Source organism: Arachis hypogaea, chromosome 13, assembly GCF_003086295.3.
Source record: "Arachis hypogaea cultivar Tifrunner chromosome 13, arahy.Tifrunner.gnm2.J5K5, whole genome shotgun sequence".
NCBI classification, from domain to species: Eukaryota; Viridiplantae; Streptophyta; class Magnoliopsida; order Fabales; family Fabaceae; genus Arachis; species Arachis hypogaea.
In genome coordinates, this window is record NC_092048.1 from 138832096 (window position 1) to 138896069 (window position 63974).

Consider the following 63974-nt stretch of genomic DNA (forward strand, 5'->3'; position numbering starts at 1 on the left):
ACTTCCAACTCCCCAGACAATTCACCCTTCCGACCACCTTAGTGCCATACGACGGATTGGGTGACCCAAAGCAACACGTCAAAAAATTCCGGTCCATCATGATTGTTAACGGTGCATCCGATCCAATTCTTTGTCGATGTTTTCCATCTTTTTTAGACGGTCCTGCGCTTGACTGGTTTTGTTCTTTGCCTGCAGATTCAATTTCCCGCTTTCAGGAGCTAGCCAGTCAGTTCGAGGATCATTTTGCAGCGTCTGCGATATACCTCCACGATTCAGACTATCTGACGACTATTAAGCAGGGACCACAAGAAAGCTTAAAAGATTATATAACTCGATTCACAAAAGTGGCCATGCAGATTCCTGACCTTCATCCTGAGGTTCATTTGCACGCAATTAAGAGCGGCCTACGCCCAGGAAAATTTCAGGAGACCATCGCCGTTGCCAAACCCAAAACATTGGCCGAGTTTCGAGAAAAAGCCAAGGGGCAGATTGATATTGAGGAGCTTCGCCAGGCACGAAAGGCAGACAAGTCGGCCACAAAAGATGATGAAAAGCCAAGAGACAACAAAAAGAGTTTTAAGCCTGTCCCGCGATATGAATCTTACACCCAGTTTAATACAAAACGGGACGATATAATCAAGGAGATACTGAACTCTAAATTGATCAAACCCCCTCGGAAAGCAGGCACCTATCCAGAAGCAAAGAACGTGGACAAAACCCGATACTGCAGTTTTCACCAGAAGCATGGCCACACAACAGACGAATGTGTCATCGCCAAAGATCTACTAGAGCGCTTAGCACGCCAGGGGCATCTTGATAAATTTATTACAGGACATATGCAAAAGAGAGCGGCATCGAGCTCCGAACAACTAACGCCAGGTCCGTTATCAAAGGACAAAGAGAAAGCTCCTACTCACCCTCGAGGGGTGATCAATTGCATTTCTGGCGGTTATGCTGGTGGTGGCCATACAAGCTCGGCTAGAAAAAGAACTTACAGGGCCATGTTAGCAGTCGAAGATACTCCTCATAACCCCACTCCGGTGCACAACATCCCCGAGCTGACCTTCGGACACGCCGACCTTAATGCTGCCCACACCAACTATGACGATCCCGTCGTCATTTCCATCCAACTGGCCGACCTTATAGTAAAAAAAGTACTACTTGATCCGGGAAGTAGCGCTGATATCCTTTTCTTTAGTACATTTCAAAAAATGAAACTGAGCACTAACATTTTACAGCAATACTCGGGAGAATTAGTTGGTTTCTCAGGAGAGCGAGTCCCGGTGATGGGATCGGTATGGTTACAAACCACCCTCGGAGAACATCCCTTGTCTAAAACACAAGACATCCAGTATCTGGTGGTCGATTGTTTCAGTCCCTATAATGCTATATTAGGAAGGCCATTTCTCAATAAATTCACTGCAATAGTTTCAACATTTCACCTTTGTGTTAAGTTTCCTGTGCAGGATAACATCATCGCAACCATCCACAGTGATTTACATGAAGCTCGCCGCTGCTACAATATAAGCCTAAAGCCGACAAGGAAAACTGCCGAGGTTCACGTCAATTCTATACAATCCGAGCAGCCAGCCTTAGCCGAGCTGGATCCAAGAACCGACTTTCAAGAACGACCTACGCCAAATGAAGATCTAATTAAGATCACCTTGACTGATGATCAAGCAAAGTTCACCTTTATCGGAGCGTCAATGCATAAAGACGCGAAGGAAAAGCTGACCAAATTCTTACGTCAGAATGCCGATCTATTCGCTTGGACCTCAGGGGATATGCCGGGAATTAACCCATCAGTAATAACACACAGATTAGCAGTCAATCCATCAGCCCGACCAATTTCTCAGAAAAAGCGAAATCTCGGAAACGAAAAGAGAGAAGCCTCCATGATAGAAGTCAAAAAGCTCATCGATGCTCAATTCATACGGGAACTCAGATTCACGACATGGTTAGCTAACATCGTTATGGTAAAAAAACACAATGGTAAATGGCGCATGTGCGTCGACTTCACTGATTTAAATAAAGCATGTCCTAAAGATGCTTATCCTTTACCCTGCATAGATAGCTTAGTAGATAACTCATGCGGTTACGGTACACTGAGTTTCATGGATGCATATTCTGGTTACAACCAGATTTTTATGCATCCATCAGACCAGGAAAAAACAGCTTTCATAACTGAATATGGTAATTACTGCTATAATGTCATGCCTTTTGGTTTAAAGAATGCAGGTGCAACATATCAAAGATTAATGAATAAGATCTTTGAACAACAGATAGGCAGGAACCTCGAAGTCTATGTGGACGACATGGTCGTCAAAACAAAGGTCGGCCACGAGCATACTGACGACCTTGATGAAATATTTGCCCAAGTCAGAAAATACAATATGAGGTTAAATCCTGAGAAATGTGCCTTTGGCGTCCGTGGCGGAAAATTCCTCGGGTTTATTCTGACAAGCCGAGGAATAGAGGCCAACCCAGAGAAATGCAAAGCTATCCTCGACATGCACAGTCCCACTACAGTAAAGGAGGTTCAACGTCTAACAGGCCGCCTGGCCGCATTATCCAGATTCTTGCCGTGTTTGGCAGCTAAATCCTTTAACTTTTTTCAATGCTTAAAGAAAACAACAAAACAATTTTCTTGGGATCAACAATGTGAAGAGGCATTCTCAAATTTAAAACAATTTCTATCTAAACCACCTGTTTTGCAAAAGCCAAAGCTCGGCGAACCCTTATATCTATACTTATTTGTGACTGATACGACTATTAGTTCTGTTCTTATTACAGAGAGCAACAAGGAACAACAGCCGGTTTACTTCGTGAGCAAGTCCCTGCAGAATGCCGAGCTACGTTACCCAATGCTCGAGAAGCTAGCCCTCGCACTAATCTTCTCCGCCAGGCGACTCCGACCCTACTTTCAGAGTCACACGATCATTGTTCGGACATCTCACCCGCTTCGTCAGATACTTTCTAAACCTGAGTTAGCAGGACGATTAGTTAAGTGGTCCATAGAGATATCCGAATTTGACATTCAGTATCAGCCCAGAGGGTCGGTCAAATCTCAATATTTAGCAGACTTTGTAGCCGAACTTACATCCTCAGAGCCCGACGATAAAGAACAAACTTGGACGTTATTCGTTGATGGAGCTTCGAATCCCCAGGGCGCAGGCGCAGGCATACTACTTGAAAGCTCGGAAGGCATAGTAGTCGAGCACTCTCTCAAATTCTCATTCAAAGCAAGTAACAACCAGGCCGAATATGAGGCCCTCATCGCCGGGCTCAGGTTAGCCAAAGATTTACATGTCAAATTTCTAAAAATTCACTGCGATTCATTACTAGTTGTGCAGCAAGTAAACAATGGTTTTCAAACAAAAGATCAGATATTATTGAAATACCTAGATATTGTCCAAAGGTTATTACACGATTTTTCAAAAGTTGAGATCAGCCATATACCTAGAGAACAGAACAACAGAGCCGATATTTTGTCAAAATTGGCCACAACACAAACACAAACTTCAACCCTATTCCAATCAACTCTAAGCAGACCAAGCATCGATATACTTAATATCCTAAGCACAAGTAATGAAGAGGGTTGGCAACAACCCTACATACATTATCTTCAAAACGGTACTATTCCAGAAGAAATTCAGGAAAAGAGTAAATTTAAACGACAAGCCTCCTTTTTTACACTGATGAATAACACTCTTTATAGGCGAGGATATTCTCGACCTTTGCTAAAATGCTTGAACAGGGAAGAAGCTGATATTGTCTTGGCAGAAGCCCATGAGGGCATCTGCGGAATACATTGCGGTGCTCGGACCTTAGCACGAAAGGTACTCCGGGCAGGCTTTTATTGGCCGACGATATGGGACGATAGTAAACAGAAAGTCAAATCTTGTGACAAATGTCAGAAACACTCACCGATGATTAATATGCCAGCAGAACATCTTCATCAGGCCGAGGTAAGCTGGCCGTTCAACAGATGGGGAATGGACATTCTTGGACCATTTCCCACGGCCCCAAGACAGGTGAAATATTTAGTGGTTGCAATAGACTATTTTTCAAAATGGATTGAAGCACAACCCTTGGCAAAAATCACATCATCCCAAATGATAAGTTTTGTTTGGAAAAACATAATTTGTAGATTCGGTGTACCACACCATATTGTTACTGACAATGGTCGGCAGTTCACTGACCACAATTTTAAGGAATTTTTGCAGAACTTAAAAATAAAGCAGCATTTTTCGTCGGTGGAGCACCCACAATCAAACGGCCTAGCAGAGGCCGCTAATAAGGTCGTCCTTCAGGCATTACGAAAGAAACTTGACGACGCAAAGGGAGTATGGGCCGAACTTGTACCAGAAGTGCTATGGGCGTACAACACCACAGTACATTCAACGACAAAAGAAACGCCATTCCGCTTAGTCTATGGATCCGAAGCAATGATCCCTATGGAAATATCACAAAGTTCCCTCAGAACACAGTCCGAGCATCAAAAGGAAGCTCGGCAGGCAGAGCTTGACCTGATTGAAGAAATTCGAGAAACATCAGCTATCCGACACCGAGCACTACAACAACAGTTAAGCCGACGATATTCACGAATAGTTCAGCCGAGAACATTCAACGTCGGCGACTTGATCTTAAGGAAAACTGAGCAAGCCCGCCGACCTCCTTCCCATGGAAAGCTCGCCGCAAACTGGGACGGCCCCTACCGAGTATACGAAGTCCTCGGACGAGGAGCCTATAAGTTGGAGCAATTAGACGGAACAAAAATTCCAAGCACATGGAATGTCAACTCTTTGAAACGATATTACAGTTAGAAAATAAACCAGCACTCTTTTTCCTACTTTGAGGATTTTTTCCGAAAGGTTTTTACTCAAAGAGGTTTTAATGAGGCTGGTGCAAAGTTGTACAGGTACTATCAATAAAGTCTAAATCTTTTCAAGTAATTTCAGTAAGCGTCAATTTCTATTTGAAGTTCCAAACAAACTACCAGTCATTAACAAAAAGTACCATTTAACACAAAAAGTCGCATCATTTAACTACGGATGCGCAAACAGACATATCAGTTATCACGCCAACAAAAGGCTACAGAACAAACGATTAGGAAACAGAAAATCCCTAATCATACAGACTACAGAAAGCACGTCTAAGTGTCTTTTAACAGAAAATAAATAAAAATCAGTCAGCCAGATTATCATCACCCTCCTCAGCAGTTTCTTCATCATCAACAAGTTTCCCATCCTGAACTACTTTCCCGGGATCCATAGCAGAAAAATCAACATCAGGAGCAAGGTGCTTTGCCTGGTTCACAGCCCTCTGAAACCCTTCAGCAAACGCATCCAAAATGTCACCCTGTTTGCTACTCTCAAGCTCTTTAATTTTCGCCGACAAATCAATAACTCGGTCAGTAAAGCCTAGTAGGTCACCTTCTTTCTTTTTCAGCAAACCAGAAAGGTTTTCACGACACTCTCGTTCAACCTTCAGATCAGTTTCAACATCAGAAAGCTTCTTTTTCAGGTCAGTCAAATTCGACTCTTTTACTGATAACTGATCTTTCAGTTCAGTAAATTTGCTATGTTCAGAAGCCAGCCTCCTATGTTTTTTCTCTTGACTACGCCCAATACTGGCGAGTCGGAAACCTAACACCTGAAAACCAAAAATAAATATCACAAAAAAAAAAAAACAAGACCTGAATATCACAAATATGTTCGGTAACAAACCTGTAGAAACTGATCTACTGCCACATCTCCAACCTCTCCCACCCGATTCATATCCGACACAGTTTGTACAACCTCATCAGCTACCACATTAAAAGGGAATTTCTTACTCCATACTGAACCAGACTCCCCTTCCTCTTCGAAAACATGAAGCTTTTCTTGATTCACAATAAAACTCGATAAATCCTCAAGAGGAATGTTGTTGTCTTTAGCCACCACCTCCTCGGCAGTACCAGACTCTGACTTCCTCTTTTTGAAAACAATCCCCTTCTTCTTTGGCTGAGGTTGGTTAACCTCGGTGCCACCATCCGCCTTATCAGCGTTCGATGAGGAACCATCAAAATTCTTCGCCTTAAAACGTGATCTCAAGCTCGAAGCAGTAACCCCAGGGAAATTTCCAGCTACAACATAGAGACAAAATTCTTCAGTACATATATTGAGCAGCTAAAATCTCGAAAAAACCCTCATAATCAAAATACCTTACCAAAATACTCTATAACAGCCGATTTATTTTCCTCCCACACAAGTAGGTCGGACACAGATATTAACCCTCCCCTATCAACCATCTCCATTAGAAATGAGATAATACACTCATTTCGGGAATTAATGAGTTCCGGACCCAGTATATGCTGCGGTTGACAGCACCAGTACATGGGAAATTTTTCGCCCAAATTTTCGTCTAGATAAAAAGGAAAATCTTCATCTTTCGATTTCACTTTCAAAAACATCTCTTTGAAATCCTTAAAAGAGGATTTGTAAAGTTTGAAAATTGAAAACCCTGGAGTACTGTTTAGATTAATCCACAAACCCTTCCAAACCCCCTTGGCTTGGAACAGACAAAAAAACAACTCTAACTCCGGTTCAATCTCAAGGAAATCCATCAGAGCCTGGAAGCACCTGATGAAAGCCCACCCATTCGGGTGTATTTGAGACGGAGCACATTTCATCTGTCTCATCACATCACATTCGAAAACAGAAAAAGGAAGCTTAACTCGCAGTTCCTCCATTACGCAACTATACATGTAAAAGTATTCAAAATCTGTTTTTCTGTGGAAAACCCGGTCAGACCGACTGCATGGCAGCATCTCCACCCGAAAACCACTTCTAACTATCCTTCCCAAGTTCACCCTATTTACACTCTCCATATCAGAAAATAAGGACGCACGAATGTGTACATCCTGATCAACCCAACCATAACTTTCGTCATTTTTAAAACCAACAAAAATTTTTTTCTTTTTGTCACTCATTTTCAAAGAACAAAACAGAAAGCAAAAGTATTAGAGAAGAAGAAGAAGCAGTTTTTACTGACCTCTAGTACTCATTTCTGCTATAACAGTTTCTGCCTCCCACTCAAAAACCTTAAGAATTCCACAAGCTTCCCTAGCCACTAATTTTAATTTAACTCTTCAGTTCAATTATAACATCCTGACCGTTAACTTAAAAGCCACACTAAACGGTTATCAAGTCTCATGGGAAGTTGAACCAAGCAGTAATAATTACACTACACAACACCCAATGGGCAATCCCATCTATACCTATGTCAACAGTAAGTGCGGAAACGAGACACGTTGACCTGGGGGCTCCATACACCGAGCTATAACTCGCCAATTAAAAGCTCAACCTGTCTCCTCTAAGTCAGGCCAAGCTTGGGGGCTGTGATATGAGCTGTATGGTCGGTTACGAGTTATAAGCTCGGCAACGTATTCGCCATCACAACCGATCTTCGGTTACAATCAGCATTTATTCTCACTCAATAACGTCGGATAAGCAATAAATCACCTCTCCAAACGTTACGACCCAAGTCTAACGTTCGGCAATAAACAGATTTAAAAGGAAAGGCAAAGAGAGGAGAAGGTAAGAAATCTTTCACAAAAAACAACCTTCGTACATATTCTCTTATTAACTTGATCGTCGGAGTGCCTTTGCAGGTACCCACCCCCCGTGTTCCTTCTGGTGGACGAGGTTTCGGATCGTATCTTGGGAGTCTGCCGACCTATCTAAGAAGCGACCTATACCTCGGCCGGAGCTGGTAAGAACACAAAGCAAGAGTAATGTGTTGCAAACTTGCAATATCAAATTCCAACCACTTTTATATAGAAGATACTAATGCGCTAACAGTCTAATACAAAGACATCTTAAAAATTCCTTGTGAACCTTATTGGAATAAGCACGTCCTTCGGTTTTGGTCAAAGAGGAAGCTCAATTACTATTGTTATTATTTTGGTCTGAGCTCAAAATTAAATATGATGTACACCAACCGCTTTCATTTTTATTCTCCTGGTGGATAATATTAATGTATTATACAACGACCTTAATGTACAACTACGGTTTTATTTTGGAAGACCAATTAAATTTGTCATGTTGTATCAAATTTAAATTAAATTAAAATCAAATATTATAGTGATAATTCTCACATTTAATTTTAAATCACTATAGTCACCAAAAAATCACTATATAGTCTCATAAATATTAATGTGACATTACATAAAATCTAAAATAGAACTAAAATAAAATATTACATAGTTTTGTTGAATTTTGGCCAGCATTTAACTAGCAGAGAAAGGTGAGCCATTGGATGAAATCCCATACCAATCTCACACCATCCAATTATCATTGATGGCTAGTTGATGGCTAACAATCACAAAAATTGCTGGCCCCCTAGCATTGCTCTTACTCTTACTCTTTATTTTAATAAATAAATTAATTATAATAATTATTGAAATAAATAATTTAAAAAATATTTATCAAAATAAATTTTTTTATCTTGTTTATACAGTAAATAGGATAATTTTGTATGTATCTCGTTTACAATGTATATGTTGTTTACGATCAGTAAACGAGATACATGTATTTTTTTAAAAAAATTGAAAATAATAAAAAATATTTATATTATCAATAATCCAAATTTTTAGCATGCAATTAGTACATAAAAAGATTAATAGAAAAGATTAAAATGGATATGTTTGATCAATTAGTACTCAAAAAAGGTTAATGGATAGTGGGAAGAGAATTGAAACGGTTATCTCCTTACGTTATTGAGAGATAACTGTTTCAATTCTCTTTCCACTATCCCATTAATCTCTCCTAACAATTGGTAAAATGTTATTTTTATTTTTCAAATTTAAATTAATCCAATTGGATCATAATTTAATTTAATTTTTTTTAAAATGGATATGTTTGATCAATTAATACTAAAAAAGAGTACATACAAAATTTTAGTTTAAATTATGATCCAATTGGATTAATTTAAATTTAAAAAATAAAAATAACTGTTTGTCAATTATTAAGAGAGATTGGTGGGGATAGTAAGAAGAGAATTGAAACGGTTATCTCTCAAGTGCATAGTGGGAGATAACGTGAGACGGTTTTAATTCTCTCTACACTATCCAATCAATCTCTCCTAACAATTGGCAAACGGTTATTTTTATTTTTCAAATTTAAATCAATCCAATTGGATTATAATTTAATTTAAAATTTTTTAAAATAGATATATTTGATTTAATATTAAAAAAGCGGAAAAAGTCTAAGGAGCCAGCAGATTTTGTGGTTTTTAACCATTAATTAACTATCAATGATGTTTTTAATAGTGTGAGATTGCATCTAATGAAATAGACAATTTTTTTTATAGTTAAATGCTAGCCAAAATTTAACAAAAGTGCAGGCCCCTAGTACTCCTCAAAGAAGAGTACATAACAAATTTTAGTTTAAATTATGATTCAATTGGATTAATTTAAATTTAAAAAATAAAAATAACCATTTATCACAAGAAAGATTGACGGAGAGAGTGTGAAGATAATTGAAACCGGTCTCTCGCGTGGATAATGGGAGATAACTTAAAAGATAACTATTTTAATTCTCTTCCCACTATCTCATCAATTTTTTTGAGTACTAATTGAACAAACTAACATATCCATTTTAATCTGTTCTACCAATCTTTTTATGTACTAATTACATGCTAAAAATTTAGATTATTGATAATATTAATATTTTTTATTATTTTCAAAATTTTTTAAAAAAAATACATATGAGATATTTATCTCGTTTACAGTATAATATATCTTGTTTACACTATAAATAATATATACATGTTTTAGGTTAGGTTTACCTGTTTTATCTCGTTTACGCAGTAAATAAAATACGCACAAAATTATTTTATTTACAGGATAAACAAGAGAAGAGAAAAGTATTTATTTTGATAAATATTTTTAAATTATTTATTTCAATAATTATTATAATTAATTTATTTATTAAAATAAAAAATCTATCGGCCTAAATTTGGCTAAGTGAATATTGTCCAGGAAAGGGGAGAAGGGCATTTGCCCCTTAAGATCATCTACGGTTGATTTTGTGTCTCTAAAATATTTGTAATTATTTTTTAAATTATTGATTTTGTTATTGTATTGCTATTATGTAGGATATTTTGTTAATTATTTAATTTTGATTTCATAAGACTATATTGAAACTAAATAAAACTTTGTTAGATTCAAATAAAACACTTTAAAGACCAAAATAAAATTACGCTCAAACAAAAAGAACCATTTTAATACTTTACCCTTTATTATAATATCATGTTTGCTTTCATATTATTTTTTTTTTAAAAATGACGCTCTTATTTTTTACAAGATATTTAATAATATTTTTTTAATTTATTATAAAATGCATATTCTTTCTTAAACGAGATTACAATAATTATATTTTTGTTTATTTGATCAAAATATTTTTTAATGATAATTTTATTTATATAAATATATTAACGGTAAGTATTTTATTCATTCAAATAATAATAATTTTAATGATTTAGTATATATTTATTATTAATTATTGTAATAATTTTATTTACTTTTGATATTTTTTACATAATATATAATATTTTAACTTGTTAGAAAAATATTTAATTTAAAATTTTTATATATTTTCATGATTAATAATAAAATATTAAAAATAAATATTTAATTATTTTTTAATCTTTATTATTTTACTAAATTTAATTAAATCGTTACATTTTAAAAATTTTTAATTAAATTTTTGTATCATTTTAAATTTTATAATTAATTTTTTAGTATAAAATATTAAAATTTATAAAATATTCTATCCTCAAATTAAAAATACCTACCATTAAAGTGAAATCTCTAACGATAAAATTAAATCCTCTCATATTCTCAAAAAGACAAAATAGTCTTCCGTCCTCACCCTTTTCATCTTTTACCCTTGACTAAAAATCTCTCTCTCCCTTGTCTGATTTGTACTCCTGCAGAGAGAAGGGAGAAGGTTTGTTTTGTTTTGATTCACCTCCAGTTGCTATCATCACTATCTAGAGCCTTCAATGCCTATGTGTAAATGCGTGTGTCTATAAGAAAGAGTATTTTAATTAATTTGGGTTATTCGAGTAATCAGTTTATTTATTCATTTAAGTAAGTATTGAAGATTTGAATTTCGTCTTGTACATGTAGTAATTTATTGGCTAACGATACTTTTAAAAAGAGCTCTAATTCACAATAAATTAGTCTTTAACCTATTTAATTAAGAGACGTCATAGATAAAAAAATTCGCATTTTGAAGATCCTCATCATCTTCTTGTTCCATTTTTAGACCAATCTTCAAAAAAGTTTAAAGAAGTCAAACCAAATTCTATTTCTCTCCCTAATATTTAGGACTAGTTTGAGTAAATAATTTAATTAAGTTCTTTTAAAAAAAGAGTTTAAAATATATAAAAATTTATATTAAAAATAACATATAAATAAATTATTTTGTATTTAAAAAATTATTATAAAAATACTTATTTTAAAGTTATATAAATAAAAGTGATAAAATAGTTTTGAGAATGGGAGAAGATAAATTTTTTAACTTTTTCAAAAACTCTTAAACAACTTTTTAAAAAATTAAAAATATATCTAAAAATTTATACCAAACACTATTAATATGACTTTTTATAAGTAACTTTTTTTACTTTTAACTTATGAAAAGATATAGTATTAATGTTTAGTGAATATTTTCAAAATCAAATTGTAACTTTTTAAAAAATTATTTAAGTGCTTATGGAGAAATTAAAATAATGACTTCTTTTGTAATAACATTTTTTTATTACCTTTTTTTAATAAACACTTTTATAACTAAAAAACAAAACACAAAATAATTATTTATAAGTTACTTTTAATATAAATATTTATTACTTAAATTTTTTTTTCAAAAAAAAAACTTAATTAAGTTGTTTACTTAAATTCAACCTAAATTTAAGATAAAGCTAGTCACTATTTTTGTAATTTATCTTTTTTTTTAAATTATATCTTAATAAGTCTAAGAATAAAAGTGTTTTTAATTCACATACTTTATCTAATAATATTGTTGATGAATAAAATAATGAGATAAAAAATTAAGAGAACTAAGAAAAAAACTTTGATGATGATTATATTATTTATTTTATTTTTAATGATTATTTGTCATATAAATAATAATAATGTTATGTCTTTTTTATGCTCTTTTTAGAAAGAAACTGTAAATAATAAAATTGAATCTGTTATGTCTAATATGCTTGAGAATTGGTTTATTTACCTTCTAATATAAAACTTATTAAATGCAAATAAATTTTCAAAAAAAATTAAATTAGAAAATAGTATTAATAAATATAAAGCTAGATTAATTAGTAGTAAAAGGTACAAATAACAAAAGAATGTAGATTATTTTGATACATGTGTTTTGGTTATTAGAATTATATCTATTAGAATTTTATTTGTCATTGCATCTATATTTAAATTTGTTGTGCATTAAATAAATGTAAAATTTATCACTACAAAAAAATGTTGAGTACTGTCGGACGTTAGTGGTGAGATTTTCATTAAATTTACCATCGGATTAGATAATAAATTTGTAACTCTAAAATATTGCCATCGAAACATGATTTTTGACATTAACGTCGATAGTAATATTTGGAGGAAAAAAAATTTTGGCGCACCTACTACCGTTAGATTTAGTGAAACATTGCGTTTTGGGCACGCAAAGACGTTGTTGTCATCGGATTAACCCGACGGTAAATTTGATGGTAAAATTGGGACTAAATTCAAATGCGAAGCCCTTCCTTTCACATGTCTGGCGCCGTTCTCTCTCTCTCTCTCTCTCTCTCTCTCTCTCTCCTCTCTTTCTCTCTCTCTCCTCGTTTTTCACTCCTCCGACGACAACAGTCACCGTGGCCGCCGCCAGAGCTCGCCACCGACCTCGCCACTGCGCCTGGAGCACTTGCTGTCACCACCGCTACACGTGCTCGTGGAATATGCTGCTGCTGTTACTGCTGTTCCCATAGCATCTTCTGTCGCGGTTGCTGTTTACGTCACCGTTACTGCTGCCTCTCTCACCATGATATTGAAGAAAGACTGCCACCACTATCATCAGGTTGGTTTGTTGGTATGGTTATTATGTTTTTTATATTATTTTGTGAGTTTAACATTTTGTTAGAGTTGTTGTTAAATCAGTGGTTAAATTTGCTTAATAAAGTATGTTAATTAGAGTTGTTGTGTTACTTTAATGTAAATAAAAGTTAAATTTGTGATGCCTCTTGTTAGTTTGGTTGAATTGAGAATTAGGTTTTAATTAACTAGAGTAATGAGTTTTACCCATTCTTTTAAATTATTTTTTCTTGTGCGTTTAACATTTTATTAGAGTTATTGTTAAATTAGTGATTAAATTTACTTAATGAAGTATGTTATTAGGAGTTTGAAGGTTGTGGTAGGCTTAGAGAAGGGGGGTTGGATCTATGCCTTCCTTGTGATTTGCTGTTATTGCCCTTTTAAAATAACTTTGCAGTTTTGAATCTGTTTGAACTCAGCAGCGAAAATTTATGAGACAATTTATTTTTGTCTCATGAATATCAGAAAACAGAACACAGTAGAGAAGAGAAAAGCTAACACCAGCAAGTATCCTGGTTCGGTTGCCTTGTGCTATGCAACTTACATCCAGTCTCCTCCACAACTATGGAAGAATTTCACTATAGTTAACAGTATTACATACACCAATAACACAGGATTGACCCAATCCTATCACACTCAAGTTCTAACCTAACTTGACATTGGCTATGCTAATACCTAACTATACCTCTTAGTGCTAACCCAACTAAGAAAGGAATACCTTTCAGGTACAAGATACAAGAAACTTAATCAACCTAAAGAAATCAGAAAATAACTCTAGACTTTTCTCTCAAGTGTTTCACTCAGCCTTTTTTAACTCTTGGCTTTTTCTCAAGCTTTCTCACAATGCCTTTTCTCTCAAGAAATTACAGAAAGATAAGCTTAGAAAAGTACATCACAATCAGTAAAACATGAAGGAGATTGACTTCATCAACAGCCTCTGTGCTATGCGAAAAACCAGATTAGCAAGCCTCTGATTTAGTTCTTCATACTGGCGGAATGCACCTTTGAATAGGTTACACTGTCCAGTTAGTTGAACTTCTTCAAAGAGCTCTCTCAGAACAAACACCTCAAGTTCACTGGTTATTTCTCCTTTTCTCAGAATGAACGACCAGCTTCTTTTTATCTCCTTGCATGTTCCTTGGTTCTTCTTCCAAGGTCAACATCTTGAGCCTTGAGCTTCACCATCCCACAAGCTCAATTTTTCTTCTCAATCATCAAAGTGGAACCTTTCCTTCTGACTTTTTCAACTTGACCGAAAGTCATGAAGGAGTAACCGAAATTGTTTTCCAATGGTCAACCAAATCTGAACCATAGAGATGCAACTTGGTCCCCAAGAATCTCTTGTGACCGTGGATTTGTAGCAGTGAAGAACAGAGATCCACTTTTTCTTTGAATGCCATTTTCGGATAGAACAGAGAGTAGGGAAGAAAGGATGAAGATCTAATACATGCAAGATGAGATGGATTACCTTTCTTAAGCTTGATTTGGATTGGATTTTCTGCTTTAGCTTCTGTGCTTCAAGCTTAGATTTTCTCTTTCTTGCTTCTTTGGTTACTGACTTATGGAGGAAGCTTTTCTTCTCTTTCTCTTTCTTACTTTACTGAAGTCTTGATGTGACTTGATTAGAGAGGAGAGGAACGTTGCTTTGGTTGGAGCAAGATGGTGGGAAATTGAAAACAATTTTAAGCTTGAATCAGGTTCTTCTCTTTTTGGCCCGTGGTGCCTTGCTATGCTTCTATGGAACTTGTTTGATATGAATGACTTGGGCTTGTCTTTAATAACACTTTTCATTCAGCCCATTAGCTTTGTTTTGTTATTCATTCAACTTGGGCTGCCAAAATTGAATTATGGCCTGCAACATAACATAAATAATTAGCAATGTATACTTATTAATTTAACAACTCTAATTATTTATTTTGCCAAAAATAATGTTTGTCATCATTAATTAATTTTGTTAATTTCTTAACTCAACAGAGTTGTTGTGTTACTTTAATGTAAGTAAAAATTAAATTTGTGATGTCTCCTGTTAGTTTGGTTGAATTAAGAATTAGTCTTGGCTTGTGAATTTAATAAGTAATCTTTTTATTAGGATGGTGCTATTTTATATGAGCTCAATTGGAGTTTCCTTCTTTTGTTGTATGTGCAGTAATATTTCAAGTTGGTTTTCTATCTCTGAATATAATGAATTGTTTAAATTTTATGTTGGTATTACTTTTCTTAAGATAGAGTTTTAGGACGGAAGTGGGAGAAGGTCGCGTAGTGGTGCCTTCTCAAAACCCTTGTTTGCTGAAAAATTATGGAGTTATAAGGGGTTGCGTTATAAATTGTTAGGATTTGATATTTTATTGCATGCTTGTATGTTAATTATTTATGCCTGCAGTTGTTTCCTATATGAAAACTGTTGTATTTATTTAATGGATATCGCTGAATTAAGCAAAAGTTCTGTTGAATTAAGAAATTAACTAACATAATTGATGATGAAAAACATTAATTTTATTGGACTAACTATCCAATTAGTTTTGATGATTTTGTTTAAAGTGATGCAGGCCAAAATTTAATGTTGCAGCAGCCCAAATAATGGTAACAAAGTCAGAAGCACTCATAGTGTGCAACATTTACAAACAAAGCCCAAATAAGAAATGACAAAGAAATCACACGAGCTGAATGAAAAGTGAATAAAATCCAAGCCCAAGGTCTTTCTCTCAAGCTGATCTCTCCAAGTGCTTGCCTCCAAAGCAACATTCACTTTTTCATTTCGGTCAAACTCAGAGAAGAGAGAGAGAGCTTTGTTCCTAAGTCATTCACTAAAGAAGAAAGAAATAGAAGGGTTAAACAAAAAAGGTTGAGGTCTAATCATTCACATCGAACCATATCAAGCTAAGTCAGAAGCTAAAGGTGATTCATTTCATTTTGCATGCATCTTACTTTCTTCTCTCCTTCTCCAACTCTCTACCATTCCAATTTGAGATAAATGGAGGAAGGGATTTCTGAAGAACACTGTTGTGAATCAAAGGCCAAGATTATTTCTTGAGGACAAAGTAGTAGCTCAAGGGTTCAGATCTGGGTTTACTATTGAAAATATTTTTTGTTGCTGTTCTGAGGCATTCGGTCAAGAAAAAGGGATCTGTTTCAAAATTCCTAATTTGGAGATTAATGGAAGAAAGTGAAAGGCTAAGTTGATAGCACACAGGTCGAGGAGTTGATTTGGAAGAGAGCATCTCAGCAACATAGAAGGAGATACAAAAGGAAATTTTCATCCTTCTGAAGGCAAGGGGAAAAGAACTAGAGTTAGGTTTTCATTGAGAGCTTCCCGAGAGGGTTCAACGTCTTAGACAGTGCTATCTAGAGAAAGAAGCATTCTGCCAAGATGAAGAACTTGATTAGTGTTTGCTCAACCCGGTTCAACACATAACATCAGAGGCTGTTGAAGCATCAATCTCCTTCATGTTTTACAGATTGTAATTTTATTTTCAATGTATATCTTTCTGTAATTTCTTGAGTGGTAAAAGGCTGAATGAGAGAACTTTTGAAAAAGCCAGAGAATGATAAAAGGCTGAGTGATACACTTGAGATAAAAGCCTAGAGTGATTTCAGAATTCTTTAGGTTGTTTACATTGTCATGTATTCTGTACCTGTGAGGTACCCCTTTCTTAGTTGGGTTAGCACTAAGAGTGAAAAGTTAGGTATTAGCATAGCCAAGTCAAGTTAGGTTAGAACTTGAGAGGGAAAGGATTGTGTCAATCCTGTGAAATTGGTGTATATAATACTTTAACTATAGTGAAAATTTCACCACTGTTGTGGTCGAGATTGGGTGTAGGTTGCATTGCACAAGGCAACTGAACCAGGATACATGATGGTGTCAGCTTCTCTCTCCCCTTCTCTATTCTGTTTTCTGATATTCATGAGACAAAAAAAATTATCTCATAATTTTTTCGCTGCTGAGTTCAAACAGATTCAGACTGAAAGATTGTTATTAAAGGGTTATTTCATTAAAGTAAAAGAAGGCCATAGATTCAACCCCCTTCTCTAAGCCTTCTACAACTTTCAAGTTCTGCTATGCTGAATTATCATTTAAAGTGTTTAAAATGTGTTTGGTTTGTTAGAAAATGACAATTGTATGTGGCGGGAGCTTCTAATTATAGGGGGGCACTCTGTCGAATTTTCTAAAAACTTAAATAATTGCTGTTGTTCGTGTATTTTTCGATATGATTCCAAGTCATATCAAAAGTGTTTTTCTTTAGGTGTCTGTGTCAAAAGTATCGGCTGACTAAGTGGTTAGGACCTGCAGACATAACGCTTCACCTCTACTGTAACGGGTTTAAGGATTGGTATTGGACGTGAACGAAACACGGAGAAGTGGACGAGCAGGAAATTAACTGGTTTGCCTTTAATTTGAATAGTTTCAGTTGTCAATCAACGAGGGTTCGGGTGGTGAGAGACCTAAACATGGATGAAATAACTTGGGAGGCTAACCAAGAGAGTTACAACGAGATGGTGTGTGATGCAATAGGTGTTAATAAATTGGAAGAGCCTGAAGAAAAGCCTAACTCAGAAGCGAAGAGGTTTTATCACCTGTTAGAAGCAATTACAAAACCTTTGTACGATGGAGCCGTTCATTCAGAGTTATTTGCGTTTGTTAGAATGATGAGTATTAAGTCGAAGTCAAATCATACCCAAGAGTCTTTTGATAAATGGGCCACCCTTTGCAGCAAACTGGTACCTGTAGGATCATCTGGCATCTCCGAAAATCACTACAAAGCAAAGAAGCTAGTTTTTAAATTGGGTATAAAGGCAGTGAAAATTGATTGTTGTTTGAATGGTTGTATGTTGTACTACAAGACAGATGCAGGCCTTAATGAATGCAGATTTTGTAGATCACCGAGGTTAGAAAATAGATTGGTAAACGTTGATTAAAGAGAATTTTTGTGGAATGGATGCACTACTTGTCCTTAATCCCGAGGTTGAAGCGATTGTATGCCTCGATGAGTGTTGTCCCTCACATGACCTGATATAATAGCAACAAGAGAGATGATGGGATCATAACGCATCCGTTACACGGATTAGCTTGGAAGCACTTTGACTGGATTTATCTTACATTTGCAAGCAAGCCCATGAATGTTAGAATAGCTTTGTGCTCTCACGGGTTTGCACCCAATTCCATCGGTAATGCGTATTTTTGTTGCTTCGTAGTCGTGACACCTTATAACCTGAGTCCTGAAATGTACATGACAGACCTGTAAATATTCCTAACTTGTATCATACCTAGTCTCAGCAATCCAAAAGGCAAAATAGATGTCTTCTTGCAGCTGTTGGTGGACGAGTTACAGGAGTTGTGGTTTGTGGATCCATGATGTATAAACGTATGATATTTCAATGAAGACAAATTTTCAACTGCGGGTTGTGTTAATTTGGACCATCAACGACTTTTCTGCATACGGCATATTGTCAGGTTAGTCCACGTAGGGCATAATGGCATGTCCTGTTTGTATGGAGGATACAAAGGCATTTTGGTTGACGAATGGAGGTAAGAATTCGTGGTTTGATTGCCATCAAACATTCCTCGACATGGATCCTCCTTTTTAGTGCAATAAGGACTCATTCAAAAAGAATAAGGTTGAGCATGGTCGATGAGGTACCGGGGAGGTTGGGTGGTAGGCAAGTTTGGCAGCGTGTCAGAAGAATCCTAAAGATCGTCGATAACGGGGCAGGTATGAGACATCCAGGATATGGCAGGGAGCATAATTGGACTAAACAAAGTATATTTTAGGAGTTGCCTTATTGGAAAGATAACTTGGTTCGACATTGTCTTGATTTGATGCACATTGAAAAAAACGTGTTTGATAATATCATGCGTACAGTAATGGACGATGAGCGAATAAAGAACAACGATAAGGTTAAGTTAGACTTTATGGACATTTGCAGGGGGCTAAATCTGAACTTAAAGAGACTTGATAACGGGCAATGGGTTAAGCCAAAGACGGTATTCTCTCTAACGAAGGAGTAGAGGCAAAATAATTGTAAGTGGATTAGAGGATTAAGGTTTCTTGATGGTTACGCCTCTAACTTGGGCAGGTGTGCAAACATGTCACAAGGTAGGATTGCTAGATTGAAGAGTCATGATTGTCATGTATTCATGGAGCCTTTGCTTCCGATCTCATTCAGAAAACTTTCAACCAACATCTGAAAACCCCTAACAGAAATAAGTGAGTTATCTAGAGAGTTTATGTGCTACGAAACTGAGCATGAATGACCTGATGGACATGAACATTCTGATTATACTTTGTAAGCTAGAGAAGATATTTCCTCCATCCTTTTTTGATGTCATAAAACATTTAGTAATTCACCTACCGTACGAAACAATGCTACGCGGGCTGATCCAATTTCGATGGATGTACCCATTTGAGAGGATGATTAGTTCATTTAAGCGCATCGTGAAGAATAGATCTTAGATTGAGGGCAACACCTGTGAAGCATTTTTGGCTAAGAAAACTTTCACATTTTGCTCCTTCTATTTTGAGTCTCATGGTGTGTCACGTAGAACAAGGGTTGCAAGAAATAATGAGAGGAGAGAATCATCGAGAGAATCATCGTCAAGTGAAACAACATACCCAATCTTTTTGTCGAAAAGAGCTGCAATGGGTGTGAACAGCGACTACTGGTTAGAGCAGAAGGAGATTCGACACTACACATCTGCATATGTTGCTTAACTGTGACCAAGTCTTACCTTACCTCATGTGATTTTTTTAAGTCTTCGTAAATATTGCAATCAGGAATATACTAGATTTGTAATCTAATTAAAACTTCATTATCTTATTCTATCATACAGGTGTTTCTGAGAGGAAAATTCAGAAACATAATTGAATATTTTTTCGAGTTGGTTCCGAGAATACGTCAGCGTGCAGCTAACTGACATAACAAATTCATAACTAGTTACACTTAGTTAGGGCCCATTGAATAAGGCAACTAGCTACTCGATTTACAATGTTAACAGATCATTTTCATACTTTATAATGGTCGATTGGAAAGAAAACAGATAACAGTTTGGGTTCGTGGGTATTCAGGAAAGGTCTATTCTGATTGGTTTGGTGTATTTCACAACATAATTGAACTACAGTATTTCTGTCGCACTACATACAAGGTGTGCATGTTTAAATGTGAACACGAAAGCACAAGGACTATGATATCACTGAAGTAAATATAACCAGAAAATACAAGCACTACGATCCTTTTATTCTACCTCAAAATATACGACAGGTATACTATTTGTCTTATCTAGGTTCATGAAAGTCTGATTGGGTGGTTGTGGTTAAGACTAAGTCAAGAGGCCACATTGAGTCTGATGATACGATAGAGGGTTAGGAACCTTACCAGATTGATGTCCCAACTCTTTCGAAAACAGTGCTTGATACTGGTGAGCCGATCTCCTTTCGATCTGTTGTTATGGATGATGACATTATTGACCTTGGACTAGATGCTGACGCACTTCCACTAGACGACGATAATCTTCAAGAAGAAGACGGGGTCGATGGCGATGAAGAAGAGGAAGACGAGTTCGATGATAATCAGAAAATTACATCAGAAGATGAGGATGGTGAATCAGAGGAAGAAGATGATGAATCTGATTAGGGTTAACGTAAACATGATTTTGTGATGTGTATTTTTTTAAGAAAGTTTGCGTATTTATAATATATGTTTCAGTGAATATAAATATAGTTATGTGAATGTAATATAGTTAACATTGTTTCAGATATTTCAGTTACCATTATTCGGTATTTGTAATTTAAATTTTTCGTACTTCACATTAGGTTTAAGCACTATTTCAGTTGTTACTTATCTGGGTACACTAGAAATAGACGGAAAAAGATAATTTAAATTAAAAAAAACACTATTCCAATGGTAACATTATTTTTTTAAAAAAATTTTAAATAACATTTTCGTTGGTATTAGTGTCAGATAAATTCGCCGGTAATATGGTGGAAAAAATGAAAGAAGTGGCACCAAATGTTACCGTCAGAATATCAGGATCTTTTCGTTTTTTGCTATATTCCGTAAAAAAATTTGACGTTAAACATTTACTGGCAAGGTTTATACCAGCTGATATTTTTCGACGATAAATTGATTATCGTCGTATTTATTCAACGAATCTAACAGTAAATTCAACGGTACTCAACATTTTTCTTATAGTGTGCATTTCTAAATAGAAATCTCAATAAAAAAATTTACATAAATCAAGTTAAAGATTGTATGATAAAAAATAAAGAGGATGTAAACTTGTTCAAATCTTTTTACGATTTAAAGCAAGTTCCAAAACAATGACATAATAAGTTTGATCAAGCTATTCCTTTTAATGGACATGTGACTAATGAATCTGATAAATACATACATAGCAAGTTTAATGATGGTGTTGGTATTATTGTTTGTATATATATTGATGACATGCTACTATTTTGAAATATGCTTAGATAAAATAAATGAAATTAAAAGGTTTCTATCTTCCCAATTATATATTAAGGATATGGGTGTTGCGTATTTTATTTTTGAAATTAAGTAATATGGAGAAATGATAGTTTTATATTATCTCAATTTCATTGCGTTAAAAATAAGCTTAAGAAATTTGGTTATCATAATGCAAATTTGTATCTACACCATATAATTTAAATTTACATTTGTTTAAGCTTAAAGGCAATAGTGTTTCTCGAATTGAATATGCTCGTATAATTAATAACTCGATGTATGTGATAATTGCACTAGACTTGATATTACATATGTTGTAAATAGAATGAGTAGATATACTCAAAATCCTAATAAAGATGATTGGATCACTTTAATTAAAATTATGAGATATTTGAAAAGAACTATAAATTATGATTTGGTGTATTTTGATTATCTCTCTTCTGTTTTGGAAAGATATAATGGTGCCAAATGAATTTCGATTCTAATTTTAATGAAATAAAATTTATAAGTGATTTTGTGTTTTTGTTAGGAGGAGAAGGTTTTTAAAATCTACCATGTAGATATGTATTGCTAAATTAACTATGGAATTAGAATTTATAACTTAGAGAAGTCATTGGCAATGACTGAAGTCGAGGTTAGGAGATTTATTAGTAGATATGCCGCTATAGAATAAAACAAAAACATCTATGATTATACATTGTGATAGAGAGGCTGCTATTGCTAGATTAAAGAATAAAATTTATAATGGTAAAAGTCGACGTATAAGAGTACGGCACAATTTGTGATATAACTAATTGAAAATTGTGTGATAACCATGAATTTATGAGATTAGAAAAGAACTTGGTTAATCCTTTTACGAAGTCATTTGCTAGGACATTAGTAAGTGAAATGTCAAGGAGATGGAATTAATTTTCATTGAGTAAAACTGTATAATTGATATTTAACCACTCTGTTTAAATATTCCATGAAGATGGTTCAATGTAGTTAACAAAGTCATACAAATTTTAAGGATATTGTCGCTTTTTTTGCTTTCCACATTTATATTTGATGATGAGTTTCTCCCCATGGTATATGACAGTAGTAGTGCAATTGTGGAATTTTATTATTTTTCACCATTCATATGAGATTATTGGTGATGTCTATAGTCCCAAAAGAAAAAATATTTAGTTTGGTCTCTAAAGTTATATTCGAGTATCAATTTAGTCCTTAAAATTTTAATTACTTTTATTTAATTTTTAAATTTTTTAAATTTTAATCAACTTAGTTCTTATGGTAGTTTCTGTCACAGAGTCAATTGAAAAGTTTAAAGATTAAATAAAAATAATTGAAACTTTAAAGATTAAATTGAAATTCGAGTATAACTTTAGAGACTAAACTGAATATTTTTCCGTCCCAAAATATGAAAGTGTAAATATTACTGCAACATATCCTTGATAGATAAGCACAATATTAAGAGTAGAAATAAGACCGTCTCTTATAAATTTAGATATTAATTTTAGGGATAAGTATTGTTTTGGTCCCTCACGTTGAGGGTCGGAATCGAGCCCGTCCCTGATCTAATTTTCGATTTAGAATCGTCCTTAACATTTTTTCTCGTATTAAAATCGTCCTTTTTAATAAAATTTTTAATTTTATTCCTAAACTACCCTTACTTTAATAAAAAATATAAAATTTTAAAAAAATAAAATAAAACACGCGTTGGGGGGAGGGGGAGGGGAAAGGACGCGGGGGAGGGGGAGGGGGAAAGGGGGGAGGGTGACCGCCGCCGCCTCGCGAGTCTCGCCCGCCTCGCGTGCCTCGCCGCCTCTACCTCCTCCTCCTCCTCTCATCTTCGTCGCTTCGTCAACTCGGGTCGTCACGAGCTTTCCCTTCGCGGAGGCGTTGCTTACTGCCACCGGGTTGTTCGTCGCGGTCTTTCTCGCAGCTGCTTTGCCTACGACCGCCGCGTCCGTGAACCAGCAATGCGGCTTTGGTGTCGATTCCAGATCCAATAGATATGCCGCTGCTGTTCCGAGTGGTTCTGCCACCGTGGACGTCGTCGTCTTTCTCAGCTGGTTCTGGTTCTGGTTCTGGGGGGAAGGGGAGGGGAAGGCGGGAAGGGGAGACCGGAGACGGGGAGGAGAGGGGGGAAGGGGAGACGGGGCGGGGGTGGGGGAGGGGAGGGGGAGGCGGGAAGGGGAGACCGGAGACGGGGAGGGGGAGGGGGGAGGGGAGACGGGGCAGGGGTGGGGGCGGGGGTGCGGGTGGGGAAGGGGAGGGGAGGCGGGAAGGGGAGACCGGGGGTGGGGGAGGGGGAGGGAAAAGGGGAAAGGGGAGGGTATTTTTGTCCATAAAAAATAAAAAGGACGATTTTAATACGAAAAAAAATGTTAAGGACGATTCTAAATCGAAAATTAGATAAGAGACGGATTCGATTTCGACCTTCAAACGTGAGGGACCAAAACAATACTTATCCCTTAATTTTAGAGCTCTCATATTAACAAGATATTGTGCATGGCCGTAAACGTATAAACTGCCAAGAATAGTAAAAAAGTATTTTGTAGATGTGCTCTAAATGTTATCCTAAAAGTATAAGAATCAAATAATTTATTCTATCACACTTTTATAAAATTATCATCCACTCGACTTAAGTTAAAGTTCAAATCTTTTTGAATATTTCAAAAATGCAAATTATTTTTCAACCTCTCTTTGTTCTTCTCGATTTCTCTAAACTTAAAACATGTGAAAAATTATTGTATTTCAAATTTAGTCGCACATTAATAGAAACTATGAATTCTTAAGCCTTTTTTTTGTCACTAATTCTTAAGCCTTCATAATATGGAATGTGATATTTTGGGAAAATAAAATTCAAATAGGCTAATGAGCTCTCACATGCACATATGAATTAGACTTGTTTTGGCACTGGGTTTCTATTTTGCTAATTGGACTAAAAAAAATTCAGAGTAACGTTATATATTAAAGTTTTTTTATAAAATAAGTCTAATTAAATTAAATAATAAAATTTAGAATAATATTAACTATAATTAATTTTTTTATGTTAAATTAATTTAATTGATCTTAATTAATAAAAGACTTAAATGTATAGTATTATTAAAAAAATAATAAAATTCAACTAATAATATGAAAGTTGAAAAACATTAATCATGGTTGGTGATAATAATGATAATTGAATGAACATTAAAGATGGTTGGTTAGGCTTTATTAAAGAAAGATAAACTTATTTAGATATTTGGGTAAACCACAAAAAATACACTCGAATAATTTTGTCGTTGACAAAAATATATTTGAATTTTGTTATTGACAAAAATGTTTTCAAATAATTTTAAAACGTTATAAAAAATGCCTAACATTAAATATGTATTCTCAAAAATTGATTTAGAAATTGAATTTTGATACGATTTTTTGCAAGTATGATTAGAAAAATGGGATATTTTTATCCTTAAAATTTAATAATTTTTGCTAAGTATATATTTTTTTGTGATTTTTTTGTCAACAATTAATAATACTTTTAAAAAATAAAAAATATAGAGAACAAATTTTTATCATTTTTTAAATAGTTATTTGAATATTCCTATAAAATTTTAGATCAAATTCATAAGCGGTTTGTCAAATATAAAAGTCATTTGCCACTTACAAAAATTTTTTTTAAGGATTTTTGTCATATTTTAAAATTATTCGAGGATATTTTTGTTAATAATAAAAATCGAATGCATTTTTATTAGTGACAAAATTGTTTGAATATATTTTTAGTAGTTTATCCATAGATATTTATATATATAAAGAATGCATCATATAAGAATAAAATTTTTACAAGAGAATATGAGAATTTATTGGATTGATTCGATAATTAAAATTAAATATACCTAATAAATAATATATAAATAATGTATTATAGTTATTAAATTCATATGACAATTCATTTAAAGTTATTGCATTTATAGCCATTATCTTCGATTTTTATTAAAATATACTTAATAAATAAATAAATTAAAAAAAACTACTAAGAAATGCTTTTTAATTTCCACTATAAAACTCTTTTTATCTCTCTTTTAATTTTCACCAACAAAATAATTAAACCACGACGCTTTTAATTTATTTGGTAGAAAAGCTAATAAGATGTATGAATAATAGTAGAGGACATGATCAAGTGTCTGATTCTGACAAACTAAAACCCTCTTTTAATTTTAGTGGCACAAATTAAAGGTTTTTTTCCTCAAATTTATTAATTACTATTACTACTAAATAACAAAGTTGAATAATTTGTCACTAGATAATCGTTTTCATAATATTTCAGAATTCATTGTCTAATTATTTTATTTTTCTAGTTATAAAGTGTGATTGATTCGTATATCAATTATCTCAAAAATAACGTTATAATCTATATTGAAATGCAACATTTTTAATTATATAATTTCATTTTTTTTAAATGTATTGTTTGTATATGATTTTTTTAATTATTTTATTTTTTTACAGTTATATAAAATTTAATTATTTTAATTTATTTATTAAATATATTTTAATAAAAATTAAAGACAATAGTTATAAATACAATGAATTTAAATACATTGTCATATGAATTTAATAACTATAAATATATTATCTATAGGATTTATCTATCTTATATTCTTAGGGTACATGTGAAGATTATAAAATTAAAATTTTTTTATTAAAAATATAAAAATTTAAGTTTTTAATGTATTCATTTGACATTTATTAAATGAAAATATTTTAAATTTTTCACTAATAGTAAATTTATCATGTGTTCTTAAAGCATTTATTAGCTAAATCTTTGTCTATAAATCGTTTATTAAGTATATTTAATTTTAATCATTAAAACCAATTTAATGATTATAAATATGAATTTAATTTTAATACAATGTAAAATAATTTTATATGTGTATCTAATTACATAACATCACATCATTAAAAATAACTATTTTTCACATTAATAGTATAAATAGTTATAAAAAAAACAGATGTAATTGCATAACTGTATAAAATATTTTATAGGTTTAATTATTTTATTGGTCCTTATAGTTTTGCAAAATTTTTAATTAGATTCAAAGTCCCTATACTTTTTTTCCTTTTAATTGAGTCTTTGCATCAATTTTTTTTCAATTAGGTCCCTCTTAACAGTAATTAGTTTAATTTTATTGGGATCCAACTAAAAAAAATTGGTGCAAAGACCAAAATAAAAGAAAAAAAGTATAGAGACCCAATTAAAAAAAAATTTGGTGCAAGAACTCAATTAAAAAAAGTATAGAGACCTAATTAAAAATTTTACAAAACTATAGAAACCAATAAAATAATTAAACCTATTTTATATTATCAATGCATCAAAATTAAACTCTTATAAATACATTCTCACATTTTTGTATAAAAATCTCATTATATATATACATAACACCTAACAAACACAAAACACACACATACATACACAAGCAAATTCTGTTCCATAATCTCTCTTGTGCTTTTTCTTTCTTTCTTTGAACTAAGGCACCAAGCCTTCAACGACTTGGCAAGCCTTGCTTGCAATTTTATTAAGAAGAAGAACAAAGTCGTGCGTAAGTATTTTAAGAATATTGTTGTGTATAGTAACTTTTATGATTCACATATAATTTTGGAAGATTTTTGTGGAAATTATTCTACTTATAAATAAAACGATAATAAATTATTGAAGATTGTGTCTACTATGATTCGTGATAAATTTATTTTAATATTTTTGCAATTTATTTATCTACAAATTTTATTTGTATTGAAAGTATCTAAAATATTATTTTAGAATTTTATTTTCCAGCATATTTATCATTGGTTTTCATTCCATAATCCTTAAATCAGTACCAACGAAGGTATTAACCAACCGCCTAACTAGCATATGAACTGCAAAAGTAACTAGAATATTATTTTAATAAACATATTTATCATCGGCTTTCACTCCGTAATTCGCCCCCCCAAACCGATTATGCTCTTTGTATTAAACATACATGCGCCTTTATGACTCCAACGAAATAACGGCACTCAAAATTCTTCTAAACCGAATTCCCTGACACATACACTGCATTTGCATTGCATTCCAAATTGGAATGAAATCGGAATACTTCATCATAACGTCTCCTTCTTTGTTTATAATTGCCAGCCATCTTCATCTGAAGGCATGAAAATCCCAAGAGAGGCAGTTGTTGAAGAGCTGAAGAGACAGCTATGGCTGGCAGTGCCTCTCTGCTCAGTGGCTTTCCTGCAATACAGTCTCCAGACCATCTCCATCATGTTTGTTGGTCATCTCGGTACTCTCCCTCTTTCCGGAGCTTCCATGGCGACCTCCTTTGCCGCCGTTACAGGATTCACCTTACTGGTAACTGGTAACAATAGCGTAGATAATTTTGTTTTTATTTTCAATAACTCGAGTCTCCATGTATTATAAGAGACGAAAATTTATTATTTTTTAGTATTTTTTAGTTATTAATTTAATTTTTTTAGTTTAATAATTTAATAATATATTTTATTATATATTTTTAAATATTAATATATAATTAACTAATAATAAAAAATAATAATTTTGATGATTTGTTTAACATTTCTTATTAAATAAATAAATAATGTGTGCGTGTGTTTGAGCAGACAGGATTAACCGGTGCACTGGACACATTTTGTGGACAATCGAATGGGGCAGGGCAGTACCAGATGCTTGGCATACACCTGCAGAGATCCATGCTTGTTGTTTCAATCGTCAGTGTTTTCGTCGCCATCATCTGGGCTAACACGGAGCCTATTCTAATTGCGATGCGCCAAGACAAAGCCATAGCCAACCAAGCTGGCAAGTATGCCCGCTGCTTGATCCCAAGCCTCTTCGCGCATGGCCTTCTTCAGTCCATTCTCAGGTTCTTGCAAACCCAGAGCATTGTCTTCCCAATGGTCATAACCTCTGCACTTGCGGCGCTGCTCCACATCCTTCTCTGCTGGCTTCTTGTATTCAAAACTCCCCTGGGGAGCAGGGGGGCACCCATATCTATTTCCATATGTTATTATCTGAATCTTCTCTTCATCTCCTTCTATATCAAATACTCTTCTTCTTGCAAACAATCTTGGACTGGCTTTTCCAAAAAGTCCCTAAATGGAGTCTTCTCCTTCCTTAAACTTGCTGTTCCTTCGGCTCTTATGCTCTGGTAAGCGATAGTTTTCTCAACTGTCCTAATGTTTTTCGCCGATATGATCATCCTCACCAAGCCTATGATACAGCTGGTTTTGTTTTGAGCAGCCTGAAAGTTTGGACATTCGAACTCGTAGTTATCTTGTCTGGTCTTCTTCCGAACCCAGCATTAGAAACTTCAGTTCTTTCAATATGGTTAGCATCTGGGACTGGACTGCACCTTATCGTATAAATTTCATTGATACTCCCTAAGAACGTTCTTGATATGCCTTTTCAGCCTTAATACATTTACTTTAGCTTGGATGATCCCTTTTGGATTCAGTGCTGCTGTAAGGTACTTACGATACTCAATAAAGAAAGTAAGAAACTCTGCTTGACTTGGAACTTGAATTTTAAAGCATAGCCATTAATGATTGATGCAGCACACGCGTGTCGAATGAACTAGGAGGTGGAAATCCAGAGGCAGCACGGGTAGCAGTTGGCGTGGTGTTATGCATGGTGTTCATTGAAGGGATCTTGTTAGCTTCAATCATGATTATGCTGAGGAACATGTGGAGCCGTATTTACAGTAATGACAAACAAGTAATCAGAGATGTGTCGGCGACGACGCCAATTCTGGCAATTTCGTGCTTTCTAGACGGAATACAAAGTGCACTTTCAGGTATTGCTTCAGGATGTGGGTGGCAGCGAATAGGTGCGTATGTGAATCTTGGCTCATTCTATCTTGTGGGCGTTCCTTGCTCTGTCCTGTTAGGATTTGTTGCGCATATGAAAGCCAAGGTAATATACTTGTACTAATATCTTTCAATCATGATGCGGTTATTTCTTTTGCTTAGCTTAGTTTGTGAGTTGTGAGTTGTGACTAACAGGGGCTGTGGTTGGGGATCATAGCTGCATTCGTTGTGCAAGTAACATTTTACGCTATCATCACCATTCGAACCAGTTGGGACCAACAGGTAGGACATCAATTAGCTTGGATTTCTTACATGAATATGCTCATCATTCTCGTTCTCCCTTTTGAACATTATCATGTGTCTAATATATAATGATACTAATAATAGGCAAGGATAGCTGAAAGCAGAGTTAAGGAGTCAACCATGTCGCCAAAGACAGAATGTGAAGTCTAATACAGTAATACATACATGCATTGCTGACTCATATCATGGGGGCAGAGCATGTTCCCCTCAAAGAATGTTTAAAAAAATTATCATTATTATCGTAATAAAGGATCCTTTTGAGTTTTATATTAAAAAAACTAACATATAATAATAAATATCTTGTTAAATTTGATTTTGTATCCAAAACGAAAAATACATAAATAGATATATCAATTCAATAAATATATCACTAAAATAACAAACTTTGTTATATGTTAAATGAGTTACTTTCATAAAGACATTTTGTTATAAAGGTAATATTATGAACTTTAGATCGTGTAGTAAATTTGATATTTTTCTTTTACAATTGAATATTTAATTAAATTGGTGTATTAAAATTGATTTTTTTTATTTTTTTCTATATAGACTATACGTACATGTAGCTATTGTTTTTTCTTCTTCTTTCTCTTTTTCTTCCTTCTCTTTTGTTATCTTCTTTTAGGTTTCTTCTTTTATTATCGTCTTCGTTGTTGTCCTTGTCACTGCCGCTTTCTTTTTCTTCTATTTCTACTCCTCTTTTTTCTTTTTCCTTATCATCTTTTATTGTTGTCTGTCTTTTTCTTTTTTTGTCTTTTTTTTATATATGTTCAAGAACAATATTGATTACAAAAAATTTGATACACAATATAAAAAATTTTAATATACAGTATAAAAAAATTAATGCTTAATACAACCGAATTTTTGTACTATATCCATAAATTTATATGTTATATAAAAAAATTTATGTTAAATGTAAAAATTTTGGTGTTCTATAACAATTTCTGTGCTATATAATAAATTTTTTTGCGTAAAAACATAGAATCATGTGATAGATGTTTGCCTTTTTTTGTATTGCACCTTGGTTGAATTTAGTTATAACAACATGGCACCTATTCAAATGAAAATGCTAAAAACATTTTTTTACAAAGATTTTTGTATTAAAAGTGTATTTTATTTATTTAGCTACACTTAAAAAAAATATTTATATAATACATCAAAATCAAACCATACAACTCATTAGCTATTGATTAAAAAAAAACATCTTCATACAAAAACAATTGAAAAATTTTCATGGTCATATCTACCTAAAAACATTTCCACATGTAGCATTTGAAGTGTTATGTCAGTTTAGAGCGTTAGTATTTGAAATGAAATTAATGAATACTAAATGGCAGAACGCGGAAGGCGGAATAGTTTAATCAAATATTTAATTATAAAAGAAAAATTGAATTATTTATGTTAGGAGGAAAACAGGACTTACTTTTAAGCGAAATAAAAGTAAGAAATTTAAACAACAACGAAAACTCATTACCAAGAAAGAAAACTGTACTAGTATTTAACTGCGTTTACATATAAATCAACAGTAACAAGCATTTACATATAGATCCTTAGTTAGAGTGGCACAATTGCACAAGTTGACAAGTATCCTATGCCTACATAAAAGAGATACCTGTTGGATAATTATTTAAAAGGATAAAGAGTTGATCAGAGTGTAGATGAAATCATAAAATAAAATATCTAAAGATGTAACAAGATGACAATGAAGAAAGTCGTTTTCTATAAAATATCGTGGGATTGGCATCTTTATTGTCTTGTAGTGTTCAGTCATGGTTATGCCTTACGCGAATGTGTTTGGATCTGCTCTCTATCGGGTAAACAATGGATAGAGAAGGTGGAAAGGGATCTCTGGAGCCTCTCTTGGAAAAGATCACAGTGGAAAGTAGGCTCAAGGTTGATGATATTGAACTAAAGAAGCACAAGGCAATAGAAAGAAGAGAAATCTTTGAAGAGGCAAGAAAGCAGTTATGGCTGGCAGGTCCTTTAGTAACCGTCTCTCTGCTCAATTATGGCCTGCAAGTCATATCTGTTATGTTCGTAGGTCATCTCGGTCAACTCCCTCTTTCCGGTGCTTCAATGGCTACTTCTTTTGCCTCTGTCACCGGCTTCAGCTTATTGGTAGGTTAGGTAACTTGCATTGTGTTTTCCTTAGTTATTATTATTCATTTAAAAAAAAAACTCACTTGTAGTTATTTTTATTTAAAGTTGATAATTAAGAATTATTAGATGATTTCATATGTTTGATTAAATTGTTATCTAACGATTTTCTCTTCATATACTAAGATAACTACACGTGAGTTTTCAACTTTTGTTTTTTTTTCTTCTTTGGTTTCACTGAGATTTATCACTTCACACTGAGATTTATCACTTCACAAATAGACCGGAATGGCAAGTGCTTTGGACACCTTATGTGGGCAGTCATATGGAGCAAAGCAGCATCGTATGGTAGGCATACATATGCAGAGAGCCATTCTCATTCTCATGATTCTTTGCATATCCCTCTCAATTATTTGGGCAAACACAGCATCCATTCTAACTGCTCTTGGCCAAGATCCTCAAATATCTTCAGAAGCTGGACAATATGCAAAGTTTATGATTCCGAGTCTTTTCGCCTATGGTCTCCTGCAGTGCCTCAACAGGTTCTTGCAAACCCAAAGTCTTGTGTTTCCAATGCTGTTCAGCTCTGGAGTTACCACTTTGCTGCATATTCTTATATGTTGGATTATGGTATTCAAATCCGGGCTGGGGAACAAAGGAGCTGCCATAGCAAATGCTATATCATACTGGTTGAATGCCTTCATCCTGATGCTCTATGTCAAGTTCTCACCTTCGTGTTTGAAAACATGGACTGGCTTTTCAAGAGAAGCATTCCATAACATTCCTTCTTTTATGAGGCTTGCCATTCCTTCAGCCGTTATGGTTTGGTAATTGTGTCATGTTCTCTTACTACTTTCTTACCAGCAATTTCTAACACCTCTTATTTTTGTTCTCAACAGCCTGGAATCATGGTCCTTTGAAATGATGGTTCTCCTTTCTGGCCTTCTCCCAAATCCCAAGTTAGAAACATCGGTGCTTTCTATCTGGTTAGTTAGTGTCACGTTGACATTTTCTTTCAACATATTTTCATGCATATGTATTTATGTTTTGCAACCGGTTTTTTTGTTTAATTAATCAGTTTGAACACTTCAACAACCGTTTGGACAATCCCATTTGGACTCAGCGGAGCAGTGAGGTGAGAGCAACTCTTTTTCAACTCTCAAACTTCGATGTAGTTAGAGTAATATGCTTCATGCTTGTTAATGTTTGCAGCACTCGTGTCTCGAATGAACTAGGAGCTGGTCATCCAAGGTCTGCACGTTTAGCTGTGTATTTCGTCTTTGCAATGGCCATGGTTGAGGGCATCTTTGTTGGGGCAATGATGATTTTGAAACGCGATATCTGGGGCTATGCATATAGTAATGAAGAAGAAGTGGTCACATATGTAGCAACCATGTTGCCTATTCTGGCAACATCCATTTTCCTGGATTCACTTCAATGTGTTCTTTCAGGTTTTTATTTTTTAGTTTTTACTTCCCATCCAGAAAGAATGCTTCTACAACAAGGTGTTTGTGTATGAACATTTTTTATATGATATTGTTTGGCGTAATAATCTTCGTTTAGGTACGGCTAGAGGATGTGGTTGGCAAAAAATGGGTGCTCTGATCAATCTAGGATCATACTATTTAATTGGGATACCAGCAGCTATCTTATTCGCTTTTGTATTTCACATGGGTGGCAAGGTAAAACAAACAACAATACTCTTCACTATTATTCACAGCTTAATAATGATTTAGATTTCAAGAAAAACAAAATGTGATTGTATGTAGGGGCTTTGGCTGGGGATCATATGTGCACTCATTGTTCAAGTGTCATGTCTTCTTATCATTACAATACCCACTGATTGGGAGGAAGAGGTGAACGTTTCCCTTGATATGTTTTCATTAAGAGAAAAAGTGTAAATAACCATTTTGGCACCCGAAAAATCCTGATTTTGACAAAATGAATCCCAAAAAGTGTTAACAACAAAATGATCCCTAGAAGGTATATTTCACTTGATAAAATGATCTAAACATTTGGTCAATAGTTAATTTACTCAGTCAACAGTTAATTATTCATAAAATTACTAAAATACCCCAATATTCTCTTTCTTCACTGTCAGCACCTTATCCAACTCCATTTCCATTTTCGTGTCACACTATTGTTATCACCCCTTTCTCATCCCCATTTCCATTCCATGCCTCAACTCATCCCATTGCCATCAACCCAACTGCCATCATCGTCATATCATCACAAAATTGAACCAAGTTCCACTAATATATTTAGCAGCTTCTTTTCCCAAGTTCATAATCTCTTTTACAATAGAAACACCCAACTGAACCATAACTAATCCCAGTCACAATATATTACTTGTAGGAAGAGTTGTATTTTTGTTGTAAAACACTAATTAAAAAGATGCATAACAAAAAATATGAAATTTATTTGCAATGATAAAAAATCTCAGACTTCTAGCTCAAACCTAAAATTTTTTACTCCTAGATGCACCATGGGTTTCGGTTTACGATGGTGGTTGCTTTGTGAGTTGTTGTTGTTATTGTTGATAAGGATGAGGTAAAGGTGACGGTGGAGGTGGGGTGACAATAGAGTAGATTGTTGATGGCCATGGTGATAAGTGGGTGGTGGACGAGTACTAGGGGTTTGTGGTGGTCAACGAGGGAGAGGGGGGAGATGCTAGTGGGTGGGAAAGAGTGACAACAAAAACATGGGGACTAGTCATACTGATGAAGGGTGGGAATGATGGGAGTGAGGGGCTGGAGAAATTACTTGAGAAGGGAGAAAGAAAATGTAAGGATATATTTGAAATTTCATAAGAAAATACAGAAGTCTATCAATAATTTTATTAATTTTATAAATAATTAACAGTTGATTGAGCAAATTAACTATTGACTAAATGTCTGGATCATTTTGTCGAGGGAAATATATGTTTTAGAGGTCATTTTGCTCGTTACTATTTTTTGGAGTTCATTTTGTTAAAATCTAAATCTTTCGGGGTGCCAAAAAGACTATGTACTCAAAGAAAAACATTTAAGATGTGGGTCTTTAGGATGATGATAATATAGTTAAACATTCTGGAGTGGTGTTTCATTTTAAGATGTGGGTCTTTAGGATGATGATAATATAGTTAAACATTCTGGAGTGGTGTTTCATTTTCAGGCAAAGAAGACTAAAGACGGTGTCCGTGTGTATGACAGCATATTGTCTTGAGACAAATTTGATCACGCAATTCAGGAATAAAGCCAGCTTTGCAAGAAATTCTTGTTCGAACTTGGAACACTTTTTGTTAGTAAATAGCTTGAAAAAGAAAATGCAGTAGGAGGGGTTGATGACATAGGTATATAATTAATGTATATGATAAAGTTTGTCTCTCAAATACTTGTCTTCATAGGACCTGATGAATATGGATTGAAAACCATAAATTGCAAACTTAAGCATCATACCTGACATGTCGGCATTGAATTAAAGGCGGTGAAGGGCTTTCATGGACTCTCGAGTATACTAATTCTCAGAAAGCATGAATAAGAGAATTGAAAGGAGAGGAGAAAACATGCGGTTGTTATTATAATTCTTTTTTTATCTCCTTTCTTCTTCCGTATAGGCTATAGCAGTTACTTTTGGGTCACTGAATTACAAATAATATTCAATTCTTCTTTCTTTAAAGTTCTACAAATAAGCCATGAAGTCTATTCCACTGCATTTCATCAAAAGCAATCTATTCTGCCCCTCTTGTCTTATTATACTTGGGCTAATGGCACGCCCAAAGAATACTGAATATTCATTCATTCTGGTTGTTGAAATTCTAGATCTAATTTTCTTTTTAAATGTAATCTGTCAGCACTGCAGCACAAAAACAACGAAATCAAATTAAATTAAAGCATTTATAACTAGAAAATAAATTCAATCAAACATCTGACTCATTCCTTAGAAGTTTCAATATTATTTAATAGGATACTACAAACATATCATGCTAACAAAAGCATATTACCATTTATCATATCAACACATTGGTCTCATCATTGCAGATAGCAATTCACTAGAACAATATTTCATCGTGGTATGTCATAATATGCTTTTGTAACCTGGATATTCTCTTCCACCGATATTGTATTTAGCGAAAGGTTTGGGGTACATGAGCAAGCCGAAACATCAAGCATGAATATCATCCATGAATATTGTGTAATGTTTGTCTCCACTTTGGATTGATTCGGTGATCAATATTGTTTTTACCTGTTCATTGTAGGTCTATCTGGAGATTTTAATGCAAAGATAGAAAAATCTACTGACATTGGAACTGGTTGGTTCTTGCCTGTATTATCACCAACTGTCTGTCTGAAATCACCGAAATTTCCATCATCATCCTTCACTCCTTGAAAAGAATTTCCTTCGAACCCATCACGCCCAGGCATCACTCTCCTAGACTTTCTTGGAGGTGATAACACAGTAGGACCCTGCTGCAAATCAAAATCAGAAGCCCTAGATTCCTTCTTGGGGGCTGGCCTAGGGAGCTTCTCTGGATCTGTGGGCAGAGGTGCAGAAGAAAAGTATCTAAATACAAAAAAAAGAAGGATAAATTAGGGAGAAAAGAACATTGCTGATGTCTTAAAGGGAAAGTGAAGGAAGGCACATACCTGTGCTCTAGTGCCTGTTGCACTGAAATTCTAGCTTTTGGATCATATGTAAACATCTTTGACAATAGATCTAAAGCATCGTCACTTGCTGTTGGAAACAAAGTACGCAAAGGGGGGGCAGGAACACATTGATATTCAACGTAATCTGGAAGATATACCATATCAGGCCACTGAGCAGGTGTCGGAGTGCCAAATGCTGCAAAAATCTTGCCTAACTGATCGATATCACTTGAACCCTGATAAATTATGAAAATAAACTAATGAGAAAAACCAGAAAACAGAATGTTAATTGTTACCACACTAATGAGAATAAGATGGAAGCCTAAATCAACATTAATTATGCTTACATATATCAATTATAGCCAATAAATTATCAACTCTAAAATATTAAGCCTCATGTACTTTAGGACAAACAACCATTAACCACAAAGAATAGACCATATTACCTAGTTACCATGATAGTTTTTTTTTTCACCTGCAAAAAGGGTCGGCGGAGAAGAAGTTCAGCAAAAATACAAGCTGCAGCCCAAACATCTACCCCTGAACCATATTGCTTCGCACCAAATAATAGCTCAGGTGCTCTGTACCACCGAGCAAACACCTACTCATGTATAATACACAAAAGTATTGAGTGTATGGAATGTTGATCCACTAACATAAAGTGCAAAGCACCGAATATATAGGATGCAAGTGAAACTAGTTTCTAGCATCAAAACCGATATTATTAGTGAAAATCAATTCCTGTCATATTGACATGCATGCACAATAATCCAGATACCAGTATGCATAGGTAAGCATACCTGATGTGTGAACCTTCTATCCGGACTTCCAAATATCCGTGCCAAACCAAAATCTGCAAGTTTCAGCTGTCCATGAGATCCTATCAACAAATTATTTGGCTTCATATCCCTGAAAATGTATAAGCAGAGTTTGAGCTCAGCATAACTACTTTGTACCAATCAAAACCTCAGAATACCATACCTATGCAAAACCCATTTCTTGTGGCAAAAAGCAAGACCCTTTAGCGTCATTTGGAGGTAGGATTTTGTATCAGCTGGAGAAAGAAAAATATTTCGGTCTCGTATGACGGCTTCAAGGTCCGTCTCCATGAATTCGAATACAAGATGTAAATTCCCTTTATGCGGGAATGCATCGATTAACTCAATAATGTTGGGATCTTTGAGCTCTTTAAGAAGTTTAATTTCTCTGAGTGCTGTAAAGTTGACCCCTTCTTTCTGCTTGCCAAGTCGAATTTTCTTAATGGCAACGGTTTGTCCGGTCTGTCAATGCAATGGATTCATTTTGATAAGAAACACAATGTGGTGACAATACTGCCAGTTTTATCATTGAATAAAGTTTACAAAACCCATGCTGAAACTACTTAGAAAGCTTATGGATCACTTTCTCAAACTCAATGATCCACACCGTACATGACCCTTTCTAAATAATCATTTGTATTGAAGGAAGGAACGATGATTTGGTAAAGCATCCTAATCAAATTGTTGAGAAATAACCTCCTAGAATCAAATTCAGGAACCCAAAGCAAATAAATGCATGATTACTTTCCAAATTAAATATACCTATACAAATATGTATTTTCCTCTGATTTCAGTGAATTTCTTTGCATAAACTATAAAAAAAAAAAAAATTTCACAACCCAGAAAACTGAACATACAATAAATCGTTCTTTTCACTGAAAAATCCCAGTAAGCTTGTCCAAAAGCTGAATCAGATAGCAGAAGACAGTAGAGGGAAATTACGTGAGTATCAATGGCTTTGTATACAACTCCGTAGGTACCTTCACCAAGAATTTCACGCTTCAGATACCTATCGGCGACCTTTTTGGAGGGATCCGGGTCTGTCATTTTTGTTGCTAATGCTAATTTCAGTTCAAAAATTGAGAATTTGCAAGTGGGTCATCTAGACAGCAAATTAGGGCTTTATCAGAAATGAAAATCGTTGAATCGCTGAAGCACTGAAAACGGCAAATGGGCAGTGCCTGAAATCTAAAACGGCAGCATGCGAATGTTCCAAGGTTCACCCACAAATAATGCCATCAATAATAATCGTCGAATCTATACTTCTTTGTACTTAATTTTTTGCTTTTTAATTTTGATATTACATTTATAATAGTGTTTTTTAACCATGTGTGAATTTTGGTGATTTTTTTTTATATGGAGAGTTGGAGACGGTTCGATTTGTAAATTTTAACTTTTAAAAAATTTTTAAAATGCAAAATTGACCTTAGATCTGTGAACAAAATAAATCTGACATTTTAATATGTAAACTTTAATTTTTTAAAATTTTTAAAATACAAAACTAATTTTTCGATTTGTGAACTTTCATAAATCTAATTTTCTGATTTGTAAATTCTCGAAATTTGAATTTAATTCTCCTCAAATTAGACTATTAATTTTTCTTTTCTCAATTTTATGTCTTTGATTTGTGTTTTAAAATTAAGAAAAAAATTGATTTTCATTATTTTTAAATTTTTTATTTTCATAAATTAAAAAAATAAAAATAAAAAACACAAATCAAATGAATTTTTATTTATTTAAATTCTAAAACTCTAGACATATTTTTTGTGTTTCATAAATCCATTTCACTTTATAGTGTTTTTTAATGGAATAATAAGCATCCGAACTTTAATATTCAGGATATAGTTGCATAGTTTGAGGATTTGTTTGGGTGGATTTTTTAAAAATAAGTTTAGTAATTTTTTTATTTATTAATTATATTTAGATATAATGATATAAAAATTTTTTTTGTTTATTTATTATGTAAATATATTTTTAATAAAATAATTTTTTTAAAAAGGTATAAATTATAATTTTTTACAAAATATATTTTTTAATTTTTTAAATATTTTTATTCTTATTATTAAAATTTGTCAAACGTAATAATAAAAAAAAAGACTTCAAGACTCCAAACAAAAGTCCCGAATCGTGAGAAAGTAAAATATAATTTCCTTTTCCACTAGCTTACAGTTGCAGTGATTATTCCTTCACAACGTAAAATAAAATGAATGTTTAGTTGGCAGAAACATAAAATGAAGATTGTCCACAGCCTTACTGGCTAGCTTTGATGAAAAGCACACAAACACCATCAATGATTATGGCTTTAACAGAACAGACATCCTGACTTGCGACCAATTATTGGTAAAAACAAAAATGGAAATTTCAGTGGCTATCAAACAAGAAAGGTTAGGCTAACATTAAATTCTGTGGGACCAGTTTGTCTAATCCAATATCCGTTTTCAGAGTTGTCTTACCCAGCAATGCCACCATTCATCTTCTATCCTCCACACATCCATTTTCTTGGTTCACAGAGCACCACCAACATCCCACATTCATCCTCTTATCTTCCTCTTTCTCCAAACCAGCAGCATTCATTCCTTGCATTCGATGGCTGCTGATTCCTCTTCTGCCAATGCTTTCCTTGAAGAACTAGAGGCCCTCAGTGACTCCCTCTACAAATCACACACAACTCGAAGAACAGCTTCCCTTGTCCTGCCACGAACTTCATCTCCTTCTGTTCCATCTGCCCAAGAAGATGTCAAAGTCAATGCAAAACCTCGATCACGCCGCCTGTCCTTGTCCCCATGGCGATCAAGGCCGAAGCTTGAGGATGCCAAGGCACCACCAACTACTCAGTCACCGGGAGAAACCAGAAAGCTGGATGAGTCGTCCCGTGACGGTGACAAGAAAGGGATTTGGAGCTGGAAGCCTATCCGGGCTTTGTCTCATATTGGAATGCAGAAACTAAGCTGTTTATTCTCCGTTGAAGTGGTTGCAGCACAAGGCCTTCCTTCTTCCATGAATGGCCTTAGGCTCTCTGTGTGTGTTAGAAAGAAAGAGACAAAGGATGGTGCTGTTAAGACCATGCCATCACGTGTTACACAAGGAGCTGCAGATTTCGAAGAGACTCTTTTCATCAGGTGCCATGTTTATGCCACCCAAGCTGGTGGAGCTGCAAAGCAGGTTAAGTTTGAGCCACGCCCCTTTTTGATATACCTTTTCGCAGTTGATGCTAAAGAGCTTGATTTCGGAAGAAGCTCGGTGGATTTGAGCGAGCTCATCAAAGAATCCATTGAGAAAAACCATGAAGGAACACGAGTTCGCCAATGGGACACAAGCTTCGGCTTGTCTGGGAAGGCAAAGGGAGGAGAACTTGTTCTCAAAATGGGATTCCAGATCATGCAGAAAGATGGTGGACTCGATATATATAATCAACTCGAGAATCCAAATCCAAATTCAAATTCAAATTCCAAGACCAGCTCCAGCTCCAGCAAGTTGAGAAATTTCTCATCTTTTGCTCGCAAACAATCCAAGACGTCCTTCAGCATGCCTAGTCCCAGAATGACAAGCAAAAATGATGCACGAAGGCCGGCAGATATTCAAGGAATGGATGATTTGAATCTTGATGATCCAAACCCGAAACCTGAAAAGGTAGAGGATTTCGATCTTCCTGATTTCGAGGTTGTTGACAAAGGTGTTGAAGTTCAAGAGAAGGAAGAAGATGGAGGGGAATCTGAGAAACCTTTACCAGTCAAATCAACTCCTCCAGGTGAAGTTGTCAAGGAAATAGTCCATGATCATCTGCATCTCAATAGATTGAGTGAGCTTGATTCAATTGCCCAGCAGATAAAAGCTCTTGAGTCGATGATGGGAGAAGATGATAAGTATATGAAATTAGAGGACGAGATACAATCGCAAAGGCTAGATGCAGACGAAGAAACTGTGACGAGGGAGTTTCTTCAGCTGCTTGAGGATCAAGACTTTAAAGGATACTCATTCAATCAACCTGAAATTCCACCATTACAACTTGAAGGACAGAAGGAATCTTCTTCTGCAGATGCTGAATCCAAGGTGTATCTGCCTGACCTTGGAAAGGGTTTGGGCTGTGTAGTTCAAACTAGAGATGGAGGCTACTTAGCTTCCATGAATCCATTAGATATGGCTGTGGAGAGGAAAGATACCCCAAAGCTAGCAATGCAGATGTCAAAGCCTTTTGTGTTGGAATCACATCAAAGCGTGACTGGCTTTGAGTTGTTTCAAAAACTGGCTGGTATTGGTCTTGATGAACTCAGCTCTGAAATTTTGTCATTGATGCCCATAGATGAACTTAGGGGCAAAACTGCAGAACAGGTGGCTTTTGAAGGCATTGCTTCTGCCATCATACATGGCAGGAGCAAGGAAGGAGCCAGTTCAAGTGCCGCTCGCATAGTTTCTTCCGTGAAAAGTATGGCAAATGCTTTGAGTTCAGGAAGAAAAGAACGGATTTCGAGTGGCATTTGGAATGTGGATGAAGATCTGGTCAGTGCAGAGAAGCTTCTGGCTTTTGCAATGCAGAAGATCGAATCAATGGCAGTGGAAGCATTGAAAATTCAAGCAGAAATGGCTGAGGAAGAAGCTCCGTTCGAAGTTTCTGCACTCATCTCAAAGAAAGGGGACATTGAGAGTGGGAAAGAGATTTTGGCTTCTGCTTCTTCACTTGAGGATTGGATCAAAGATAATGCAAGTTCTGAGAGTGAAGCAGAAAAGGCCACTCTGATGTTGGTTGTCCAATTGAGGGATCCGCTGAGACGCTATGAAGCAGTTGGAGGGCCTATGTTAGTAGTTGTTCATGCAACACCCGCCGAGAAGAAGGAAGAGGAGGAGGAGAAGAAGTTCAAATTAAGTAGCATGCATGTGGGAGGCTTCAAGGTGAGGAGTGGCACAAAAAAGAATTCATGGGACAGTGAGAGACAGAGGCTAACTGCAATGCAATGGTTGGTCTCATGTGGCTTTGGAAAGGCAGCAAAGAAAGGGAAGCAAGCACTGCAAAAGGGGCAAGACCTGTTATGGACTATTTCCTCCCGAATTGTGGCTGACATGTGGCTTAAAACCATGAGAAATCCAGATATCAAGCTTCTAAAGTGATGATGATTCGTTTGTGCAGATTTAAGTATGAGCATAAGCACTGTGTATATGTCAATGCCATGTCAGATATTTCATTGATAGAGGGATATATTACATTTTCTTTTCTTTTCTGCTTCTTTCTCAGTTCATGTTTGTTATTACTTTGGTTGGATCAGACATAAGTGCAAAAGCATACCTTTTTTACAAAAACCTTTTGTATACATACGTGATTGTCGCAATACAGAATGTTGAGAAGTTACTTACATGAGATTATTTTATCTATGCTTTTATTTTTGATATAACAATCACGCTAAGTTACCAACACCATTTCTACCAACATCTGTCAACTCTTATTTATAATTCTGTTTAATGAAAGTGTCTTTGTAGATGTGTCTAATAAAAATGTATTTTTTATAGCTGTATTTTAATAGAAGTGTCTTTATAGATATATTTTTGGATGTGTCTCTTTATATATATATTTAAAATATAATAACTAATCATTGTTGGCAATAAGTTGGCAGATAATATGTTGGTACCATATACTTTTCCTTGATATAATATTTTAATGTTTGCACGAATTATGTAGTTACAATAATTGCATTAACACAATGAGAAATGTGTTGTTAAGGGCAGGGTATATAAACATGTTGCCTGAAAAAAATTGAAAAGAAAAAAAAGCAAGCGAATTAAACAAGTATATATACAGCATAAGTATAAATAAGTTTCACTGAACCATGCATTGGAGTTCACCATGCTCTTGATCCGTTTCATCTTCTTCCGTTAGTTGCAGGGATCCAGCTTGTGTTGTGGAAACGGGGCGGATTTCCCAAACCGGGTTCCTTTTATTGGCTTTAGGCCCAGGACCAAAAAAAAAACACACTACTACTCGCTATCCACTCTCGAGCGGGACATAGAGCACATATGCTGGTTCAATCTAGAAGCATCTTTTATATCAGATAAAACCCAACCAACCTCTCTCTCTCCTAATCCTAATCGTCTTAGGGTTTTTATCATTTTTTCATTCACTGCCTTCGCACTCTCTCGCACTCACTCTTCCTTCTTCCACGAAGGTAATTGTGAATTGGATAATAATAATAATAATAATAATAATAATAATAATAATAATAATAATAATAATAACCTCATCAATTTCTTATCAAATCTGTTTTGCTCTGCAGTGCAATGGCGACAGCTCAGCTAACAGCATCCTCAATTTCCTCGAGGAACGTGTCGTCTTTCGAAGGGCTTCGACCTTCGGCAGTTCAGTTCCCTTCCGTCGTCAGAATTGGAACCCTCACCCAAAGGTCCTTCCGGGGTTTGGTTGTGAAAGCCGCCACTGTTGTTGCTCCAAAGGTTCATTTTTTACTTCAAAGTTTCTGTTTATAGTTATTATTAGGATAGAGAAATTTGTTGTAATTCGGTTAAAACAGTACTGTAATTGTGCAATAGTTTTTGTTTAATTACTGTGTATGTTGGGAATATTGTAGAAGTTTGATATTGTCACTAGCATTTTAGAAGATTAGAAGATGGAATTAAACACTTGTTTATCAGGGTTTGACTTAGTATATGCAGTGCGAGCACAACTTATTTGCTTAAAATACACAAGTATAGTACAAAGCTGTTGAAGAATGCAAACAGTCCTGACTCAAAACAGCTTCAGGGACCAGCATTTTTTTATTTTAGGTATTCTGGTCAGGATTAAAGTTTGTAGTTTTTTTCCACTTAATTTCTTTTTTCTTTTCCGCTGTTGTCAATTGAAGTTGGATTATTCTACCAAATTACTACATGATTGTCGGATAATTATTGATATGTAAGCCTGGAGATTTTTATTACAAAATTTTGGAGTACTCAATGTATGGGTTTTGTAATCCATTCCTGTAATGTCCCTGAGTGAGTGTTTCTCTTGCAGTACACTGCTATTAGGCCTCTTGGCGACAGAGTACTGGTTAAAATTAAGGAAGCAGAAGAGAAGACGGACGGAGGAATTCTACTTCCTTCAACTGCTCAAACAAAGCCACAGGGTGGTGAAGTTGTTGCTGTTGGAGAGGGGAAATCATTTGGGAAGAGCAAAATAGAAATTAGTGTGCAGGTATAGCTGATCTCTTAGAATCAATTAGCTTTTTAGTTATTTATCTTTTTCTTTTCTATTCTTTTTCATGGCAGTGTGATATTCTTGCCAATCTTAACTTATTTGATGCTTTTCTTTGTACAGACTGGTGCACAAGTTGTGTATTCGAAGTATGCTGGGACGGAGGTGGAGTTCAATGGGGCAAAGCATCTTATACTGAAGGACGATGACATTGTTGGTATCCTCGAGACCGAAGAGATCAAGGATCTTAAACCGTTGAATGATAGAGTCTTAATACAGGTTTGATCTTATCTTAGTTAGAGAGCAGGATTTGATCATTTGACAATCATATATTTGTATTTCTTCAATTCTTATGGTTTATACTTTGGATTGACATTTATTATCCAAAAGTGTAGCCTTGTAAGGCACCTGATAGTTATAACAATATCTAAACCTTTCTATTGGTTCATTTCTGACTGCAGGTTGCACAAGCAGAGGACAAAACTGCAGGTGGTTTGTTGCTTACCGAAGCAACCAAGGAGAAACCTTCGATCGGAACAGTAAGTTTTTTTTATTACTCTCTTCTTTGTAAAGGTAGTACACTTTACCCAATAACTCTAATGAATAAGATTGCTTTGAGGCCTGTTTGGTACCCTGAAAATAAGTATAATTTATTAAGAAAATCTTGAATATAGATGACACTAAAAAAAACAAAAAGCAAACAGATACTTTTTTCATTGGCCCCTTATTTAGTGCAGTAAACAATAATTTTGACTGAACAAAATCTGTTGTAATGTGTTGAATGTTGTTAGGTGATTGCGGTGGGCCCAGGGCCTCTTGATGAGGAAGGTAACAGGAAACCGTTGTCTGTTAATCCTGGGAACACAGTCTTGTACTCCAAATATGCTGGGAACGACTTCAAGGGAAAAGATGGTTCGGACTACATTGCATTGAGGGTCTCAGATATCATGGCTGTCCTTTCCTAGTAACAAATTGTTCTGTTTTGTAACTTGAAAAATTTTGTGTTCTTGAGGAAAATGGATTATTATTTTATCTACGATGACAATTGAAACATAGCTCATTGCAATTATCTTAGAAAATCTACAAACTTCTGGTACTGTCAATTGCTTTCCAGTTGTCTGTAATTTCCACCTCACCTCAATGTTCTAAAAGCATGTAGGGAATCTTTTAGGGTATTTTAAAACCATTGTAATCAATGGTAGATTAAATAGAGAACAGTATAATTTCTAGATTCGAGAAATTACAAGGTGTTCATTTAATTTTGGGCCTGAAAATTTTAGCCTACAACAACGTTATGCACACTATAGGTATGGTTCATCATGCACTATGCTAATTTAATAGTTTAATTTGAATTACACCAATTTCAACATTCCTTATGGCAATATATTTTCTTTGCCCTCTACCCCCACCTTCCCCTCCTCTCCTGTGCTCTCGTTTGGATCCAGTACTGCACCTTACTAAGGTGATCTGCTGTCTATCGAAGGCAAAGTGATTTTCAATCTTAACTCTGCATGATGATGGCTGTCACCATTGCAGCTGGCCACTTATTCGGCCCCAATTTCCAGGTCTAGCTGGGCAAGAGGATAAAACTATTGCTTTTGGACAAGGCTTCAAGTACCTTTCACCACGTAATAAGAACCATTAATGTGGTACTTATTAGCATGAAAAGATGTTAGGCTTCTGCTTCTTCACTTGAGGATTGGATCAAAGATAATGCAAGTTCTAAGAGTGAAGCAGAAAAGGCCACACTGATGCTGGTTGTCCAATTGAGGGATCCGCTGAGATGCTATGAAGCAGTTGGAGGGCCTATGTTAGTAGTTGTTCATGCAACACATGCGGAGGAGAAGGAAGAGGAGGAGGAGAAGTTCAAATTAAGTAGCATGTATGTGGGAAGCTTCAAGGTGAGGAGTGGAACAAAAAGGAATTCCTGGGACAATGAGAGACAGAGGCTAACTGCAATGCAATGGTTGGTCTCATAAGGCTTTGGAAAGGCAGCAAAGAAAGGGAAGCAAGCATTGCAAAAGGGGAAAGACCTGTTATGGACTATTTCCTCCCGAATTGTGGCTGACATGTGGCTTAAAACCATGAGAAATCCAGATATCAAGCTTCTAAAGTGATAATGATTCGTTTGTGCAGATTTAAATATGAACAGCACTGTGTATATGTCTATGCCGTGTCAGATATTTCATGGATAGAGGGATATATTACATTTTCTTTTCTTTTCTTTTCTGCTTCTTTCTCAGTTCATGTTTGTTATTACTTTGGTTGGATCAGACATAAGTGCAAAAGCATACCTTTTTAACAAAAACCTTTTGTATACATACGTGGTTGTGGCAATACGAATGTTGAGAAGTTACTTACATGAGATTATTTTATCTATGCTTTTATTATTGATATAATATTTTAATGTTTGCATGAATTATGAAGTTACAATAATTGCATTAACACAATGAGAAAGGTGTTGTTAAGGGCAGGGTATATATATACATGTTGCCTGAAAAAAAAAAGAAAAAAAAAGCAAGCGAGTTAAACAAGTCAACCAATAAAAACTGTGTTTTCTTACACAAGTGGCAATTTATGTATCATGAGTTTTATGTGAACAAGTATATACAGCATAAGTATAAATAAGTTTCACTAAACCTTAAATTTATCTACACAGAAGAGAAGAATCTTGGAAGATTCAAGTGTACACGCGTTTACAGCAACACCAAAATGCAGTTCCTCCACCTCGGCCACGGGCAACAGCTATTTCGTCATCAATATAAAACCAGATGAAGAAAGGATCCTTAGTACTTGGTTCCCTGTCTTCCTTTTTCCCTAGGTTGATCTGTAAAGGTCCTAAGGGTCCAACTTTTATTCTAAGGTTCTCAAAAATGAAAGCCAGTATTCTCTTTTTCCATGAAAGCCGTCCTTCGAATGTTAATTGTCCAATCGGTCCAAGGTATACACCATTTTCAATCCTCTTTGCCTAACATTTCACAATACTAGTTTAGAAACAAACAATCACAAAACCTGCTGAGCTTTCTCTGAAGATATTGTAGACAAAAGTTGATGATTGAAATATACAACTACAAAAAATTAGAATAACAAGTAACAACAGTAATAATTGTAATACGAGTTTGCTTGAATGAGAAGGATAAAGCGAATCAATAACAGATGCGAGTGAAATAGACATTCCAGAAAAACTGTTAACTAAGATGCAGAACTGCAGAAGGGTCTTATGTGAATGAAATGGATACTTGATATAATGTGTCCTCACTCCCTACATATGAGCTATTACTAACTGCTTTGACACAACATTCATAGTTAAGTTTTATTTAACAGTTCTCTCTTGCCCTTAAAAAACTGACTAATCTAATCTTACTTTATCATTTAAGTTGAAGTAGCTCCCCAACTAGGATGGAGGATACAATTAAAGATCGTCTTCACCCGAAGTGGACCATATATCCCTTCCCCTCCAGATGGTGCAATACTGCAATGCTTGACTCAATTATTCTTCTAAAAGCTTATACAGAAAATACATTGTGTTTGATATTGGATATAAACCAGTATTATCAAAGGCAATGAAAAACTAACTGCAATATGAACTGACAATCAATGTACAGAGAAACAGTTTATCCCTCGTGCCCAAAGATGCACTTATCAGTTATCAATAACATTCTTCTGATGTTTCTTGCTTTATCAATAAATAGCACAAAATAACAAAGAACATTGAAAGCTTCTCATAGACAAAAATGTGGTGCTAGCATCAGGTGAAAAATAGATAGATAATACAAAGTGAGACTTACAGCAGCATCAAACCTCTGAATAGCTGTGAGAGGAAAATATCGACCCCCCTTCAATTGTTTCTAAAACGCCGCACAAAAGTATGGTAAGTATAAATTGCCAAGCACAAGCATGCAAAGGGAGAAACAGAATTATAGCCAAAGAAGAACGAGCAAACAAAAAAGTGATAGAAATATGTTCACCTCAGCGGTGAAAATTAGCATCCATGTCCTCCCAGGGGATTCATTGCCACCCAGGGTTTCAAGAAAGCCAGAAGGATCAATTTTCGCTTTCTCAATGACAGAAAGTGCAGACAGAATCTTCTCTGCTGCTACCTTTCTCGTCTTAGCTGCATCTTTTAGCACTTTTACACTTTCCTCTACTTCCTAAGCAGACATGAAAATAAATAAATAAAGCATATCAAATTCAAATAAAAACACCAAGGAAACTCGAAGCAGGGCAAGAATCATTGCCTGAAAAGCTACCCTAAGGATTCAAAATTCATCATCTTGACTATTCCAAGAGAATCAAACTGAACTGAAAAGAAGGCAGAGGAAAAAGTATACCTTGCTGGGTTTGTCGTCCTCAACAACAAGTGGGGTTAAGGAAAGTTGTTCTCTTTCAGTGTCATCAAGGGTCGCTCTGGTTCTCGTTCTTTCTCTGCGAAATTTAACAGGGTGGTGATACTGATAGTTCGTTCCTCCGAATCTGTGAGGAGTGGCATTCTTGTTTTTAGATTGTGCTGAGAGCTTTGATGCTTTATGGGATCTTATCAATGGACACCAACTTGGGAAGGATTTAATCCACAACACATGAGATGGTGCTGTTTGCAAGCTCATCATGGCCATTAAAATAGAAAATAAAAATATTTTGATATTGTTTTCGGGCTCAAGCAGATGCATTATTCTATTTCTCTTCTTATGTGGTCCTCAAATATTTATTATCATTATTAATTAATAATTATCATCGTTAGCCGCTGAAATTCGTGACACAAAAAAGAAAGAAAGAAACAACAGCCTCTAATAGTAATACCACATTTCCTCCGCTTAGTGTCACTTTGTATTTGCTTTTTCAGTTTCTTCAACTTATAACTGTACTCGCAATAAGAATTGAGAGAGTCAAAACCGTACTTACAAATGAGGTTATCTTGGTTTGAAATTTAATGTGTAATTTCACACATCAAACTCATCCAAAACTATGTAGTCCAAATTGAGTCAATTTGACTAAAAACACATTTAATATTTATGTCTCATTAATTTCTAAATGAGAAGTGTTAAGAGACTAACAAATTTTGTAATTTATAATCATCAATTAGACATCATTAGTATTTTTAATGATGTAAAATTACATCTAATAGTATAGAATTGCTTATTTTTCTTTTACTGGTTTAAATACTAGCAAGATTTTAATAAAACTGCTGGCGCATTTGCTTCTCAAAAGCCAATTCAGCATTAATTATATCGAAAATATTTGGTAACAAAAAAAATTAGTCAAAAACAGCCAAAATTTATCTTATTTAGTATTCATTTTTTGTCTCCAATACAAATTCTAACTTTTGTCTCCAATACAAATTCTAACTTTTTTTGTTTTCCTTTTTTGTCTCCAATACAAATTCTAACTGTTTTTTTTTTGTTTTTTAGCAATACCGGATTATATATAATATATGTTTGACAGGATTAGATTCCGTATTTAAAGCTTAGCAGGATTAGATACACCGATTAGGTTTACTGAATTTTTAAACACGGATATTATACTTATGAAGTGATGATAGAATATAACAAAAGAACACACACAGTGATATAATATAGGAAAGTTATCAGGTGTACCTAGGAATACCGGTGTTCCTGTTGTTTTAACCGTTGATTTTAATTAATATATATTATATATATTTTTTTTAATTCAGATCAACGGTTAAAACAACTGAAACACCGGTGTTTCCGGTACACCTGATAACCTTCCTATAATATAACATTTTAACGGAATCAACCCAGAATGCGAGGTTAAATCAACACCTTTTTGGTTGACGAAATTAATAACAGATTTTAACAAGACAACCAGTAGAGCCCCCAACATCCGTGATCTGCCCTTATGCCCAAGTGCAGAGCCATCTTTTATTATGGCTATTAACCATATTTAAAAATTAAAATATCGAAACGTTATAGTAACTATTTATTTGTTGACCAATTAACAAGTCTTACTTTACCGGGACAAAATATATCCTCAACCACGCCACATACTTATAATGAGAATTATGAGCAATCCCCTTGAACAATTTTGGCAGCTAAAAAATATTATCACTTCACAGATGCGATCAAGAAGACTCAATTAACCACTATAGACGGTGGTAACCCACTTGAAAATTCATAAAAATTTCACAAGAGAATACACCAGAGAGTAAAATCACATCAACATAAAAATAAATATACTGGTCAACTGTGGATTGGAGATTTGTTTAATTATGTCAAAATATGAGAATCATAAGATTCTGCTGCTACGAACTAAGGTGGATTGATCCAAAACCACCGGAAAGATACTGAACCAGCCAAGCAAGGCCTTTCTAGGCCTCATACAACTTACAAGTACATGGTAGCAGCGTGTCTATAAATATCTGCCTCTGGTGGAAGGAAAAGTAAGTATTTTAAATAAATATATTTGTAACTCATGATGTCGACAATGCCTCAACGCTGCAAATCTACTTATCTGTGCAAGAATCCCATCCTGTTCACATAAACTGCTCTTAGACCACAAGTATCTCAGCAGGTTTTCTGAAAAGTAACAGACTATAAACAAATGACAACTGAATCTTTTCTGCAGTCCACATGCAAGTGAGTGACGCAGTTGCAAAATTGATTTGTTGGTCTCGTGAAAACATTCTTTAGCACATAAACACACCGTAGAACTCCAAGATGATCTGTAGTTCTGTACACATTTGACATTGAAACATAGTGCCACAAATTTAATCATTTTCTCTGTCAATAATCATACACATCTTAGATTGCCTAATGCCAAATATTTTATATTTCAGTTCCGAAAACCAGTTTCCCGGTCAAATTTCCACACACGACCATTTTTGTAAAGAATGAACAGTGTGCAAAGGTCCTATCCATTCCACTTAAGCTAAAGTAAATGCAAAAGTTCATGAAAATCAAGTCACATATATGCAAGGCCTGCAATCATCAAAAGCAAGAAGCATTTACAGAATTGACTATTCTTTACCTCTAGACAAAATTGGTAGAAACTCACACACCAGTGACTTTCCCAACCGCAACAGTTTTTCCTGCAGCACAGCATAAACCATAAGGCTTCTGCATATAGTATCATCACACTTCCAAGAAGAAACAAACACCATTACTTAATTCTTACCTTCACTGCGAAGAGTGAATCTCCCTAGTTGCGGAAAATCAGAAAACTTCTCAACACATATCGTGTTACTAACCTGTAAGAACATTTTCCGAAAAAACTGAAATACATTAATATTTGGAAAAAAAATTTCAAACAAGCATCAGCAATTGGTTTCCTCTTGGATTTGAGACAGGAATTCTATGAAACCATGCTGAAGTATAACCTTTCATATCTCTAGAAGCCTAACATAGAAGGACAACATAAAATAAAAAGAAATTACTTCCAAGTATTTAAAACAACAAAATGCACCTGAACACGGCACACAACAACAGCACCATTCTTCACAAATAGCACTTTCTTTTTCATTGGTTTCTTTGTCTTTGGATCTATTTGCTGTAACAGCTCAACAATTTCACATTCTTCAACAACAGAGTGTATATGCAATACAGCCTTGTACCCAGCAGTAAAAATAGCCTACAGATTTTAGATAGATTTTAATGTCCCTGACTAATTAATATGAAGGGATAAATAAAAAAAAATTAAAAAAAATTAAAACAATCTAACAAGCAAATGCAGAGGGAGAGACCATACATACATTGTCCAGCAATTCAAGGATTTGCAGCTGAGCAACAAACTCAGTAACAGTTGGCACTGGATTTGCTGCAACAGGAACAGAAACGCAAAACAACATAAGAACATCATACAGAAAATGTGTAGCCAACTAGCCACATGAAGACACTACAACATTAATTGGGGAGAAAAAAATTGGACCCCACAGTAATTGTCTAGAAATGGCACACATGCAGTTGAGAAAGGTTGTTCTATCACCATTCTTCAACCATTATCCTAAATTCACATAATTTCTAAAACCCAGCACAACCAAAGAATATTTCATGAATCAGTATTCTATGGTTCACATGATTCAAACTGAAAAAGCAAAGCAATAGTACATTAATTGTGACATCGATCGTCTTACGGTAACCTATGAAATAAAGGATCATTCAAGTCACAAAAAACTTGTTTTCCACATTGCTCTAAAACAGTTCATGTAGCTATAGTTTTTTAAACCCGCTTTTTCTTCATGTAAAATTCTCCCAGTAGATAATAAGAACAGCACAACTTTCGAAGTCCAGCAAAATACTTCAGCAATTTTTGGTGTCGGGCAATGGGGGAATCCTTACCAACACTAGACAGGACAAACCCAGATAATATATCCTCCTCTTCAACACCTGATAACCTAATCCGTAAATTTTCACCAGGTCCTGCACGCCTAACCCGATTTTCATCAATGAATACAGCAACAACTTTAACTTGATCCTGCAAATTATTGCACCAATATCACATTTCGCTTTCGGCAAAAAACTAAAATATATATATTAAAATAAAGAGATTAAAAAAAAACGACAGAAAGATAAAGCTCACAACACCCTATGCGTATGGTGTTTGTTTGGTGAGACACAAAATTATGAAAGACACGGCTACACACAACTCTACCCATAAATGACATGTATTTCGTGTCTTCAAAAACGATGAGAATCAAATAAAACTTGAGACACTGAACTTTTCTATAATCTTTTCACTCGGTCTTTTGATAATCCCAACCATACCCCTTTCATTTTCTACCTAATGTCCTCTCCTGTCTTTCTTCATCTTCAAGCTTCGACGGCCACCGCCTTCCAATCTCTGGCTGTTCGTCTTCTCCAAGGTTTGTACAACTTTTCTTCTCGTTCCTTTTCAAGATCTTGGCAACGATTGGGAACAACTACTGATTTAGCGCCACGGAACGACCACAGATCTATGGTTCTGCCTATCCTCCCCTCTCTGCGTCTTCATTGTCTCTTCTTGTGTCGTTTGCATCTCATCCTTCCTTTCCCGTCCAATGTAGTCTCCGTCGCTTGATTCACTTTACATTTGTTTGAATTTTTTATTTTTATCATTTGAGATGAGATTGAATTTGATTTGGATTTATGTAAAAATAAAAATTGATGGTTCTAGAGTGAAATAGAAATTGATGCATTGAGATTGGTGAGTTTGACAGTAAACTGTGATTCCTTGTTTCCTTTGCCTTCCTACTATTTTTCATTTGGGATGAAATTCAACTTTTTTTTTTTTTTGTTAATTTTACATATTAAATTTAGTTTGGATTTGGGTTTTGTTGCTTTTAGATTTGAAGATGTTGGTGATTTTTTATAATTCTAAAAGAAAACTGAGAAATGTAAAAATAGTGGTGGTGTTGAAATAATGAGGATAAAATTGACATTTTACTATAATTATAAATTGTGTGCTCTGTTCTGTCTAACTTACCAAACAAAATATAAAATGTCAATGTACTCTTGTGTATTTATGTCTGTATCTATTAAACTGAGACAGCAACCAAACACAGCATAATATATTTAAATCACCTTATTTGGCATGACCAACAAGGAATCTCCCTCACGGACACTGCCAAATTCCACTTTCCCCATAACGACAGTTCCCATGTCTTTGAATTTATCAAGTATAGGCATCCTACACAATTCAAAAGTAAAAATTTTACTAAAGCTGAAAATTTAAAATAAAATTAGGAACCTACAAAGGGATTTAGAAGGGGGAATAGATAAAAAATGTTCTCAGAAACATATTACCTGAAAGGACCATTGGGATCTCGTAGAGGAACTTCAACAGCATCAAGCGCTTCAAATAAGCAAGGGCCATCCCACCATGAGCAAATGCTTTTATCCACTCTTGTTTGCAAGTTGGTGCCAATCAGACCAGATATTGGCAAAAACATGACATCTGGAAAGATGATATAATAGTTAGTAAATAACTTCAAAAATACCATGATTGATCAGGAATGAAATGCATTCAAGCACTTAAGAACATGCCCAATTATACAATCCAGATCCAGGAATGAAAAAACATTCTATGAACTACACACAACGTTAAGAACATGCCTGAGATTCCAAACCTATAAAGCACTTTGCCAAAGAAACTACCAGCATTTCAGCCTCCTTAGTGTCCCAAGCTTCATCAGCATTGAACAGGACAAATAACATTCACCACTCAAATTGAGAATAAGAAATTTTCAAGAAATGTGACAAACATGTGTTGATAAGACATTTGGAGGCTCCAGTTAGGAGTGAATTAAATGAAGATAATGTGGTAGGAGACAAACTATAGGGGAAATTATAAAGAGATTACAAATTAAAAAATGGTATAAACATGGAGATGACCCATAATATTCATTTGATCTAATATGACCCACAGTGTTTCTCTTGCCCTTATTTTGGTTGAAATATGATAACTGGAATGTCACTCCCATCATGCTTCAAAATTAATAATGTTCTCTATGTTGAAGCAAAATAGTCCACTCACATGGCCACTCTGGCCCACACAAATACATCCACAACCCAAAAACTAAAAACATATTAATTAATTAGAATGACAAGCAAATATTCCTCAGACAAATCAAAGGCAAATACCTTTCTTCACATTGTATCCTGATTGTCTCAAAAATGGAATCATCTTTGACTCAATCTCATCATACCTAGAAGCACACCAGCAACAAGGAATCTCATTAATATCAGATAGAAAGGTGAATCAAGGCATAAAGCGCGCACAAGAGAGAGAGAGAGAGAGAGAGAGAGAGAGAGAGAGAGAGAGAGAGAGAGAGAGAGAGAGAGAGCACCTTTCTTTTGCCCAATTCACAGTTGGATCATCCATTTTATTTACAACAACAAGCAGCTTAGTCACACCCAATGTTTTTGCAAGCTGGACATGTTCACGAGTTTGTCCACCTCTCTCATATCCAGTTTCAAATTCTCCCTTTCGAGCAGAAATTACCTGATTATTGAGAGAGTCACAGAAAGGCACATATAAATATATACCCGTCAAGAAGCATCTGATAGAAGATCAAGAAACAAAGTATGGCATTATAGATCAACTAACCAACACTCCAACATCAGCTTGAGATGCACCACTAATCATGTTAGGAACATAGCTTTTATGACCCTGCAATAATAATGGAACTTAAGATATATCTTCCAACAAAACCAGTTTTTTTAAATGATCATATAATTATAAAGATATAAGCACATGGAAAATAGATCTGAGGATAATTTTCCAGCAATATAGATACTCACAGGTGCATCCAAAATTGTAAACCGTGTTGACTCTGTCTCAAAATGAGCTCTTCCAACTTCAACTGTTTTTCCCTGCAATTATTACAAACTTACAACTTTACCCTGATTATGAGTTCTAAGCTAACCAAAAATATGAAAGGGGAAAATACAAATAAATTATAAAATTATCCATACCTTCACTCTCTCCTCCTCATTTGTGTCCATTATATAAGCCATATACCTACCAAACAAGTTCCAAATTATTAACTTCGATATAGATTAAAGACACAACATGAACACCCAAAAAACCCTTACAATTATATGGCTTTAAGTGTCCATGATTCAACTAAAGACAGATAGTTAGAAACACTAAAAACAAAATAATTGGGAAGGTTCACATGCTGAATTTTGAAAAGTAAAAGAATCTCATGTAACAGAACAACTAACAAGTGTACAACAAAAAACGGACTTGAGAAAATACACAAATCAGCATGCCACATTTGTCATTGAAAGATAGAGATAAAGAGGCAGAGCGAGAGGTTTCAATAATATTTACAGTTTTGCAGTTGAAAATAGATAAAGCATTCAAAAGGGAAAATAAAATAATCACACTAACAGTGTAAATCTCAAACAGCACATTACACAACAGTGTGACACAATTATAAGAATATAAGTAAAAGGATCTGATAGCTATTCACAAGTCTAAGTTAAAAAGCCAAATGGACATAATTGGTGGAGCTTAAGTGAATGTTCTATTCCCATGACTTTGCGCATACTACAGGACTGCATACCCATTAATGAACTTGTTTGATACTTATTTGCACCTATATTATGTTGTCGTGTTAAAGCAGTAGAGCAACAAGGGGACACAGGTCACCTTCAATTAACAAAACAAAGTAAATGGGCTAACCAGCTTTCTCGACTTTTATCTTTAGCTTCTTTCTCATATTTCTGTATAGTCCTTTCATCAACCTGACCACTGAGGAAAAGTATCTGACCTCCGGTTGTTGACTTACCAGCATCTGGAAGAAGAAATACAAGAACAAATTACAGCTAGAACAGCAGTAATTTTAAAATAACAATAATAACAGTAGTAAAAAAAAATTCATTTAAATATTCTGTATAAACATGGAATGCTGATGTAAAAAGGCCATCTTTAACCCCATAATAATACAAAAGCCAATGAACCCTGTGTTCATCCTGAATAATGAATAAGGCCACCCAAGTCCCATGGGCATTCGTCTAGACTTTATAAGCCAGTGAAAAAGAAGCAGCGAGCATAATTCCTTCATTAATCGATTAGTAGGATGAACATCTAAACTTCAATGATCTTTAAAAACTACAAGCAGTTGAACAGTCATTTAATCTAATGCAGATGAACAACAATTCACCCAAAAACAGAATGGCAATCAAATCTGAACAAAGAAGGCTCAAAGTAAACCCAGTAACTTATATATTGATAAAGGAACAGTGAGGAACTCATCAGCTTACCAACATGGCCAATGAATACAACATTCAAGTGCCTTTTTCGGTTGTCAAGCTCATCTTCTTGATCTTGTACAGGATGAATTTCTCTATTTCTCACTACAAATCAAAGCCATAGAAAATGGATGTTTATATCTTCATTGGCAATGAGATGGATATTGATATCTTCATTGGCAATGAGCAGTCTTACTTCAAAAGATCAATATAAAACATAATCACATACTTGAAAAGTAAATTCATTTCCCAATTACCTGTTGGCTCAGCCTGGTTAGGCTGTGCCTGAACCTCCTGCTTTGGATCTGAAACCAAAAGGAATAAAGGGGGCAAGGTACAACCAAAGTAAAATTCCTCATATAATGCTCTTCATCATTAATTTATACTATCAAATATAACACTAATGTGGTGACATAGCAGCAACCACAATAAAACAACCAAAAAGAAACATAGGTGATGTATCGTTCATTTCTCAAAGTCCCAATAAACGAGTACAACATTACATCAAGAAGATACAAAATTATTCATTATTATTGAATGACAAGTGATGGCGTGCAAGTAATTAAACTTAAAGGGAGGACAAGTGAAATTGGATGCAATCTGTTTTTACATTCTACAAACATATACTTCTCAACAACAATAATGGGCAAGCAGGCTCCTCTGGTTCTAACAGAACAATAAGCACAACACGTCTTGTTGACGAAACCTAACTGTGGACAATCTGTGCACTCCATTTGCATTTTCTATCATAATTCACTCAAGACCAAATGAGCATTTATAACCTACAAAATACTAAGTAGTAACATCAGATTCTAAAAAAAAAAAGACTCGCATAAGGGGAACGAAAAGTGAAACTCGTGTTCTCACATTTTTTATAATGTCTTTTAGGGCATTGTTATAGTTGTTGATGGTAGCTTTCTGACTAAAACAATTTTTCTGAACAAATAAAGTTGACAATCAACTGTGTTGACTGGGAACCAAAAGGTGCTATTATATGGAGCATTAATACATGCATGTTAGGAAAAGATCTCATAAAAAAAAAAAAAAACAATTTTAACCGGTATGATAGTTGAAAGTATAGTGTGCAAATGAAAGCCAAACAGAAAAAGAACAAAAAAATAAAAAAGGAAACAAAAATGCAAAACTAAAACTAAGAAAGGACAGCATAGCAACGAAGCTTTAAGTTCAATGATGATAGAGTTTTGACATTAACGAGATTTATTTTCTCCAAAAAGATAAAACAAAAAAGAAGGCACAGGGAAACACCGAATCAACCATTTCCTTACTAGTTACTACCAACCTTCATCCATCTCATTAGATTTCTCAATTTCTTCAATCTTTTCAGATTTATCAACTTCTTCTGGCTTTACATCATCTGGAATTACCACCCCATTATTGTCTTCTGCTATAACACAGTCAAGAATGCATAGAAAGATCAAAAAAATAAAAATAAAAAGAAGTAGAAAAAGACCAAAAAAAAAAAACACACACACACAGAGAAATCAACAGGCCTTTGGGTTACCTGCTGAGTCAAGCTGCAAAGAACGGATGTCTTCCTCGATATCTACGATTGAAACAGAACAGACACAAATTTCCTAAGTTTCTTAAAACCCGAGAGTAGAGTTTTTTATGCGACGCAGGAAAAGCAATAATCCTTCGAAAATTAAACTCTCTTTTATTTTATTTTTTTGAATGGAATTAGAATAATATAAATTATAACCTAAGCGACTATCTATCCAAATAAAGATCGCCGCCATAACATGCAACTCAGCTTACATTAATTCAACTATTGCCACAACCAGACTATAAAACTAGCTGCGAAACAAAGTAACACAACGCTGTAAACATGATATCTGTGCGAAGCAGACAAGTTAAGATGATAGCACTACATAGGCAGAATAGGAACTTGCAAATTGGAACATCGCAAGCAAAAGCAATCGAAGTAAAAGCATATCGATTCGTTGGCGATCGTTTGAATTAACGATAATAGCTATCGGAAGCTGAGAGCATGCAGATCTAAAACAGATTAAGAAGAACGGTGCGCGGTTAATCGGAAAGAAGGGAAGGGATTGGTACTTACCCATAGTGAAAAGAGCAGAGTAAGATTCTGCAGCGGAACGAGGGTTTCGGAGAGCACACGGAACAAGGAAGCAAAATGCGTGGGAGGCTTGTGTTACTGGAAGTCTCTTCTATTCTATTTCCCCTCTTGTGTGACTTGTTACTTGCTTAGTGGGGGAATCTACTCTAGCTCTCTTTCTTTTCTTTTCTTTTCTTATAATAATTCTATTGTAATCTCTTTCTTTTCACATTATTTTTTTTTTTTTTTGAAAAATGTTAAAATGGCTATGGCGTTTTCAAATAGAAGCACAAATTAGTCACCAAAAAAAAGAAGCATAAATTTAAGATGAACATAACTACACATACATATATCCATGGAATTTGACCCTAGACAACTCTCATGATCTTCTTCAATGTGATGTGTTTGTTTCCATATTTCCTATTCTTCAATGGATTATCTCACTTTTTTTTCTTTTTTTTTATTTTTGTACTATTACTCTTTGAGAGTTTCTATTTTTGACAAATTCAAAAATTTTATCCCTCCAAAAATTGCCAAAGAAGAAAAAGAATCAAACTTAGAAGTCTATTTTCCAAAAAAAATGTTGATGCATAAGAACATTGAGGAACAAATATTAAAAAAAACAATAAAATGAAGAAGATAAGATTTTTTTTTTGGTGACTTGAAGAAGATAAGATCTAAGTCTCTCACTACTATAAGTTATTATTTTTGTTGACATCATCAATGAATTTGTTTTTTTTTTTCATTTTTATTGGTATTACCAATCAAAATGAGAATTTAAATTTTTTTTGTGTGTCTAAATGAGAATTTAAATTTGTATATATTTTGGCTGGCTTTGCCATAAAAAATATTGTAAATTTTGTTTTCGTGTTTGAATTTTGATACCAAAAAAATACAACTAAATACATAAATTGGTAAATTTTTGTCCTAAATTTTTTTATCTAAATATAAAAAAATTCATATTCTTTGTGAGTAATTACTAATTATGTGTAAGTCATGTCCCTCTTGGATTTGTACCTCAAAACAAATAATGTACATGTATTGTTGTATTTCTGATTCATATATACAGACATGAATCAAATGCTACGTTTGGTGATGATTTTTGAAAAATTCAGCTTATTCAGGATGCATTTAGTTTGTATTTTCATTGTCTATTTTTATTTTTAATGTTTTTTATTTTTTAAAATTTTAGTATTTTCACTTTTATTTTTTTTAGAAAAATTAGAAAACATAAAACACTGAAAATAAATACACAAATCAAACACACACTTTAATGTTTTCCTGTGGATTCAATTGTGAATTTAGGCCACCTAAGATAGTGGCTGGTGTTGCTTGTGATCCACTTGGAATGATTTTTGGTAAGCCTATTTTATTTGCCTCCTGGAAATTACATAGTTCCTATTGGGCTTGCTCATTTGTTTTGTTATCCTATTTAGTGTGAATAGGAGTAGGCCTATCCCAATTAGATGGTCCAGCAGTGAATCTTGCCTCTTTAATAATTCCTTCTTGCCAATGAGTCTTAGTTTCAATTTGGATGAATAATTTAATTAAATTCTTTTTAAAAAATAGTTTAACTAATAAATTATTATATTAAAAGTAACTTATAAATAAGTTTATGTATTTAAATTTTTAATTTTAAAAGTATTTATTTTATAAAAATATGATAAAAATAATAATATTATGAGAGAAGTCATTTTTTTAACTTCTTTATAAATTTTTAAATCTTCTTAGAAAACTACAATTTAATTTTAAAAATTGCATAATACATTAATACTATTATTTTTCATAAGTCAAAAACTCAAAAACATTACTTTTAAGACTTCTCAAACAAATTCTTAGTTCAGAAGACATATGTTCCTCTTTCTTATTAAGAGGTTTCGGATTCGAGCCTCGTCTAATGAAAACTTAACCAAAAAAAAGAGACATCTTGTGTGTGAATGTGTAATACTTAGAATTAGAAATGGTAAAATCTATCAACCTAAAAAAAATAATTCCATTTTCAGCACCACCCACTTTCTCCTTTAATATTTTATCTTTAGAATATTTTCTTTCTCTCTCAGAACGGTGGATTGTGTCTCTGTAGAAATCACTGTTGTCTTTGTGCCCAGCCAAGGCTTCTCAACGGTGTATTGAACAAAAAAATTTTTAGGCTATGTCTTTAGGTGAGAAGATAATGGTCGTGGTGGTAAGTGGTTAAATTAGAGGAAAGAGGGGATGGGATTAAAATTGTGGTTGGATATCTGAGGTTAAAATAGGTTAAGACAAAACTTCAGAATCAATAGTTTTACTTGAGTAATTCTATCGAATTAAACTTATTTATATAAGTTCAATTTTATTTTTTCGTAAGTAGTTTGTTAAAGTTGTTAACGAAGTATAGTTCAAATGACATAATCTCCTTTTTTCATTTAGAGATTTTAGATTCGAGTTTCACTCCTAGTTTTTTTTTAAAAAAAGTAATTCATTAAAATTTAAAATATCCTTAAATACAAATGATAATTTATTTTTAAAAAATATTTAATTATTCTATTAATTTTTATAATATTATTAAATTTTTTATTAGATTTTTATATTTTTTTTCTTTTCAATTAATTTTTGTACTATTTTAAATTTTGTATTAGGTTCATCTTAATATAAAAAATATTAAAGTTAATTGAATAACAATAAAGAACCTAACTAGATCTTTAACCACATATTTAAAAAAAATATTTTGTTAATTTTAATATTTTTTATATAAAGATATATTAATTATAAAACTAAAAACAGTATAAAAATTCAATTGAAAAGAAAAAACGTATAAAAAATTAATTAAAAATTCGATAAAATTATAAAGACTAATATAATAATCAAACTTTAAAAAATGACAAACTTTATTTTAAAATCAATTTAAACTTATGGGTAATTTAAGTTAATAAGTTAATAAATTGATTGAAAGTTAAAATTATGTAAATATCTTCAATAAAAATTGGGTACACGCTTATTTTAAATAAGTTTATATAAATTGAATCAAATAAACTTAATTTAAATATTTATTCGATTTATTATACAAAACATATACATAGTAAATCGAATATGAAATTAACAAGTTTTGATTTATTATGTATATCTGTGTGACTGTGCGTAATATATCGGATCAAATCGAGTAATCAAACTAATTTGATTCAATTTATTACGCGGGAATGCATAAATACTAAATAGATATGAATTAAAAAAATTTATTATAATACAAAATTTATTTTAATTCATACATTATTTGTGCATAATAAATATATTAAAAATAAAAAATATATTAAAAAATTTTAATAAACATTTTTACAATTTTATTTTAATAAGTACATAATAAATATATTAAAAACTAAAATTCACATTTTTTATTTTTAATGCTAAAAATAAGAAATATACGAACAAAAATAATACATATAATATTTTAATAAATATACAGAAATAAATTTTCATTGAAATAAATTTGATGTTGATGATTTGTATCTGTACAATAAATAAAGCCAATAATTTCATGCGTACCTATTTTAAATATTGAGACAGAGTACTTTTAAAAAAATGGAGAAATCATCACTGAGATTAAATCAAGATAAAGAGAAGAGTGAAATAAAATGTAAATAAAGTAAACCAAATTAAAATCATCAAGCAAATTAAATATGTATATTCTTTTTTCTTCTTCACATACCAAATAAATTTTACTTTTTAAAAAATAATTAAAAAAAATAAACAAATTAAAGGACAAAAAAGGTATGCATGAAATTGTTTAACTTTATTTATTTTATAGACACAAATCATCGACATCAAATTTATTTTAATGATAATTTAGTCGTGTATATTTATTAAAAAATTATATATTTTATTTTTTTTGTATATTTTTTAATATTAAAAATAAAAAATTATTTTTTTTTATATAAAAAATGTTGGTCTTTAAGATATTTATTATGTATTTATTAAAATAAAAATATAAAAATATTTGTCATAATAAAAATTGTCTTTTAATAGATACATTAAAAATTTGTATATTAAAAATTTTTTATGTATGTATTAAAATAATTTTTATTATAATAAATTTTTATTTTTACTCATACATATACTATGTATGTGTCTTGTATACAATAAAATAAAATAAATTAATTTAATTTATTACGTATATTATGTATATAATAAATCAAATTACATATAAATACTTAAATTAAATTTACTTGATTCAATTTTTACAAATTTATTTAGAATAAATATATAACTAATTTTTAATTCAGAACATCTAGATAATTTTAGCATCCAATCAATTTATCAACGTAAATTACCCATTAATTTATCACTTTGTGCTTTAATAATTTTTTCACGTACAAATTCCGATAGCGGGTAAGAATATCATGTCTTGTACGGGTTGAGATCTAGCTTTAGATTTTTGCTACACCCAAACAGTAATCAAATCAACTCAACAGTGCAGGTGGGCCTCCTTCGATATCTGTTGTCTCCCCAATTACGTGGCGGAAATCTAGCGCTTTCCTTCCTTCGTCTGAGATCAACACTCAAGAGAGATAAGAAGGTAAACTAGAAAAACAGAAGAGAGAGAAAAAAAAATTACGATGAAAAAAAAGTCATCAAGCTCCAGCATCGGTGGTGTGGGCTCCACGGCTCTGCGTTCATAGGTCACCGTCAACACGTCCCTTTTGTCTAATAAAAAATAATTTGTGAATAGTTCTGTAAAAATATTTAATTTAAATATAATAATTATATTTATATTTTAATTATTTTTTATTATTTATAAAGATTTGTGAAATTTGAAAATATAGAGTATC

The 63974-nt window shown here is 33.9% G+C and overlaps 7 protein-coding genes across 24 annotated transcripts; 4 read left to right on the plus strand and 3 right to left on the minus strand.

Moving 5' to 3' along the window:
• The first annotated feature begins 26994 nt into the window (after positions 1–26994).
• LOC112792075 (protein DETOXIFICATION 16) lies at positions 26995–29984 on the plus strand. Its single transcript, XM_025835159.3, has 8 exons — positions 26995–27141; positions 27714–27929; positions 28196–28740; positions 28833–28919; positions 29002–29058; positions 29147–29504; positions 29594–29680; positions 29786–29984. Exons 2-8 carry the CDS (start codon positions 27732–27734, stop codon positions 29849–29851), a joined length of 1398 nt encoding a protein of 465 aa, XP_025690944.1. The 5' UTR covers positions 26995–27141; positions 27714–27731; the 3' UTR covers positions 29852–29984.
• Positions 29985–31358: 1374 nt separating this feature from the next.
• LOC112792076 (protein DETOXIFICATION 16) lies at positions 31359–35462 on the plus strand. Of its 2 annotated transcripts, XM_025835160.3 has the most exons (8): positions 31359–31816; positions 32078–32622; positions 32695–32781; positions 32874–32930; positions 33008–33246; positions 33359–33477; positions 33565–33651; positions 34949–35462. In XM_025835160.3, the coding sequence occupies exons 1-8, from the start codon at positions 31520–31522 to the stop codon at positions 34997–34999; spliced, it is 1482 nt and encodes a 493-aa protein (XP_025690945.1). In that variant the 5' UTR covers positions 31359–31519; the 3' UTR covers positions 35000–35462. The 2 variants fall into 2 exon arrangements, with proteins under 2 accessions (XP_025690945.1, XP_072069349.1); XM_072213248.1 differs by lacking the exon at positions 33565–33651.
• LOC112792077 (cyclin-dependent kinase D-3) lies at positions 35346–38519 on the minus strand. 3 transcript variants are annotated; one of them, XR_003197340.3, is made up of 7 exons: positions 38181–38519; positions 37402–37700; positions 37221–37329; positions 36896–37021; positions 36421–36656; positions 35778–36337; positions 35346–35629 (listed from the first exon to the last, which is right to left on the minus strand). XR_003197340.3 is itself a non-coding variant. In XM_025835163.3 (7 exons), the coding sequence occupies exons 1-7, from the start codon at positions 38283–38285 to the stop codon at positions 35610–35612; spliced, it is 1134 nt and encodes a 377-aa protein (XP_025690948.1). In that variant the 5' UTR covers positions 38286–38519; the 3' UTR covers positions 35346–35609. The 3 variants fall into 3 exon arrangements, 2 of the variants coding, with proteins under 2 accessions (XP_025690948.1, XP_072069350.1); XM_025835163.3 differs by having other exon boundaries at positions 36099–36337; XM_072213249.1 differs by having other exon boundaries at positions 36020–36337.
• A 957-nt stretch (positions 38520–39476) lies between these two features.
• Positions 39477–42583, plus strand: LOC112792078 (protein PLASTID MOVEMENT IMPAIRED 1). The gene has a single exon (XM_025835165.3). It carries the CDS (start codon positions 39825–39827, stop codon positions 42339–42341), a length of 2517 nt encoding a protein of 838 aa, XP_025690950.1. The 5' UTR covers positions 39477–39824; the 3' UTR covers positions 42342–42583.
• Positions 42584–42990: 407 nt separating this feature from the next.
• Positions 42991–45649, plus strand: LOC112792081 (20 kDa chaperonin, chloroplastic). Its single transcript, XM_025835170.3, has 6 exons — positions 42991–43390; positions 43499–43673; positions 44230–44409; positions 44533–44688; positions 44871–44948; positions 45201–45649. The coding sequence occupies exons 2-6, from the start codon at positions 43503–43505 to the stop codon at positions 45372–45374; spliced, it is 759 nt and encodes a 252-aa protein (XP_025690955.1). The 5' UTR covers positions 42991–43390; positions 43499–43502; the 3' UTR covers positions 45375–45649.
• Positions 45650–46935: 1286 nt separating this feature from the next.
• Positions 46936–50009, minus strand: LOC112792080 (uncharacterized). Its single transcript, XM_025835169.2, has 4 exons — positions 48741–50009; positions 48378–48560; positions 48198–48257; positions 46936–47377 (listed from the first exon to the last, which is right to left on the minus strand). Exons 1-4 carry the CDS (start codon positions 49074–49076, stop codon positions 47090–47092), a joined length of 867 nt encoding a protein of 288 aa, XP_025690954.1. The 5' UTR covers positions 49077–50009; the 3' UTR covers positions 46936–47089.
• Positions 50010–50499: 490 nt separating this feature from the next.
• On the minus strand, positions 50500–59835 carry LOC112792079 (uncharacterized). Of its 15 annotated transcripts, none has more exons than XR_011870260.1 (19): positions 59176–59835; positions 58618–58659; positions 58396–58497; positions 57353–57400; positions 57108–57200; positions 56527–56638; positions 55812–55857; positions 55638–55709; positions 55444–55506; positions 55184–55338; positions 54978–55042; positions 54141–54291; positions 53919–54024; positions 52698–52833; positions 52108–52176; positions 51826–51990; positions 51538–51610; positions 51391–51451; positions 50500–50892 (listed from the first exon to the last, which is right to left on the minus strand). XR_011870260.1 is itself a non-coding variant. In XM_072213244.1 (19 exons), exons 1-18 carry the CDS (start codon positions 59177–59179, stop codon positions 51414–51416), a joined length of 1536 nt encoding a protein of 511 aa, XP_072069345.1. In that variant the 5' UTR covers positions 59180–59835; the 3' UTR covers positions 50500–50892; positions 51391–51413. The 15 variants fall into 15 exon arrangements, 9 of the variants coding, with proteins under 9 accessions (XP_072069345.1, XP_072069346.1, XP_029153100.1 ...); XR_011870259.1 differs by having other exon boundaries at positions 50500–51093; XR_011870257.1 differs by having other exon boundaries at positions 58396–58500; positions 59176–59754.
• Positions 59836–63974: the final 4139 nt, after the last annotated feature.

What these genes read in the sequence shown, in the direction of transcription:
- LOC112792077 (XM_072213249.1), bottom strand. Translation starts at nt 38,285, where the DNA reads ATGACAGACCCGGATCCCTCCAAAAAGGTCGCCGATAGGTATCTGAAG. An exon ending in AAGAAATGGGTTTTGCATAG is followed by an intron (nt 37,330 to 37,401) that starts GTATGGTATTCT and finishes ATACATTTTCAG; the next exon opens with GGATATGAAGCCAAATAATT. An exon ending in CAACAGGCACTAGAGCACAG is followed by an intron (nt 36,338 to 36,420) that starts GTATGTGCCTTC and finishes TTTTGTATTTAG; the next exon opens with ATACTTTTCTTCTGCACCTC.
- LOC112792076 (XM_025835160.3), top strand. Translation starts at nt 31,520, where the DNA reads ATGGATAGAGAAGGTGGAAAGGGATCTCTGGAGCCTCTCTTGGAAAAG. An exon ending in TCACCGGCTTCAGCTTATTG is followed by an intron (nt 31,817 to 32,077) that starts GTAGGTTAGGTA and finishes CTTCACAAATAG; the next exon opens with ACCGGAATGGCAAGTGCTTT. An exon ending in ACTTCAATGTGTTCTTTCAG is followed by an intron (nt 33,247 to 33,358) that starts GTTTTTATTTTT and finishes ATCTTCGTTTAG; the next exon opens with GTACGGCTAGAGGATGTGGT.
- LOC112792078 (XM_025835165.3), top strand. Translation starts at nt 39,825, where the DNA reads ATGGCTGCTGATTCCTCTTCTGCCAATGCTTTCCTTGAAGAACTAGAG.
- LOC112792081 (XM_025835170.3), top strand. Translation starts at nt 43,503, where the DNA reads ATGGCGACAGCTCAGCTAACAGCATCCTCAATTTCCTCGAGGAACGTG. An exon ending in CCACTGTTGTTGCTCCAAAG is followed by an intron (nt 43,674 to 44,229) that starts GTTCATTTTTTA and finishes TTTCTCTTGCAG; the next exon opens with TACACTGCTATTAGGCCTCT. An exon ending in AAATAGAAATTAGTGTGCAG is followed by an intron (nt 44,410 to 44,532) that starts GTATAGCTGATC and finishes TTCTTTGTACAG; the next exon opens with ACTGGTGCACAAGTTGTGTA.
- LOC112792079 (XM_025835167.3), bottom strand. An exon ending in TTTGCAGCTTGACTCAGCAG is followed by an intron (nt 58,501 to 58,617) that starts GTAACCCAAAGG and finishes ACTGTGTTATAG; the next exon opens with CAGAAGACAATAATGGGGTG. An exon ending in ATGAGGAGGAGAGAGTGAAG is followed by an intron (nt 55,710 to 55,811) that starts GTATGGATAATT and finishes TAATAATTGCAG; the next exon opens with GGAAAAACAGTTGAAGTTGG.
- LOC112792075 (XM_025835159.3), top strand. Translation starts at nt 27,732, where the DNA reads ATGAAAATCCCAAGAGAGGCAGTTGTTGAAGAGCTGAAGAGACAGCTA. An exon ending in ACTTCAGTTCTTTCAATATG is followed by an intron (nt 28,920 to 29,001) that starts GTTAGCATCTGG and finishes ATGCCTTTTCAG; the next exon opens with CCTTAATACATTTACTTTAG. An exon ending in TTGCGCATATGAAAGCCAAG is followed by an intron (nt 29,505 to 29,593) that starts GTAATATACTTG and finishes TGTGACTAACAG; the next exon opens with GGGCTGTGGTTGGGGATCAT.
- LOC112792080 (XM_025835169.2), bottom strand. Translation starts at nt 49,076, where the DNA reads ATGCATCTGCTTGAGCCCGAAAACAATATCAAAATATTTTTATTTTCT. An exon ending in AGGACGACAAACCCAGCAAG is followed by an intron (nt 48,561 to 48,740) that starts GTATACTTTTTC and finishes ATGTCTGCTTAG; the next exon opens with GAAGTAGAGGAAAGTGTAAA. An exon ending in TGCTAATTTTCACCGCTGAG is followed by an intron (nt 48,258 to 48,377) that starts GTGAACATATTT and finishes GCGGCGTTTTAG; the next exon opens with AAACAATTGAAGGGGGGTCG.